The sequence below is a fragment of the Lampris incognitus genome, chromosome 2 (genome assembly GCF_029633865.1).
Source record: "Lampris incognitus isolate fLamInc1 chromosome 2, fLamInc1.hap2, whole genome shotgun sequence".
NCBI classification, from domain to species: domain Eukaryota; kingdom Metazoa; phylum Chordata; class Actinopteri; order Lampriformes; family Lampridae; genus Lampris; species Lampris incognitus.
Genome location: NC_079212.1, coordinates 29,735,011 through 29,807,003, shown reverse-complemented (window position 1 = coordinate 29,807,003; position 71,993 = coordinate 29,735,011). Strand labels below are relative to the sequence as shown.

The following is a 71,993-nucleotide window of genomic DNA, read 5'->3' as shown; positions in this document are numbered from 1 at the left end:
ATGATCTGTTTTTCTGTGGATGTAAATGAGGCAGTTGGAGAACTCTGATGAGTTTAATAGAGACTCAACGCCGCGCTGCCTAAGCAGTTTGCTGTCTGTGCATAAATGCACTCCCCCTCCACCCTTGAGAAATGCCTTGCTGTTTTTGTTGCAGACGTAGCCCCCAAAACTGATTCACACAACCCAAAGACTGTTTTTACGATGTCATCATCAGCAGTGACTAATCTCAATCAACTCCTCTGCTCCACAGATGCTTTAAATATACTATGGCTGAATGCACTGCAAAAATATCCACTTGATTGAGTAATAAAATCTAGTAATCATAGTTTCTTAAAATGTAAAAAAAATGCATAAATGAGGTGAATATTTTGACTTGTTTTCTACTGCAACACCTAGCCTATTTCAAGAGGTGAGACAAGACCAGCCCTGTACATTTCATCCTTAGGGGTGTTTGAGGATTTTCTCAAGCCAGTGTTTTATTTTCCTCCATTCGTTTCTGAGATTTCATGCCGTGTTTAGCTCCAGGTTTCCTCGGGGGGCTTCTCCAAGTAGATGCTTACACCAGCACTTCCACAGTTTAGGGCCAGCATGAAGCTACAGTTCCTGGATAATAGATTAACTGCAAAAAGATTATGGCCTTCAAGTTTGAGGGCATCAATTGTCCCACAGTGTAAAAAAAAAAACTGTGTCAGCATTCTCTTTTGTCAGTTGTAATATGTTATGTGCATGATGTATTATGAAAAGGGAGAGGAGGTCTGAATGTTTGCCAATTCCCAGGTAACCTCAGCCTGTCTGTGTGACTTTGAACAACTACTAACTACTTTTGATCAGTGCATCTTTTCACAAGCAGTACAGTCTGTTTTCCTTTTCTTTTTGATTTATTTCATAAGGTTCCCAACCACAGGGTGCTCTCTGTAGCAGCTCTCACTCGAATGGAGCTGTGATGTTTCAAAAACAGGAGGCTAGCAGAGCATTTCTAGGCTTTCACACTCCAATCTACTTGAGAGGGGAAAGCTATGGATCTGACCGCACTGCTCCATCCTAAAGCGACTCGGTCGTTCATTAGACAGTCTCTGGAACCTGACTGACTGGATGCACGTAAGGTTTATGAAGCCCCATTTACAGAAGGCAATTTATTAAATTTGGCATCCAGATTGGGCTCTGGTGTAATTATTCCACATTGGATTTAGTACAACTATTGTCAAAAACATGAGTCTCCCGTCAGTCTGATTGCACTTTTACTGTGTTTTCCTGTGCAAAATTAAAATGTCTTCTTCCTGAATGTATGCCACTGCAGCCTAGGGTGTGTGGTAGGGTGGTGTTTTTTCTAATCTGATAATGTTGTCGGGTATGTATGTTAATGGGTAGACATATGAGGTATGAGCTTGAGAGACAGTTCCATTTACCCTTTGCAAAATTGCATCCACATTGGGTCTTCCATATCCTCCCGTAACTGGCTTAAGCAATCATATTACAATCTGTTGCCAGTGCATCGCCTGTGCATTTTCAACCACTATTTTTATGTGAGTAAGTGTAACAAGATAGCTACGCAATCACCCAAGACACATTTTAATGCCATGTTTAAATGAGGCCTTGGTAAAAAAAAATGGTAGTAAGAGGATAGTTGTTTCTCTCATCTTCAACATGTCACTCTGCAAACAGCTCTGAATGCTCATTGCTTTGACATTTCACGATGACTAAAAGCTCAGATGATAACAGTCATAATCTTTAATTCCAGGACTATACAATAAGCCATTTAAGACAAAAGACCTGATTGCTCTTTTTGCACATTTTGCACATACAGTCCCAAAGCAGCATGATAAATGTCATGCTGCTGCCCAGCCCAGAGGTGGTAGAAATAGATGGAAGAATCTAGACGCCCTCATTCCAGTCACCAACTTCATCCCCTTAAGCTACTTCTTGGCAAACATAAATGTCAGTGTTTCATTTCCTAAGAGGAGCTCCTTTCTCTTGGTTGGCACAATGCTTGCAGATGTTACAGCGACTAAAAGGTTCTCGTGTGCACAAAAGACAGGAAAAATGCCCAAAACATTCATTACAACGGGTAACTTCCTCGATGTGCTTGCAGTACCATAGAAAACACAAAGAGACATTCTTGGTTGGTGTGCATCACTGCATGTCTGATTTCTTCTCATTTTTATTTGAGAATCTCATCCTGCATGTTACAGCGTTTTAATTGTGTGAACTAACTGAGTGATAAAACCTAAACGTGACCTTCTTTCTACTTATTACAGATATTCCGTCGGGCGGACAAGAATGGTGAGTACACAAAATATGCAACTAATTGGATGAGACAGTTGATTAGCATTCAATTAAAATCTCTTTGAAGAGTCCTGTATACTGAAATAAGATGTACCAGTTGAGAGGAGTCAGAAATGCAGCTGCTGGTGGAGAGAGAAGCTCTGGCCAGTATCTGTGGGGATTTGTCTAGGCGGCTTCAATTTGAGCAGATTTTTTTTATCTATCATCACATTTACATTTTATTTTGCATTATTTGATAGAATAGGGAAACATGATTGGCAAAGTAGAGAACAAAGGTGGAGGCTGACATGTGGCACAAGTTACTATTATTATGGATATACTTTATCAATCCCCGTGGGGAAATTATGCTCTGCATTAACCCATCCTAGCTGTGCAGCTAGGAGCAGTGGGCAGCTGCAGCGCCCAGGGACCAACTCCAGTTTGTCTTGCCATGCCTTGGTCAGGGCACAGACAGGAGTATTAACCCTAACATGCATGTCTTTTCGATGGTTGGGGAAACCAAAGCACCTGGAGAGAATCCGCCGCAGACATGTGGAGAACATACAAACTCCACACAGCAAGGACCTGGGATGACCCCCAAGGTCAGACAACCCCCGGGGTTCGAACCCAGGATCTTCTTGCTGTAGGGCAACAGCGCTAACCACTGGGCCACCGTGCCGCCCATATTAACAGATGTGGACCAAAGCCATTGAAGTTACAGTAGGTCTTGGTCCAAATGGTATTGCTGTGAACTGATTGAGTTATCTGACAGTTCATCACTTTAATTTTAACCTTGTAGAGCCGAAGGAACGGAGAAGACTGTAGGTTCACACTTTAGCCGTGTAGGCAACTTTCTTTAATCCACGGTAAATAAGAGAGACAACCAAACCACAGCTCGACTGAGCGGAGGTGGCAAGAATCCCCAGAAAAACTGGCTGGACAACCATAACTTAACCCTGCGTTAACCTGCCAGGGCAACCATGACTTAACCCTTAGTTTCCTGGGTTGAATTCTGTCCCCAATACGTGTCCACCACATGAGCCCCCCCAGAATTTGCCCTAGTAATCGAAGTCAGGCAGGCGCGGGGGGACGACAGGCCGTCCGCGGCGGCTCCGATAACAGGGGCCGGAGTGTCTCCGGGAGGCATTGACGCGGGCCTGTGGAGGTCGGCCTGAGGAGCAGAAGAGGCAGCTCGGGCCTCCACGGGGGGAGGAGGCGGAGCCGGGGGACGACCGCGACGAGGAGGTTGGGCTAACTCCAACGGCTGCGTCAAGTCCAGGTGTGCGGGTTTAACTCGGTCCACTGAAACATGCTCGGGCCGTGCCCCCAAAATCCACCACCAGGTGCTTAGTTCCCCGTTCCAGGACGCGGAAGGGGCCGTCATAAGGGGGTTGCAGAGGGGGGCGGTGTGCGTCGTGACGGATGAACACGTAGTCCGCTGACTGCAGACCTGGGGGCACCTGGGACATCGGCGCGCCGTGTTGGGCGGTAGGGACGGGTGTGAAAGCTCTGACCCCGTCCAGCAAGGAGGCTCGTTGGTCCACAGCTGACCAGGGACGCGTTGCATTGGGCATGAAATCGCCTGGGACTCGCAGCGGCGTGCCGTACACCAGCTCCGCAGAGGAGGCTTGTAGGTCTTCCTTCGGGGCGGTCCGCAGGCCCAGCATGACCCATGGGAGCTTGTCGACCCAGTTGCAGTCCTTGAGAGTAGCCCGAAGCGCAGCCTTCACGGACCGGTGGAAGCGCTCACATAGGCCTTTCGCCTGAGGGTGGTAGGCGGTAGCGCGATGAAGCTTGACGCCCAGAGCCTCACCCACAGCATTCCATAGCTCTGAGGTAAACTGTGGCCCGCGGTCAGATGAAAGGTCGGAAGGCGTACCGAAACGTGAGACCCACGACCCAATAAAAGCCCGGGCCACATCAGCAGACGTCGTGGATGCCAGGGGAACAGCTTCAGGCCAGCGCGTAGTCCTGTCCACCACAGTGAAGAGGTAGGTGAACCCATGGGAGGGGGGTAGGGGACCAACCAGGTCGACGTGGACATGGTCAAATCGTCTCTCCGGCACTGCGAAGCGTTCCAGGGGCGCCTTAATGTGGCGGTGTATCTTAGCCCGCTGACAGGCAACACACGAGTCGGCCCACGCTTTCACGTCTCTCTTAAGTCCCTCCCACACAAACTTAGCAGAGGTCAGGCGCACGGATGGCTTACCGCCTGGATGAGAGAGGCCGTGCACAGCTTCAAATACGGGGCGTCTCCAGCTGTGCGGGGACGATGGGCCTGGGCTGTCCTGTGGAGACGTCACACAGGAGGGTGACACCTGTGTCGCTGAAAGGAACGTCCTGCAGGCGGAGCCCCGTGTCGGAGGCCCGGAGACGGAGGATGCTCGGGTCCGTGGCCTGGTCAGCGGCCATCTGTGCATAGTCAAGGCCTAGGTGGACCGCTCCAATCACTGCCCTAGAGAGGCAGTCAGCTACCTGGTTAGACTTACCAGCGACGTGCTGGATGTCGGTAGTGAATTCCGAAATGTAGGAGAGTTGTCGCTGCTGGCGAGCGGACCATGGCTCGGCCGTCTTGGACATGGCAAACGTGAGGGGCTTGTGGTCCACGTACGCAGTAAACTCGCGGCCCTCTAGCAGGAAACGGAAATGCCGGACGGCGAGCCAGAGACCGAGGAGTTCCCTGTCAAAAGTACTATACTTGCGCTCTCCGGGGTGTAAGCTGGCGACTGAAAAAGGCCAAAGGCTGCCAAGCCCCCCCACCCACTGTTCGTGAACCGCACCAACAGCATAGTCCGATGCATCCGTGGTTATGGAAATAGGCACTGTAGGTGAAGGATGCGCTAGCAGGGTAGCCTGGGAGAGCGCAGCTTTAGTCTCGGTGAACGCACCGGTCCCGCTCTGCTGTCCAGTCGACCGCCTGGTTGGGGACATGCCTTTCAGCGCCTCGTACAGTGGCCGGATGATAAAGGCGGCTCGAGGAATGAAGCGGTGGTAGAATGTCACCATCCCGATGAACTCCCTGAGCGCACGAGCTGTTTGGGGGCGCGGAAAGGCCGCCACCCGCTTCCACCTTTGAGGGCAGGGGGACTGCCCCGTCCCCAGTGATGCGGTGCCCGAGGAAATCAATGGCTGTCAGCCCGAACCGGCACTTCGCCGGGTTGACGATCAGCCATGCTGGCTGAGGCGTGTGAAGAGGGCATGAAGATGGGACAGGTGTTCTTCCTCGGAGGCGCTGGCGATGAGTATGTCGTCCAAATAGACAAAGATGAAAGGAAGGCCACGGAGCACTGAATCCATCAGCCGCTGAAAGGACTGGGCCGCGTTTTTGAGTCCAAATGGCATTCGTAGGAATTCAAATAGGCCGAATGGGGTAGTCACCGCTGTCTTGGGGATGTCTGAGGGGTGCACGGGAACTTGATGATAACCACGGACCAGGTCGACTTTTGAGAAGACGCATTTGCCAGACAGGTTTGCAGAAAAGTCCTGGATATGCGGGACAGGATAGCGGTCGGGCGTGGTGGCGTCATTTAGTCGGCGGTAGTCCCCGCAATGGGCGCCAACCTCCATCAGGCTTAGCGACGATGTGGAGTGGGGACGCCCACGGGCTGTCAGAGCGGCGGATGATCCCCATGCGTTCCAGGTGCTCAAACTCAGACTTGGCAATGGCGAGTTTGGCGGGGTCGAGACGCCTGGCTCTGGCGTAGACCGGGGGCCCCTTCGTAGCAATGTGATGCTCCACCCCATGCTTAGCGGTAGGTGCAGAGAAGGTAGGCTGGGTGAGGTCAGGGAACTCAGCGAGGAGGCGGTTGAACTTGTCTGCCTCTGAGAGAGAGTTGGCTAGACCTGCATAGGCCGCTTCCCTCCGCGTACATGCGAAGGAGGAGAAGGTTAAGGCATCGACCAGACGGCTGTTCTGAATGTCCACTAGCAAACCGTAAAGCGCACAAAAAATCAGCTCCGAGGAGGGGAAGCGTTACATTGGCCATGACGAACTCCCACGTGAAACGTTGTCCACCAAAACACAGTTCTACAGACCGCACGCCGTAGGTGTGGATAGGGCTGCCGTCAGCCGTCGCCAACTGGGGCCCCGCTCCCCGCCCATGATGTCGACGTCAGTAGCAGGGAGCACGCTTCTCTGTGCGCCCGTGTCACAAAGAAATCGCCGACCGGAGATGGTGTCGAGGATGAAGAGTAGCCTGCTCGTATCGCCAACACTCATGGCCACTACTGAGTGTTGGCCCTCTCGTTTCCCCGTCGGCCTGTAGTTGCAGGGGGAACGGCACCGTTTAGCTTTCGCACCAAATCGAGCGTGGTACATACAGAGTCCAGAGGGCTTGTAGCGGTCTGACGCTGTGGCGCCACCGTCGGGCCACGCCCGCGATGTCGGCGGGGGGCCAGTGAAGGTAGAAGCCAGCACCCCGGCATGGAGGAACGTTGTGTAGCGACGAAGAATCGGTCAGCCTCCTTTGCCAGCTCACGGGATCAGTGATGTGGAGTTAGCGAGCGCAGTCTGGACGTGGGGCGGCATGTTGCGCAGAAGAACAGCTCCATAAACAGGAAAAATGGCTTTTCTTGACCCAGTAGGTTTAACATCCTGCTCATTAGCTCCGATGGTTTGCCATCTCCCAAGCCCTGAATTGCGAAGAGGCGACGTGCTCTCTCCGTTGTTGACAGTTCAAAAGTTTCAAGGAGGAGATGTTTAAGTGCGGCGTATTTACCATCGGCTGGTGGGTCGGTTATGAAACCGCTTATCCTGGAAGCCGTAGCGCACCCCAGCGCTGCCACTACGTAGTAGTACCTGGTCTCGTCTGCTGTTATGTCTCTGAGCGCGAACTGTGCCTTCAGCCTGCGCGAACCATGTAGCCGCGGAAGACTCCCAAAACTCCGGCAGTTTCATTGCAACGGCGTTCGTAGCCATAATGTGTGTGGTTTCAGAAAACTTATCCGAAAACCGCCGTCGGGGTCACCAGTGTAGAGCCGAAGGAACGGAGAAGACCGTAGGTTCACACTTTAGCCGTGTAGGCAACTTTCTTTAATCCACGGTAAATCAGAGAGACAACCAAACCACAGCTCGACTGAGCGGAGGTGGCAAGAATCCCCAGAAAACTGGCTGGACAACCATAACTTAACCCTGCGTTAACCTGCCAGGGCAACCATGACTTAACCCTTAGTTCCTGGGTTGAATTCTGTCCCCAATACGTGTCCACCACAACCTCTTCCATGTGAACAGGCTCTTCACACAGACTCCGTTTCAACCCTGTTTTGATAAAGTGGAGCCACTTTGTCATGCAGTGTGACGCTCGGAGATATCCAATAATTTTTGTCGCTAGCAAAGGGCAGCAAGATTATTGATCTCCACGCCATTTCCAATGTTTATGATTGCACCAGTGCTTTTATTTTAATAGAAAATGACCTTGTCAGAATACGACTTATATTTAGAGGTCTGTACTGAAATTTAGACCCCGATCTGACTTGCACAACTCGAGTCTGAGCTAACACACACCTGCAATTTGAGGCAGCAGAGCCCTCCCCCTGTTTACTCACTGTCAAGCGAACACACGAGACTGCGAGCCCTCTTGAGACATCCGCTAAGTGAACATGGATGTAACATCTGTGAGTTCCCCCAGTGAACACGCAGGGTTAGAGTCAGTTTCCATTATTTGATGAATTTGTACTTCAAACGGTAGACTACTGCGGATGTTCGAGAACAAATCCTCGGACAAGACAGCAGCGCAAATTAGCTCTGGGAAACATTGCTGAAAAACAGGCATTCGTTTGCTCTCGTTATGTTTAATTCGTTGGTTGCATTGTGGTGTAATGGAATACAAAATGCAACAAGGACAGTGCTTAATGCCTGTAGCGGCTCTATGAACACCGGACAGTTTCCCCTGGGGTGCGGGGAACGTGTTATGTAAGAGGCATATTAACGATGCAGCATGTGCCCCCATAAGCAGAGGTTGTCTGAGGCTTCTCGCAAATACTTGCAATATTTTTGAATTCTTGACATCCGCATAGCATAGTGGTCTATTCCGTTGCCTACCAACACGGGGATCGCCGATTCGAATCCCCGCGTTTACCTCCAGCTCGGTCGGGCGTAGACACAATTAGCCGTGTCTGCGGGTGGGAAGCCGGATGTGGGTATGTGTCCTGGTCGCTGCACTAGCGCCTCCTCTGGTCGGTCGAGGTGCCTGTTCAGGGAGGGAGGGGGAACTGGGGGGAATAGCACCTGGCGAAACTCCTCACTGCCAGGTGAAGAGAAATGGCTGGAGACTCCACATATATCGGAGGAGGCATGTGGTAGAGGGGGTGGAGCAGCGACTGGGACGGCTTGGAAGAGTGGGGTAATTGGCAGGATACAATTGGGGAGAAAAAGGTGGGGGAACCCCCCCCCCCAACAAAACCTTACATTTTGAATGAGTGTTTGAGAAACATAGTGCGGGTACGCCCTTAACTTGAGGAAAACACCTCAGGAACGAGAAATACATCAGCTGTGATTAAAAGAATGTTATTTTATTAGGCATGTATGATGAATTCATCACAACAAGCACAGAATTCATATCAGTACGGCTATCATGCTGTTTTTATTACATGCATTCACTTCAAGAAGCTGATACTAGTTTTTCCCCATCTCCATCTCCATCTCCATCTCTGCACTCTCTCTCTGTCTCTGTCTCTCTCTCGTCTCTCTCTCTCTCCCTCTCCCTCTCTCTCTCTCTCTCTCTCTCTCTCTCTCTCTCTCTCTCTCTCTCTCTCTCTCTCCTCTCTCTCTCTCTCTCTCTCTCTCTCTCTCTCTCTCTCTCTCTCTCTCTCTCTCTCTCTCTCTCTCTCTCTCTCTCTCTCTCTCACACACACACACACTTCAAAGCATTTCCTTTTCGTGCTTTGAAGAGGAACAGGGAGGGAACTCAGGTGTACATTTTTAGTATTATCCTGAGTTGCAGCAGCAAAGCCCTGCATGGTGTCTGACTCACTCATTCATTCAGGCACCCTGGGACAGGCCAGCCATTAGACATTATGGACAGGGGGACAAGATTTTCCAAATGGGGCCGCTCATCCACACCTATTCCAGCACCACCACCCACCCACCCTTAGCTCCAATACCAACACAAGCAATTTCATATAAGCTCTTGGACATTTGCCTTGTAGTGACACAGATGGAGTCTAACAACCATGTCCAAATCCAGTGTTTACAGACCCATCTAGCCATGCTCTGCTTTGCATACATATATTCTCAATATGATAATAAAGCAAAAAACGGTCACGTCGGTTATTTCAAAACACAGAAAAAAGTTTCTTTCAAAATTAGACTGTGACAATTATTTTCCTCCTTTTACCTTAAAACAAAACAAGGAGAGAGAGAGAAAAAAAAGCCCCTCAATGAATAAGTGATTAGAGAAAAGCAAAATCAAATGTTGATTGAACAAATTACTGCAAGGCATTAAATCATAAGATCAAATCATGAGTGAACAAGTAAATTTACTCTTCATCTATTAAATTCAATCATGAGAACTACATTAATCAAAGTATTGGTCAAATCGTGTCTAGTACTCAAATACTGTATAGATGATATGGCTGTCTACTGTAACGATGATAATAATCATATCAGCGCTCTGAGTTGCTGTTGCAGCTAGAAAAGCGCTATATAAAATGCAACTTGATTGATTGACTGATATAAACAGAGGTTTACCCACATGTATAGCTTATTGTAAACCATCTTTGCAGCTACATCCTATGACTTCTTGTGATGTGCTGCTGACTGTTTAGGTCAAAATGCAAGTCGCCTGATTTTTCTTGCAGCGTTCCATTCCATCATCCAAGCTGCTTATCCCTTTGGGGTTGTGGGATGCTGGAGCCTATCCCAGCAGTCATTGAGCAGCAGATTGGGCAGTCATTCTTGCAGCAAAGTCTCCGATAATGTCCTTGAAGTCCAGTCTTCGGACCAGTTTTCTCTCTGTGGAGAGAATGGCGAGTACCTTGAGCTTTTCCGGGCTCATTGTGGAGCGCATATAGTGTTTAATGAGTTTCATTTTGCTGAATGAGTGCTTACCTCCAGCCACGGTCACGGTAGTGTGAGGAAGAAGAGCAGGAGTATGCACATTTCTTTCATTTTTCTTTTCTCTCTGTACCCTGGCTTTTCTTTTTTGAGCCCCTGATTTTTGGCGAGGCATTGATTTAGGTAGTCAGCCTTCAGTTCACTTTACATTAGCGGCACATGTGTGTTCTGCACATCTGATTGGCCCGTGTTTTAACGGCACTATTTTCACAATAACAGCGGGGGGTGGGGGGAATCCGATGACAAAGTGAAATGTGTTTTATTGATAACAATCAATTTATTTATCATGTAAATACATATAAATTGTATTGTCAGTGATACAAGTCGGTAAGTAAATTGTTGTACTTGATCTCATTTAAGGGTCAAGTCAAGTTAAGTCAATTTTATTTGTATAGCCCAATATCACAAATTACAGATTTGCCTCAAGGGGTTTTACAGCAACACAACATCCTATCCTTAGACCCTCGCATTGGATAAGGAACAGCTCCCTAAAAAAAATCCCTTTAACAGAGAGAAAAAATAGGAAGAAACCTCAGGGAGAGCAACAGAGGAAGGATCTCTCTCCCAAGACGGACAACATGCAATGGATGTTGTGTTTACACAATTTACAGAATACAACATTGAAAGAGGATAACAGAATTATAATGGAATATATCATGAGGAGGATGCCAAGCAGTGTCCAGACCAGACGCCACCAGAACAGCCCAGGACCCGAGCCACGTGACCACCATCACCATTGTAAAAAAAAAAAAAAAAAAAAGTCTCACATCTTGGTAAGAGAAGCATATAACATTAAAACAGGATAACAAAATTATATGGAGTCATAATATATATAAAAAGAAAATGTGATGAAGGGGATGCCAGGTCAGTGTCTGGGTGGCGACCACCATGGAGACCTGGGAGGAGGACAGACTGCATGTGTGTGACCAATGTACTTTTTCATTGCGTTGTGTAGGAAAGACAGGACAACTTCTCTCATGCATGGGATCTGTATTCTGTCGCATATAAACAGAACAGGACAGGTTTCAGAAAACGTCAGATCAGCTCCTGCTGTAGCCTACGCAAGAATTGGGACCCTCATTAGACATAAGACACATTAGGAATGGATAAAATAAATTACAGGGGCAGACAAAATGAACACATACCTCTTTCTACATGTCCAAAGTTGGAAAGAGGCAGAAGTCAGGGGCAACATACGTTTTGGAGCTACTAACAGGAAATGGCGTCACAACAGGGAGGGGCTACTATAAGCGTTACCTGATGATATAATAAAATAAAATAACAATGTTGGCAATGAAAATAATAATAATAATAATAATAATAAAAGTAATAATAATAGTAATAATCATGTGGTGATACTTTGTGTAATTATATAAAAAAAAATTTTGTTATGATGTTTTTAACCATGCTACATGTGCACACAAGAGAGACTCACATCACACCATTCACACAGAAAAGGAGAAAGGAGAAGACATCACTCAGAGAGAGGGTCAACCATAGATCTTTGCAAACCCCCCCCCCCCCGAGCCTTGGCCTGGGGTCATCTGTACCCTTTGACTGCCTCGATGGCGGGCCTGCCCTGGGAGAACGTCTGCTCCCAAGCAACAGTGAGTGGGCTGCCATGACATGCCACGAGCACTGCAGATTAACCAAATAATGAGAACTGGCCCGTTGCCACAACCCAGTCCATCTCCCTGTGCTATTGTAATGAGGGATTGCCGATTCCTCCCATTGTTAGCAACATGATTGTATGGGAATAATTATCTAAAATAAATCCTAGAAGGTCTAAACCCTCACATCACGATAACATTACAGCCATGAAATGCTTGTATCGGTGCAAGCTTTGAACAGAGTTCTGCACAAGTATCCCATGGTTCACATATCCTGATCGAATGTGATTTATAAGGTACTATCATATTTATTATCATACATTTTCAACGGAAATTTGAATGATGGTTAAAGTGAAGTTTCATCACTAAATCATCGCTCGCAATCAGCTTCCTATAAAGATGTAATATAAAATTGGCAAAATTTGTATCTATCCATCATTTTGTTGTTTATGATACGTTTACTTGATGTCCATGTTAAACACATAAAATTAACAAATTCCTCAAAACTCATTTTGGGGTGGCAAGTGTTGTCAAAGATGGAGAGTGTTATCACAATTTATTTCCAGATTTCAAATTTTGTGTATCCTTTTGAACTTGTTTTTATCCTTCAGATAAAATGGCCTAGATGTTTATATGCATTGAACCGCTCCCCCCCCCTACATTTCAATAGACGGAGTGTGGGGCTGAAACGTGGTGAGCACCCGAGTTGCCTGAAGAGGCTGTTCTGACCTCCACCATTCTCTTGAAACCACAGCATTGGTTGCCATTATGAATTATTGATTGCACTACTTTTATCCATAGTCCATTTTTGGTTCAGGATTCTTGGAAATTGCTGAAGTATGAAAGGCGTAGCTTTGATTCGGGTCATATTCACAAAAGCCATTACAGTTTTATCCAGCCCATGGACACACCGTTGAAGCCAGTTAGCCCTTTTTTTTACACTTATCCTGAAGTTATGGTTTATTGACAATTTGGATCTCATTTTAAAATTCCCAGTAGGGATGAATTATTGACTTGCCAGTCACAAAGTATCTGGATCTTTGGTCGTAAAGCCTGCTTCCTATAATTAACACTCACCGTATAAGAGGAGAGAGCTGACGATGGGGTTCCTCAGAGCAGACAGCCCCTTTTCTCATGATTTCTTTTCATGGCCTTGGTTTTATATTACATGACACATTTCAAGCACACAAAGGTCTGCTGATACTAATTAATAGGTCTCATATGTATTCAATGTACCTTTTTGATTGTGTGCTGAACCAAGATATCGCTGGCTGTTTATTACAACTTCCTCTCCAGCGGTAACTGTATGCAATGCAGTGAAGCCAAAACACACACACACACACACACATACACACACAGAGCTAAATTAAATGTTAACACAATGAGTGGTGGGCTCACGCAACCATCAATCAGTTGTTTTGCTCTGTCCCTTTATATGAGAGGTTCTCAAACCTTTTCCTGCCATGGACCCCATTGGGCCACTTAACCCCACTGAATAAGATTTGGTCCCTGGATCCCCAATATAGGAACTGTTATTGAACTGTGTTACTGCATGTATCGTACTCACGAAGAAACTAGTAACCTAGAATTATTACAGTCTTTTTTTTTACATTCTCGAACTGTGATGATTTCATTTTCTTTTAATTTAAGTAGAATAAGATCCTACTTTTTATTTTGATGGAGACCCTTTGGAGTCTCCTGAAGGACTCCTTGGGGTTCCCTGGCTTTAAGAACCATTGCTTTACACTGTATGTGGGGTCCTCATGTCCTTGTAGTAGGTGTATCATTACCTTATGTACTTTCAATATGTATCCAAAAATCTTTGCACAAATGCAACCAATGCACCTTCCTGCAAATGTATTGTAGTCTAAATAACACAATTCTGATTACGAGTCGGATTAAAGGATTCAAGTTGAGCATCTGAGGTGAAGGACATACCATGCAGAGTACTCTGTTCACCTGACTGCATTATATACTAACTATAATGTCGTACACAGCTGTAGCTCATCCCTTTTATAAACAGACTGCATGCAGAGTGGACTTGCTCGGGCTTGCAGACTGCAAGTCCAATCTAGACTCCACTGCAGTTGATTACATATTCAGTTGTTTAATTGGTTGTGAAATGAGAACAAAGAAACTATGATAGAGAGGGCTTGGAAAGGATTTAAAAACAGGACAGCCTCTGTTATCTCCTAAGAATTGTGCAGGAAGAAGCACAGACCACATTACAAGGCAGCTGGAGGCTACTCCATTAGCTTCCAGCTGGGGCGTAACTTACCCAGACTGCACCATAGCTATCAGTAAACATAAATAAAATTTGTCATTTTAAGGCCATGTCCCTTATGTAATACCCAGACACATGTAAGCAAAGTACCGCAAACATGGCATTAAGAAGTCCTAAGTGTTCAGAGACACTTTGATGTTCTCTTCTTACAGCTGAAGGAGCAAATGTCAATGGAGGACTTTTATTTTATTGATGAGGCTTTGTTGGGGACTTATCCTTATCCAGAGCCATTCGCTTTGTAGGATGCCGCGTGCTGTCATAATCATGTTTTCAAACGTGGCTTGGGCACTTACAAATTATATTATTTACTGTTACTGTTAGCTCAGGCCTATCAATCCCAAGTCTGTTGCTGATTGGGGATCCAGAGCTTGATCTCAAGAGGATTTCCAGGCTTACGCTGTCCTGCTGGTATCCATCTTATTGCAGTCCACAGCCAGTCTTGTTGTGTTTAGTGAGCTCTGGCTACTCAAAGTGGCCCTCAACCTCTGCTCCCAATTTCCTCGAGACCCCCCGTCCCCAGATATCTCTTATCTGAGGTGGGCTGTGCTTCACTCCAGCGGATATGCCCAAATGGATTTATCTGCTCAGCTGCTATAGCCACCATCTTGGTCAGTAGTAGAAATGTGTGTATGTGATAATAATGCATTGAAACTGTGGGTTGCTTTTCAGTCCTCGCTGGTGAGAACATTCATCCATGTATGTAAAATAGAAATATGGTTTCATTATTATAATTTTTTGGTCTCTGCAAAATATATTTAGTTATATATATATATATATATATATATATATATACACTTTTTTTCTGAGGGTAGAAATTGCTTTTCAGGTCTATAAAAGCATCTTAACTGCTATGAATCTTTCTGTTGCATTCTTGGGGCATTTGTATCTCACCTGGATAAAATTTCAACCTTGGCAAAGCTTTAATTTCATGAAGTTGGTGCAGTGCCAACAAGCTCATCACTATAATTAAATTTATATTTTAATTCAGCTGGAGTGAAAAGACACCGCGAGCCATTTTATCCTTTTACCTTCAGTATTGGCCAAACTTATACAAAATGTGTGTGTGTGTGTGTGTGTGTGTGTGTGTGTGTGTGTGTGTGTGTGTGTGTGTGTGTGTGTGTGTGTGTGTGTGTGTGTGTGTGTGTGTGTGTGTGTGTGTGTCCCTTCTCTTAGATGACGGGAAGCTGTCCTTTGAGGAGTTCCAGTCGTATTTCACTGACGGTATCCTGACTGACGAACAGATGCGGGAGCTGTATTTGTCCATTGACAGGCAGCAGACGGAGTAAGATCTCCTGCCTTTGGGACACAGGTCCTACTCCGCCGCCACCTGTAGCCTTCTCCTGCCCTCTGCAGGGGGACCTTTCACTTCCGTTCAAAAGGAGGGCGGGTCAATATTTCAGATAGAGTCTTGAATTTATCACAAAGCCTCAAGCTATTTTTAAGAGATATCAGCAGCATGTTTACAAGGGGTGACGAGTCTATTTGGGATTTTTAACATCGGGATTATGTCACTGTCGTCTTCATCTTGAAGTTAAACTTAACGATAAACAATGTCGAAACTTATTGCTAATAATACTTTCGCTATTAAAACAGTAATGCCCACACATCTGCGGTTTTCTCAAAAACAGTTTATATGCAGCAACGTACGAAAAAACAAGAAAGCTCGTCAAATAGCTCATCACTCGTTAGGACAGCTAAATCTCAGTGCTTTGTGTAAATCATCAACAAAATCCCCCCAAAAATGTCTTTGCCAAAACCATTTTTCTTGGACCTCAAATGTCCGTTTGCTTGATATAAATTTAACCACATTAATAAAAAAAAATGCTTTTGACATTTTAAAGAAAATGTGCTCTGGAATAACGGAATAACTCTGCCTGATATTCACTCTAGTAAATCCTAGTCACATTTCTATTAAGTTATTTTTGATAAACAGGTGAACTGGTCAGCTACCTAGGGTAGTCTATTGATTTCTAACTATTAGTAAGCCAATATTACTCTTTCACTATTCAGTGACAATAGCTGCCTCTTCACTCAGAGATGGCTGCCCTTTATAGGTCTTTAACGGTAAAAGGAGTAAGATTTTTCTAAAATCAATGTATTGACTCGTACAAACAATAATCCCTCTCAGTCATCACTTATGACCCACTAGACGTGTGTGGCGGTGTCTGTATCTTCAGAGACCCTGTCCTGTGCTTTCTTTTTTTCTCTTTCTCTTTTTCTTTTTTGTCCCCCCCCCCCTTCCCCCCAATTATATTTGGCCAATTACCCCACTCTTCCAGCCGTCCCGGTCGCTGTTCCATCCCCTCTGCTGATCCAGGGAGGGCTGCAGACTACCACATGCCTCCTCCGATACGTGTGGAGTCACCAGCCGCTTCTTTTCACCTGACAGTGAGGAGTTTCACCAGGGGGATGTAGTACGTGGGAGGATCGCGCTATTCCCCCCAGTTCCCCCTCCCCCACTGAACAGGCGCCCCGACTGACCAGAGGAGGCGCTAGTTCAGCGACCAGGACACATACCCACATCCGGCTTCCCACCCGCAGACACGGCCAATTGTGTCTGCAGGGACGCCCGACCAAGCCGGAGGTAACACGAGGATTCGAACGTGCCTGTGTTTTCTTATTTTGCTGTGTACGAGTTGTTTCTGGGCGTTAACCTTTGGGCAGGTGCCAGGTCGAGATCATAAGCGCGCATCCAAGAGGAAGCTACGACAGTGGCGGACAGCGCCGACAAGACACAAATATAGTGAGGCGAAACGCCAAGCGGACACAGCTCGCTCCAAAATGAGAGTGAATCTGGGGTTGGCTTTCACCCGCTGGCGAGCCCTGAAGGAGAGGATGAGGATGAAGAGCGACGCGGAGTTGGCCTGTACACTGGGATGTGTTCTGGCTACTGCAGTCAAGGGGGTGCGCTTCTAGTGACGTTGAGCCGGGGGGGGGGCAACTTTCAATGATGTGTTTACAAACGGCAACCGACAAATCCTACTCGTTCTACCTTTATTAACAGAATTTCAGGACTCGATCGTCCCAGCTACTATTAACATGTATTTTTGTCTTCTTCCTCTCTGCTAACGTCTCAGCAACTTAGACACGGACAAGCTGTCAGGTAATTTTGTATGATTCTTGCAAGGTTTTTCATTGACTGAGCTGCCCATATTGCTCACATGGCTTTTATTTAAACTGTCCTTTGTGTGACTTAAAAAAAAATCTCATAAATACTATTGGCTTTTAGAGAACAGCTTTTTCAGGTGCTGTTAAATGCCTGTCATTGCCCATTAAACAAATGTCTAAATGCCTCTCGGGATCAAGAGACTCAGGGATAAAGTGGTAATTGTGAAACCGTCTTAAGTGTTTTGACACTAATATTCCTCCATTTTCTATTTTATTTATTTATTTATTTTGTGTGGGATTATCACTGCTGTCAGAAATAGGCTCTCTACTCAGAGTGTAATATCCTATTTGAAAACACTGATCATAGGCACGAAGCTTATCGGAAATGCTTAGCAACATATTTCTCCATCTCCCTCATCAGAGTACTTCACTCCACACTTGGGAGAGTATGTCAACGTCTTGGCTGCCCTGGAAAAGCTGAACGTCGCCATCTTGAAGGCCATGGACAAAACTAAAGAGGTGGGTATGGCATACCCGTGCACCAGCTTTCATCTGTAACCTTGCTTGTGTTTCTCATGTATCAAGTTGCTGTCAAATTTTGAAACCCTCCCGGAGGACTTTAAAGATCTCTCAGCTGTGACAGTTCATGTGAAAGTAAGGAAACCGGCTCCACATGACGTCCTCTTTCAGGTTCTGCTCAGCCACACTACACTTTCAATAAGGGCTCACCTGTCCGTACAAGACCCCTTTTCTTAAAACTGACCTTTCTAATCAGAAACTGTGACTGCACTATTATTACAGTCCAAACATCCTGAAATAAGCAGATATCTCCAAAACATTGATACAAGAATTGTACATGTGTGTACATTCTTGTACCTATTAGCTTGTTTGATCCCCATCGTACATGAGCAGATGGACATCGACGTGTCTGACCGTTTTCCTTTTGGAAATGTAAGGGCATGTTGACCCATCTTTTAATTCTTGAGAGGCCGCTGTCCTCGATATGCACACACTGGAGCTAATTGCTTGTTGTCAGGCATTTGACTTTTTGACCTAATATCTGAGGGCATTGCCTTAGCATCAGTCAGACTTGTGCAGCCACATCTACCTCCGCATTCACAGGGATTGTTTCCACATAAGCAGAGACAATATGTTCCAGTCTCCAGTCATCAGGCTCAGACTTGGAAAAATGTTGATCAGAGTGTTAAGACAATGTCCAGTAGCACGTGATCAATCGCTCCCGTCTCATTAGATCATAACACTCTCTGCATTGATCTCATATTACCCTTGTGCTAAGCCAAGTGGCAAATAGATATTTCTCTTCTGAGAGAGTACAGAGTTTAGGTGTAGATTGTGAAAGGGGGAGGCTTTTATAGAGATGCAGACTGATAAATAGCTGTTTTCTTTTCATCAGTATGCAGTGACTGGTTGCCACTCCTTTTATTTTCATTGCTGTGCTGGAAGCGAGTGTTGTTGATAATAATACCATCTGTGATGTATATTTGTGTACTTAAGCACTTCAGAATGTTTGGGCCTGCGTGTACAGAGAAATTGAAAACGAGAGAGAGGAAGACGCTAAGAGAGAGAGGTGAAGATAATTTCTTGTTATTGGTAGACAGTGTAGGGTGACATGGCAATACCACCCACACGGGCTCTTCGACTAACCTGACGTCAGATGTCCTCAACAAATAAGTCTAATTGCACTGCAGACACATAGCTTTTTATCAGCTTCTCATTTCCTTGGCGTCTTGATTTTCTCTTTCTCTCTCTAGCTGCTTTTATCCATCTCTGTTTTCCTCTAAGGCTCTTCTCCTGTCTCGTTTATCGCTCTCTTAGCATCTACCCTCTCCATTACTGTCTCTCTGTGTGTCTGCCTGTTTTTCACTGCCTTTCTCTCCATTTCTCCGCTCTGTATTGCTTTTTTCTCTCCCTGCATATCATGATGTCTTTTTATTTAGATTTTTTTGTGTCAGCCTGTAGAAGTCTCTCAAGATTAGAGAGATTCAAGGTTACTTGTCCCGAGGGAAATGTGTCTTGGACATAAAGGCTGCCACATAAAAATGCATACATTATAGTGCAGTAACAGACATAAAGTGCATAGCACAGACACGTGCAGACATAAAGTGCTTTCAAATATGTGCAACACAGCCCCCCATTTCACACCCTCCTTACGTCCTGTGTTGAGGAGATTCACTGGTAGAGGGATGAAAGAGTTTTTATACCTATTCAGGTATCTTTTCCTGTATTTAATTGGTACCGTATAGCATCTACCTGATGGGAGCAGTTAATATTCTGAATATAGGACATGAGAGGGGTCAGCAATAATTTTCCTAGCCTGTTTAACTGCAGTCTTCTCAAAGAGCATTTGGAGGGAGGGATGCTCCCACCACTTCCATTGCTGTGTGGACCAGTCTGTTTATTTGGGATTTTAACTTAACTGATATGGTACCAAACCAAGCTGAAATTCCATAATGTAATATACTCTATCACAGCATGATAAAATAGCATAATTACACTCTGTACCCCAAACACCCTGAGCCTGTGCAAAAAGTAGAGTTGCTGTTGGATCCTAGTACATAAAGAATTGACATGGACATTCTAAGATAGATAACTGTCAATATGTACACACAAGTATCTGTAAGAATGTTGTAAGAATGAACCTAGGTAATACAAGCGTTATGGATCAGTAGTGGAGAATGATCCCCCAAATATCCTGGATCAAAAATAATTTCTTGTTTTCGTAGTGTTTAAAATGATATGGTGGTCCTCACACCATTGTACAAAAATGGTAACTTCTAAACTAAGCCAGGAGTGCCAGTGTATGTATAAGTCTCAAGATGGCAGTGTCATCAGAAAACCTGACAACAAAAGTGCTGGGATGACTGCTTGTGCAATCATTTGTTTATAATGTAAACAGAATGGGAGAACTCACACATCCTTGAGGAATGCCTATGTTAATGACTTTAGACTAAGATTGTGTGGTTCACTCGGACCTACTGAGTCCTGTTGGTCAAAAGGGAGTTATACCACCTGATGATATATGGGTTAACAGACATCTGTCTGAGCTTGCTGAGAAGGACGATTGGCTGCAGCATATTAAAAGCAGAGCTGAAGTCTACAACCAGCAGGCTGACATAGGCCTTGGGTTTTTCAAGGTGTTGCAAAATAAAGTGAATTATGGTAAGTATTGCATCATCAGTGCCAAGATTGTCTTTATAGGCAAACACCAAAGAATCTAGCTGACAATTTATGTTTGACTTGAGCTTCCACGCCTTTATCTTTTCCAGACACTTTATTGCAATAGAGGTCAGGGCTATTGGTCTATAGTCATTATTTTCCTGGGAAACAGGCTGTTTTGGAAGAGGAGTAATAACTGCCTTTTTATAGAGAGGGATTGAACTATATGTGAATCAACAGACCTTTGAAAGACATAGGACCAGGCTGGTGTAAGTTCCTCTGCACGTGTCTCCAAAAGGAAAACTGAGACACCATCAGGGCCTGTTTCCTTAATGGTGTTTGTTCTTTTAAATAGTCTTGTGACTTTTTTGGGACTAAAGTCTAGCCTTGGAACACAATCATCAATTGTTATAGTGTTAATGACACTGTCATGTTCTAAAGAGAAATCATGTGAATCAATCCTAATGTAGAAGTTGTTCAAGTCATTTACCATAGCACTGTCATCTTTTGTGTGCAGTGTTTTCCTGGTTGGAATCATATTTGTTATGCATTTCATAGTAACCCACAGTTTCTTTGTATTATTTGCACAGAAGTCCTTTCAATGGATTCCCTGTATTGTGTTTTTGCTGTGTTGAGTTTCTGGTTCAGCCCCGTCTGTGCTGATTTTAGTTGCACTAAACTTCGGTGGTTCTTAAATATAATAGCGTTATTATGGCTGGCGATTTTAGTGTGCACATTGACAACCTCTCAGATTATCTTGCAATCAACTTTTTAAATATTACTAACTCTTTTAACCTTGTTCAACGTGTGTCTGGCTCTATGCATGACAATGGTTACACTCTTGAACTTGTTTTTACCCTCGCTCTGAACTTGAACTCTCCTTCCATGTTTGATTTTATTTCTGACCACAAATGCATTGTTTTTGACACCACACTTCAGCTTCTGCTCAACCACAGAAGCACAAGGTACACTCTCGCTTCTTCAATCCCAACTCTGCAGCTACTTTTTCATCCCGTGTCTCTGATTCTTATACCCCCCCACCCCACCTGACTCCTCCAATGTTAATGATTTTGTATCCTGGTTCAATGATCAGCGTGCCTCTGCACTAGATACCACAGCTCCCTACACTACCAGGTCATTTTTGTCAGCTAACTCTTGCCCCTGGATTAATGACAACATTCATCATCTTAAAAGGGAAGTCAGAAGAGTGGAACATGTGTGGAAGAAATCCAAACTCAGGGCCCATCTCCTCTGTCTTAAAGAACTGCTGGTCATGCTTACCCAAAACATCAAAGAGGCGAGACTTGCCTACTTTGCAGGCTTAAATAGTGCCAATAAACACAACCCGAGGTTCCTGTTTAAAGCCATTGACTGGCTTGTAAACCCTTTCCATCCTGCTGTATCTGCCTCCTCCCCAGTAGACTGTGAAAAAGTTTTGGTCTTTCTTTGTTCATAAAATCAATAATATTCGATCTAATTTTAACATTACTAATATTTCCTCTGATTCATCAGTCTACTGTCCTACTCTCTTGTCTGATTTCTCCCCGATCTCTCTGCACAATCTCATTGACACTGTATCTAATATGCACCTGTCCTCTTGTCCTTTAGATGTAACCCCCCCCCCCTCCCCAAATTACCCTGGGCCCTTGCCTGTTCTCCATTATACCTCTGGCTGTGTTCCTGATGGTTTTAAGATGGCGAGTGTCCAACCTATTTAAAAAAGAAAAACCAAAAACCAAAACCTGCCGTTGACCCAAACCTACCAAATAACTACAGACCTATTTCAAAACTACTATTCATCTCCAAAATTCTTGAAAAAAATCATTGCACAGCAGCTCCTTGAGGTCATTGGAAGACAGTATTTTCAATAAATACCAATTCGGCTTTTGCCAGCAACTTAATACAGAAATAGCACTACTAACAGTGACAACTGACACCCTCATGTGAGCAGACAATGGTGAACAGTCTATCCTGGTCCTGCTTGACTTAACTGCTGCTTTTGATACTATTGATCGTTTGAATACGTGGGTTGGTATCTCAGGCTCTGCTCTAAGTTGGCTCTTATCCTATCTATCTAATAGGAAGTTTCAGGTTGTCATAGACAACTTTGTGTCCTCAACTGCCTCTATACTCTAGAGTTCTATTGGGTTCAAACCTCAGTCCAATCCTTTTCTCCCTTTACATGTTACCTCTAGGCAATCTGGTTAGCCAGTTCAATTGCATCTCTCACCACTGCTATGCTGATGACATTTCGCTGTATTTTTCAGTCAAGCCAAATTATACGGGTAATATTGGTACCTTTCATGACTGTCTGGCTTCTATGAAAGAATGGATGTCACTCAGTTTCCATCAGCTCAGTTCAGTTATAACCGAGGTTCTCCTTATTTGTACGAATAAGTTTGTCTCAGATGTGAAAACTTGTATCGGCCCTCTGGCCACCAATGTTAAACCCTCCTCGAGAAATCTGCATGTACTCTTTGACCAAAATCTGAATTTTGACCCACACATAAACAAGCCAAGCCTTGCCGGCGAGGCTATGAAGGAGGACCTTCGGTTGGCCTCAAGGAAGTTCTGACTCAGGAAGGTGAAGCAGGGCTTGACTCAGTCTTTGTTCAGCCTGGGAGGGAAACTGTTGACCTGGACTGGGGATGTTGTTGAGCAGTGGAAAGAACACGTTGAGGAGCTCCTGAACCTGACTAACACATCCTCAGTGGTGGTAAGTCTGAAGACTTAGGGGAAACCCCACCCATATCCCTGGCAGAGGTCTCTGAGGTAGTTAAAAAAAAATCCTCAGTGGCAAGGCGCCGGGGGTGGATGAGATTCGCCCTGAGATGCTGAAGGCTCTGGACATTGTTGAGCTGTCTTGGTTGACATGCTTCTTAAGTGTCGCACGGAGGTCGGGGACAGTACCTGTGGGTTGGCAGTCTGGGGTGGTGATTCCCATATTCAAAAAGGGGGACCGGAGGGTGTGCTCCAATTATTGGGACATCACATTGCTCAGCCTCCCTGGGAAAGTCTACTCTAGGTCTAGGGTGCTTGAAAGGAGGCTCCTACTGATTGTCGAACCTCAGATCCAGGAGGAACAATGTGGATTCTGTCCTGGCCATGGAACAACGGACCAACTCTTTACCCTTGCGGACGTGCTGAGGGGGGCATGGGAGTTTGACCAGCCAGTCTACATGTGTTTTGTGGACTTGAAGAAGGCTTACGACCATGTACCCTGGGGCACTCTGTGGGGGGTACTGCAGGAGTATGGGGTACCAGGGCAGTTACTACAAACCATCCGGTCCTTGTATAACCAAAGTGAGAGCTGTGTCCGCATTCTTGGTACAAAGTCAAACACGTTTTTGGTGGGTGTCGGACTCCGCCAAAGTTGTCTCTTGTCTCCGATTCTCTTTGTGATATTCATGGACAGGATCTCAAGGCGCAGCCAAGGTGAGGAGTGTGTCAGATTTGGGAACCTCAGAATTTCATCTCTGCTTTTCGCAGATGATGTGGTTTTGTTGGCTTCATCAGGACGCGACCTCCAGCGCACACTGGGGCGGTTTGCAGCTGAGTGTGAAATGGCCGGGATGAGAGCCAGCATCTCCAATTCTGAGGCCATGGTTCTCTACCGGAAACTGGTGGATTGCTCCCTCCGGGTTGGGGATGAGTTGTTGCCCCAAGTGAAGGAGTTCAAGTATCTTGGGGTCTTGTTCACGAGTGAGGGTAGGGTGGAGCGGGAGATTGACAGATGGATTGGTGCAGCATCAGCAGTAATGCGGACGTTGTACCAGACCATTGTGGCGAAGAAGGAGCTGAGCCAGAAGGCAAAGCTCTCAATTTACAAGTCAATCTTCATTCCAATCCTCACCTATGGTCATGAGCTTTGGGTAATGACCAAAAGGGTGACATCGTGGATACAAGCAGCTGAAATGAGTTTCCTCCGTAGGGTGTCTGGGCTCAGCCTTAGAGATAGGGTGAGGCGCTCGGACATCCGGAGGGAGCTTGGAGTAGAGCCGCTGTTCCTTCGCATCGAAAAGAGCCAGTTGAGATGGTTCGGGCATCTGATTAGGATGCCCCCTGGGCGACTTCCTTTGGAGGTTTACTGGGCACGGCCAACTGGGAGGAGACCCCAGGGTAGACCCAGAACTCGCTGGAGGGACTACATGTCCAATCTGGCATGGGAACACCTTGGGATCCCCAGGAGGAGCTGGAGGGCGTTGCTGGGGAGAGGGACGTCTGGAGTGCCCTACTTAGCTTGCTGCCACCGTGACCCGACCCCGGAAAAGCAGCTGAAGATGAGATGAGATGAGACATAAACAAGCCTGTGCAAACCTGCTTTTTCCAACTCCGGAACATCACAAAAATAAAATCAATGATATTACATTACATTACAGTCATTTAACCGACACTGTTATCCAAAGCAACTTACAATAAGTGCATTTAACATAGGAAATCAGGAGAACTAGTAGTCATTAGAGGTCATAAGTGCATCTCCTCTCTAAGCAAGCATCTAAGAGCAAAACCAGTGCTAAAGTAAAAGCGCAAGAAAGAGGTTTTTTTTTTAAATGAGTGAATACAATAAGTGCTAAGAGCAAGTAACAGGGTAGTAGTTCTTGAAGAGGTGAGTTTTCAACCTGCGCCGAAAGCTTGGCAGCGACTCCGCTGTCCTGACATCAGTGAGGAGTTCATTCCACCACTGTGGGGCCAGGACAGAAAAGAGCCGTGACCGGGTTGATCGGCAGCTATTAACCAGAGATCTAGAATTATTAATCCATAACCTAATTTTTTCTCGCCTTGACTACTGCAATGCTCTTTTCTGCTGTCTCAGCCAAGCAGCCCTTACTGCCTGCAACTCATGTAAAATGCTGCAGCCAGGCTACAAATACCAAGCTTAGATCCCACATCACACCTATCCTCACATCCCTTCATTGGCTCCCGATAAAGTATACGTAGAATAGACTTGAAGATCGTGCTTATACAAGGCCCTACATGGTCTTGCCCCTTTATACATTTCTGAACTTTTGCATCCTTACTCCATGTCTAAACCACTCAGATCTTCTGACCAGGGTCTGTTATTTATACCATGCTCCCTCTGCCAATCCAATCCAAAGGTGACTGTGCTTTTGCTGTCAGGACCCCATCCCTCTGGACCCCCCCCCCCCAGTTGGATCAGCTGAGTCTGTAGATGGCTTTAAAAAACTTCTCAAAACCCATATCTACTGACTTGCTTTCCCTGTAAAGGAGGGTGTAATTTATACTTTTCTGTATATAACGGTATATGTATGTTGTTTATTTTTCTGTATATGTATCTTGTGCAGCACTTTGTAACTTTGTTTTAAAAAGTTCTATATAAATAAACTCTTACGTACTTACTTGGTCCTTATTCCTGAAAGCAAGCTTCTTGCATTTCATACAATCCTTGACGTCCTTAGTAATGTAGGACTTGTTGTTAGGATACTGTTTCATTGTCTTTTGAGGTATCATAGCATCCACACAGAAGTTAATATAAGCTGTGATTAATAAAAGCTGTGTGTGTGTGTGTGTGTGTGTGTGTGTGTGTTGTGAAGATGTGTATTAAGTATGTGGGTGTGTGTCAGCCCTATGATGGACTGGCGACCTGTCCAGGGTGTCCTCCCCGCCTGTTGCCCAGTGACTACTGGGATAGGCTCCAGCATCCCCATGACCCTGAGCAGGATAAGCAGTTTGGATAGTGGATGGATGGATGGACTTCTGTGGATTTGTTTAAATCAGATTCATGGAAGATTTCCATGTCTGTGCTCAAGTAACACCCCTTCAGAGTTTCAGTAATGCGCACTCCTCAGGGAGTGCGCATTACACAGGCTCTTCTTCTGAGCTTCTGTCGTACTCCCCCTCATTTGCCCCTCCACTGTTGTCTGCGTGGCTTTTCCTGTTCTTGGACTGGTTGTCTCACCCTCAGTACCTCCGTGGTCTTTATAGTTCCTTGGGCAGGCTGGCAAAAAGCTGTATTCTTGCCCCGTTGGGGGTTCGCAGTGACAAGAGGGTTTCCCTGTTGTAAACATGCGTTTCCTGGTTGTTTCGTGGAATGTTGTTTGACCGTGGCTTACTGTGAAAAGCAGCAAAAGCAATCCTGTGCAGCGAAATCGCCAAAACCCTGCCATTTCACATTGATGCATAACAATACAAAAATAGAAACGAAACAAGGACGTATTAATCACTCAATTATGATTAAAACACAATTTATGCAGCAGCACAGTTGTCTGGGTCGCCTACAGAGCAGCACCACCGGAAGAGCATTTTGCCCAGAAGAGCAGTCGTACCTGTAACCAAACTGAAATCAGCCTCACAGATTCATGTAAAAAATCCTGACTATTGCTGAATAAAACGGCAAACTGATCTAAGAGCAGCCTCCTGAGGCTGTCAGCACTCCTCCCCACTAGGTACTGTATGCAAAAACAACAAAACAAGGCTAACACTCTCCTATGAACTCTGCTTTTAATCTATTCATAATGCTCATGAGCAGGCACACAAATGCTTACTTTATCCATTGAAGAAAAAGTTGCTTTGGCCCCATAAGATTTAAAACAAACGAGTAAACTAACAAACCGTCAAAAAACAGCATGGGCTCTGGCATTGCTGCTTCTCTTTCTAGGAGAAAGGGAGGATGGTACATGAAGCAGCCTAAGGTTCATTATTCATGAAGAGCAGCGTGTGTGCTGTGGGGGAGGAAGAGCACATAGGAGCAGGCGGAGGAGACCATTCCCATATAAACCAATCCCACTGGTAGTCCATGGGCCAGACGATATTTCGGTACACTCAAGGTGGCAAAACTTACTTATAATTTTTGAAAGGATCCATGTCTGTAGATGATATTTTGGTATGATAACCATTCCTGAGTGGCAGCTGTATCACAGTTATCAGCTCATGAAGTTAACCACCCGCTAAACTAAATTGTATTTTTGACGCTGGTGCATATCCTGGTTTAGCCTCATGGTCAGGACATTTTTCAATGTTCTATAATATTGTCTTTGGTATCATTTTAAAGGGGACCTTCTTAGCTTTCATTCAAGCCCTGTTGTGGATATTTCTCACAAATATAGAGGTCACTTGAGCTCTTCAACCCGTCAATAACACACATCTTTCTGCAATTTTCGCCTAAACTATATACTTTCTTTTAGCCCTGTGGCATCTAGGAATATCAGGGACACAAAACACAAAAACTGGAATACTCACAGGACTGTAAAGATTCAGAAAATGTATAATATACCCATACTATTTCATTGTGTGAGGTGATTGTGAGCCTTAAATGAGAACTAGACCAAAGCCAGTTAGGTCACAAACTGGTCTCTATACATTTGTTTAAATACACAATCAAAATACATGATAAAAAGGAATACCATAGTGAGGTAATGAACTATTTTAATATTTTAAACAACATTGACATTTACATATACTTAGTCAATGATACATGTAATCCCATATCATTAGTGGGTATATGTAATGGTAATGGGTAGGGTAATGGGTATATGTGAATATGGTTACATTATTGTTATCAAGCTCTGGGTAACCAAGTCCAGAATCAACATCCTGTGCATCAATAGACTACTACCACAGTAATACCATCAGAATCATCAAACTGCTCGTTTCTCTCATCATCTGACTCCCCAAGTTCAAAGTCCAGTTCTGGACCATCCTGCTGTTTTTGGTTACTGCAGGTCTGTAACCTGCACATGTCTGTGCATGGAAGTCCATTTGACAGGCACATGCAGCTTGGCATTTTGCATGAATGCACACACTTGCATGTTAGCATTTCCAAGACCACATCTGGTGCAGGTGGAGAGCGCATCCAGTAAATGGCCAGCTTGCCTTCATCGTCTGTCCATCCATACTCAGTAGGGCTTGGCACCACAGGGTTAGCCTGCAGACAGCACTTCCATATTGCTGCCTGATAGTTGGCTCGTTGAACATGCATAAAGAGACAGTCTCTACATGGTGGCAGCTGGCTGGACTCAACCTCTCCCCTTTTGGTGCAGAAGAGCTGGTAACGCAGTTTGTTCACCTCAGCAGTGCTGCTATTAGCAACATACATCCGACAGGTGAACTGCTCAATTTTCTGGAACAGCTCATCACTCACATTCCATGTCTGTCCCAGTTGACTAAAAGTCTCTTGGCAGGAAGTGTGCTTTCTCACTATCTTCAGGGCATTCAGCTTCCCTCGACCAGCGAATGCACTGACAGTGTCGCAGCCTGTGAAGGCATGTAAGCCAATTAGGCTGTCACAGATGCTGTCTCCAAGTGAACTTGCCAGTTTGGTGATGTCGACAAACCGTGTGCGGTTCTGAGTCCCACACTTCTGGTAGATGGGACAGGTGATGTCCTTCTGGAAGCCAAGACAAAGCACCATGACATCAGTGTCCTCAGCTGTGATGATAACTGACTTTGAGCCCGCATTTGCTGCATGCAATGCATGCAGGAGCAGACGGGTGTCAGCTTCTTCATGTGTGGAGTGCAGTTCTGCTGCTTCCTCACACCCATCTTCTGTCAACTTGTAGCAGGTTTCCTCACAGGTCATGTACAACACCTTGCCATGCAGCATAGCTCTGTATCGTGGGAGTTTCCACTCTTCCACCAGAAACTTGATGAGACTGGTCTTGTTGGAGGAACTGCACAGAAATTTTCTCCACTGCTGGACGTGGTGTCCCCCTGCAAGATTCTTGTACTGGAGAGTGATGTCTCCACCCCGGTTCAGTCGTTCAGCATCTTTGATCGAAGTCTGGTGATAGACATCAAAAACAACATCAATCCTCCCACTCTGTGCTCCCTCATGGAGGACCTGGGTCAAGGCTGACTCTGCCACCTGTGCAAAGGTTTTGTTGTTGCCATTCATTTTTTGGACCAGGCTCATCCCATCAATGATGGAAGTAGATGGGATTGGGATGTCTTCTGCAGGAGATACATTCTTTTCAAGCTCTCTGGCAAGTGCAGCCTTGTTTGTTTTTCGTAAGGACCCATCAGCATTTGCCAGTGTCCATGGTAGTGGGCCCAATGGGTAGGCAAGGACATCCTTCAGATTCACCTTCCTGCTTTCAGCCACCAGGATCATGTGACTGAAAAGGTTTCTATCTGCCTTCAGAACCACATCCTGTGCTTTCTTTCCATGAGCTTGTTTTGTACTGACATTGGAGAATGTTTTCAGACTTTGCTTGGTCATCTTGTCGTGGAATTTCACAGGTGGTGGGTCTGCATCTAACCTTGTTTGCTGGAATGCTTGGTAGGCCTCTTCTCCTTTCTCAAGAGCTCTCAAGAGATCTATGGTCACATCAGGTGGAGCAATGTTGCCAGTGGAGAGGCTAACCAAATCAATCTCATCAGGGGACATAGGATTGAGCCAGTTATTCTCCATAAGGTCCATGAGAGACTGGACATCTGCTTCATCTCTCTTGATCCTTGGACTCTGTAGATCTGGATGAGACCATTTGCACCTGCCTTGACCTGTCAGGTCTCTCAGCTGTCTGAGGTACATGCTTCTATATTCAGCTGTGAGATAATATTTGGTCACAGCTCCTGGCTTCAAGCTGAATCCCTTTGTCCCTCCAGCTGTTTGGGTGTCTTTGTTCACCGTTTCTTCTATAGCTTGGTCAACAGGGATTCGGCCAAAGGGATTGGTGGAGCCCAGTTGGACTGAGAAGCCTCCTTCCATGAATTCTGTGTACACATCTGGGTGTGTGATGGGCAGCTCAGACATCTGGGCGTAGTAGTAGGGGAGGTAGCGTGCATAATTCATCCTGTCATAAGCAAAGCACCATGGGATCATTGCTCGAATGCTAGCCAAGTGTAGCATCCAGTCTCCATCTCTGGATGCTCGGATGAGCCCCAACAAGATTTCAACCATGTCCAAATAGGACATCCAGAAGTTCGAGAGGCTGCCGTTTCCACCTCTAAGGAACTCACGGTAGACTTCAAATAGATCCATGATGCGTGTACAAGAGCTGTTCTCGAGGACCTCCTTCAAAGCATGTTGTGAGACTTCTTTCCCAAGCCTGTCAATGGTCTTCAGTGTCTCATTCAGGTGAACCATGTCATTCCTGTGAGTTTCTTCCAACCAGGACAGGAAACCATTCAAGGTCAGTCACATGAGAGCCTCATACAGGAGCTTGTGTAGTCGCACTGCCCTGTTGTACTTGCGGCCATCCATAACACCAGCAATTGAGCCTTCTTCAATCATGCCAGACTCAATGCAGAGGTCTTTGAGTCCATCATCTTGGAAACGCTTTCCTATTATTGCCAGCAGTGTGCAGATGGTGTGGAATACCCCAAGCCTAACGATGATATCATGGAACTTGTCATGGTGTTTCCATGTGATCTCGACAGCCTTCGCATACAGGGCTTGGTCAAAGACACAGACAATCTTCCTCAGGCCTAAGCACTGCATGATGCTCAGTGACTGGTTAAGCACCTCGTTGACAGTAGACATTTGTGTCGCTGGAGCATTGATGGTAGGCAGATAGCCTATATTGTCGGGGATGACCGTCATCTCTCCTCGAGTCAGGATGTTGAAGCCTGTCCAGCTGCTGACTGACTGTTCTTCTTGTTGTGACATGCGTGCTAGGACCCAAAGAAGGTTTTTCTCTCTGGCAAGCTTAGTATTGGCTGCAGTATCGGCATCTGACTTTTTGCTTTGTGGTGGCCCTACCCGTTGTCCAGCATTGTAAGTTGGTAACATTGGTGGGGGTCCATCAATGCTTCTCTTCTTTGGTTTGGGAACAGTGGCCATGGGTTGGACAGGAAGTGGGTTGACTGGCTTTGCTTGCACAGCAATCTCATTGACTCTGTGAGATGTTCCCTCACCACTGACAGTTTCTTCAAGACGGTCGATATTGTCCCAGGCTAAAGTTGTGAATATGCCAGGATGGATGTTAGCTGGAAGGGCAATGCCACTCCCTGATGATGAGAGTTTCTGGAGACACAGGGCAGTGTTGATCTCTTCCATCTGTGAATAGGACACACTGTGACCAAGTCGGTTGAGGATGTTTATCAACTCTACATTTCCTGTCAACGATTTGACACTGAATGGCAGAACGATGTGCTTGGAAGGCTTGGTATTTCCACATGTCACTGCATATACTATGTCATGGCCAAATGACTGCAGAAGGCACTGCACTCTCTGGGATGCATGATCAGGATCATTTGAGCCTGTGAGTAGAGAGTACAGGAAGATAATGAGCGACTCTGGAATGGTAGGACATTCTGCTTCTGGTTTGACTTCAGGCGGCCAGGTTTGAGGAACATCTTGACTTTTAATGTCTGCTCTCAATTTGATGGCTGCTTTGGCTATAACATCTTGTGCACTGACACTTTTCAGGGTCTGCAGCTCCCTTTTGAGAGACTGATTTTCTTTGGCAAGTTCCCTCATGGACAAGTTATCGGGATAGAGGAGGAATTTTCCTTTCTCATCAGGGAATATCTGCAAGGCTCCAGCAAACTCACTCTCCAGGTTTCGCCTTATGTGCTTCTTGGTTGATTCCTTGACTTGGGCAATGCCTTGGGAGTTCATTGAAGCTACCAGTCTAGAAGAGAGATCAGTCATTGTCATCACTTGAGGATTGCCAAAAAGCTCCATCCTGATGAAGAGGAACAGCTCATTGTATGCCTTATTCACAGCAGCTTCATACTGGGCTGCAGCATCATCATCTTCATTGCTGGCAACCTCTCCTTTGGAAACCTCTTCTTTGGTGTAAAGTCTATAGCATGACCTGTGGTAGTGCCCTTCAGCTGCTACAAGGTCTCTACTCACAATGGCAAGGATTCTGCTGTCCCTTTTCTTTGTGGCTGCACTCCTGATCTTTGCATCAGCTCGCAGTTCTCGACACTGCACCAGTACTTCTCTCGTATTCTGACTCTTGGAATATTTGCTGTTTTTCTGACAAAATATGCACTCTGCATCATAAGTCCTAGATGTACTTGGAGCATGTCGAGCTACTCTCTTAGATTGTTTCTCTTCAGCAGAGACACAACTTTTCTTTTCTTTTGCAAGGAGGCCATCAAGAATTTGCTTCATAGTGAAGATACTGCGACACTTTCTGTGGTAGTAGATTGCTGGAATCTGTCCCTCAGGAATGTCTTTTGCCAGTTTCAAAACTGGTGCATGATTTCGTATCTGAGCTGCCCTGAGCAGAGTTCTCCATGAGTTGACACTTTGTAGTGAAACCAGCTTATCTGTATCATCAGAACAGTGGATAATGCACTCCACCCGTGGGCGCTTTGGTATTGGGTAAAAACTTGCTTGTTCACCAGTGGCCATATTCAGTCAGTTTTCACCTGCCACATACAAACAAATACATGTAACTTAGGTGTATGAACACTACTAAAACAAAGTTTACTTTGCTTCACCAGCGTCATATTACCATTATTTATCTTACATAGCCACAAATAGATACATTACCTAGTTGCTATGCAACAGCTGTATTTTGTCCACATGAGGCCGCTAAAATCAACACAAGATGAAAGTTCCTCGTAGCCACTTTAACTAATCATATTAACATATACATTAAAAGAACATGCTAACATTATGGGAAATTAGCTTACAATCTTCTCCAGAGTGAGACAAGAAGATAGATACCAGTTTCCTCTATATGTGTTTAGTAGAAAGCTATCTGGCTGCACGTTAGCCTAGCTTAGCACAATGAATGGAAGTACACAGTACTGGTTATCCTTGGTTGTTGGCCAACCAAGAACTGTCCCAGAGTTTAAGCTAGGCTAATCAGTACCAGGGGTGTTGAAATGCTATATTTGTAAAAATCTGGGCAAATACACAATCGTGAGAGGCACAGAAACAGGTTTCCTGAAAGAAAAATGAAGTAGCTGCTCATTTGGAAAGGTTATCATGTATTATTTTACTTCTGTTAGTGTACCAAATAAAATGGCACCAGTGAAGTTGTGTCACCTTGGGTGATATCGATATCTGGTCTGACCCATGGACTAACTGGCTTTGGTCTAGTTAGTTTCTTAGTAATAATGCCCTTCTAATTTAAGGTTCACAATCACCTCACACAATGAAATAGTATGGGTATATTATACATTTCCTGAATCTTTACAGTCCTGTGAGTATTCCAGTTTTTGTGTTTTGTGTCCCTGATATTCCTAGATGCCACAGGGCTAAAAGAAAATATATAGTTTAGGCGAAAATTGCAGAAAGATGTGTGTTATTGACGGGTTGAAGAGCTCAAGTGACCTCTATATTTGTGAGAAATATCCACAACAGGGCTTGAATGAAAGCTAAGAAGGTCCCCTTTAAAATGATACCAAAGACAATATTATAGAACATTGAAAAATGTCCTGACCATGAGGCTAAACCAGGATATGCACCAGCGTCTAAAATGCAATTTACTTTAGGGGGTGGTTAACTTCATGAGCTGATAACTGTGATACAGCTGCCACTCAGGAATGGTTATCATACCAAAATATCATCTACAGACATGGATCCTTTCAAAAATTATAAGTAAGTTTTGCCACCTTGAGTGTACCGAAATAGGAAATTTTGGGCTCTGGCCCATGGACTATGGCTGTCATTTTCCCAACTCACACTGGCCACCAAATATGTCACATTTTCTCAGCTTTATTTTATTGTACTGTGGGGGCGAGGTGAAGTGTGTGTGTGTGTGTGTGTGTGTGTGTGTGTGTGTGTGTGTGTGTGTGTGTGTGTGTGGAGGTGTAGGAATGAGGGGTGGTGTTGTTTGACATGCGCAAAATTGTAGTCGCAAAATGGAAGCAAAACAAGCACTGTACCGGGGGATTTTCCATCCACACGTGACAGCAAATCTAGCAAAGCGGACATGCGTCATGAATTACTGTGACAGTCACTTTCCAGTTCCCCGAATCTTTCATCACGGGGCATTATCACAGTGTGTGCTCCGAACTCATTAATATGGGACAATGTGTTAAACCGACACCGCCGACCTTCTGCAATAGATGACAAATGTAGATTAATGACGACTACCATTTACAGAAGTTCTCCAAGTCTCGCCTCCCTTTGTTACTGTAGCTATGGTCACCTTCCAGATGAACTCCTCCATTAACACTACCGTGTCACATCAACGTAGCAAACAGGCTCAGGAGAGCATCACTCTGTTTTACAGTTTATCCCAACAACCCCTTCTCACTATTTACCTCTCTTTTAGCTGTGTCTTTCAGCTAATCTAGCATTATCTACCGTGCAATGTATTGTAACGACCATGGATGACTAGACTTTAGTCTCCCGTGGTCGCTTTCCGGCTGCGGCGGCGGTTCCCGGCTGCCCCCTGAATTTGCTACATTGGTGTCAGGAGTGGAATGGTCAGACTGTGAGGCCATTGGAAGTGCGTGCGCCCAGAGGCGTGAGGGAGTTGATATGCTGAAGTGTGGAGACATGCTTCCCGAAGCAGGGGGTTACTGTAATGACCACGGATGAGTAGACACGCTAGCCCTTGGGTAATGGGTCGGAACCTTTAGTCGACTGATTAACGTAGTCGCCCGTCCGTGGTGCAGGCGGTGCAGGTTCACTTCCCGGATGTGGCGGTGGTTTCCGACTACCCCCTGAATTTGCTCATATTAAGGCTGCTCTCCATTGCTCACAGCGGGGCACGGGAGCAGTGTCAGACGAAGTCGCGACAATTGTGAAACACTGACTGGTGGATCGCTCTGTCAGTTGTTATTTTGCATACGGTCCCATATGTGAGTGATAACATCAGAATGTTATTTCACTGTGTTTGGCATCTGGGTGGCGTGGCAGTCTATTCCGTTGCCTACCAACACGGGGATCGCTGGTTTGAATCCCCGTGTTACCTCCAGCTTGGTCGGGCGTCCCTACAGACACAATTGGCCATGTCTGCGGTTGGGAAGCCAGATGTGGGTATGTGTCCTGGTCACTGCACTAGTGCCTCCTCTGGTCAGTTGGGATGCCTGTTCGGGGGGGAGGGGGAACTGGGGGGAATAGCGTGATCCTCCCACGTGCGTTGTTCCCCTGGCGAAACTCTTCACTGTCAGGTGAAAAGTAGCGGCTGGCGACTCCACATGTATTGGAGGAGGCATGTGATAGTCTGCAGCCCTCCCTGGATCAGCAGAGCGGGGGTGGAGCAGCGACCGGGAAGGCTCGGAAGAGTGGGGTAATTGGCCGGATACAATTGGGGAGAAAAAGGGAAAATCCCCCCCCCCCAAAAAAATCCATTGTGTTTCATTTCTGTCACTCACACACTTCAGCTGATTCTACTCTTTTCACATTTTCACCCCACTCTCTCATTTAGGAGTACCAGGGTTCCTCAGTGCTGGGCCAGTTTGTGACGCGCTTCCTGCTGAGGGAGACCTCCACCCAGCTGCAGTCCCTTCAGTCATCACTGGACTGCGCTATGGAGGCTGTAGACGATCAGAGCTGCACGGGAAGGAGGATACTGAAGAAGCCCGAGGATCTGCCCATCCAAAGGGCGGCAAAGCGCCCTGGACGACGCATACAGAAGAACATGTGTCTTTCCCCTACGGACCCCTACTCTGGCATGCTCACCACAGGTACCCCACCAAGCTTTAGTGAATTCCACTTTGGATTGGGACTACTTAAAAAAATGTGTGTGTAATATATATATACACTCACTGGCCACTTTATTAAGTACACGCTAGTACCGGGTTGGACCCCCTTTTGCCTTCAGAACTGCCTTAATCCTTCGTGGCATAGATTCAACAAGGTACTGGAAACATTCCTCAGAGAGTTTGGTCCATATTGACATGATAGCATCACGCAGTTGCTGCAGATTTGTCGGCTGCACATCCATGATGCGAATCTCCCGGTCCACCACATCCTAAAGGTGCTCTATTGGATTGAGATCTGGTGACTGTGGAGGCCATTTGAGTACAGTGAACTCATTGTCTTGTTCAAGAAACCAGTCTGAGATGATTCGAGCTTTATGACATGGCGTGTTATCCTGCTGGAAGTAGCCATCAGAAGATGGGAACACTGTGGTCATAAAGGGATGGACATGGTCAGCAACAATACTCAGGTAGGCTGTGGCGTTGACACGATGCTCAATTGGTACTAAGGGGCCCAAAGTGTGCCAAGAAAATATCCCCCACACCATTACACCACCACCACCAGCCTGAACCGTTGATACAAGGCAGGATGGATCCATGCTTTCATGTTGTTGACGCCAAATTCTGACCCTACCATCCGAATGTCGCAGCAGAAATCGAGACTCATCAGACCAGGCAACGTTTTTCCAATCTTCTATTGTCCAATTTTGGTGAGCCTGTGCGAATTGTAGCCTCAGTTTCCTGTTCTTAGCTGACAGGAGTGGCACCCGGTGTGGTCTTCTGCTGCTGTAGCCCATCTGCCTCAAGGTTCGACATGTTGTGTGTTCAGAGATGCTCTTCTGCATACCTCGGTTGTAATGAGTGGTTATTTGAGTTACTGTTGCCTTTCTATCAGCTCGAACCAGTCTGTCCATTCTCCTCTGACCTCTGGCATCAACAAGGCATTTTCGCCCACAAAACTGCCACTCACCGGATATTTTCTCTTTTTCGGACCATTCTCTGTAAACCCTAGAGATGGTTGTGCGTGAAAATCCCAGTAGATCAGCAGTTTCTGAAATACTCAGACCAGCCCGTCTGGCACCAACAACCATGCCACGTTCAAAGTCACTTAAATCACCTTTCTTCCCCATTCTGATGCTCGGTTTGAACTGCAGCAGATCGTCTTGACCATGTCTACATGCCTAAATGCATTGAGTTGCTGCCATGTGATTGGCTGATTAGAAATTTGCGTTAACGAGCAGTTGGACAGGTGTGCCTAATAAAGTGGCCGGTGAGTGTATATAAAATCCCGTGAGTCAAGTAAATTCTTTATGAGACAGTACAAGCCTGTTTCATGCCATAAGCAATCATCAGTTGTCAGTTAGGGATTGACAGCTATATTGATATTCCACTCCTCATTAGTTGGGCACTTTTATCAACACCATTGACGGTTTCCGGGGAAAAAAACGCTATATATATATATCTTCAGTGGCTGCTGACCAAATTTTTGGTGAAGCAACCACCCCCCCACCCCCATTATATTTTTAAAACATCCCTCACTGATTTCAAATGAGCAGCCAGAACGTCATCATAATGGAAAAACACTTCTACCGTCTCTCTGTAATTTCCTTTATTATCGGACTTTCCACTCTCATCATCCCCCCCTAAATGCTGCTCCTGGCGACCTAATAATGAAACCGAATCAATCAACCTTTTCAGAATGTCATGGTTTTTCCGGACCGTTTCGTTATGCTTTGCCAACTGGAGACGCTTGCCTTCATCAATCAGAGTATCAAGCCTCACATTTCCCAACAGATTTAATTGCACAGCTACACTGACATGCTCCTTTGATTTTTCATGAAGCTCAATAGATCTGTCAAAATTTCGTAGCTCCTCAAATCCATCTCTTGCAAACTTTGAAGAACACCCATCTGCAGCAGTACACTTAAACATCATGCAAGGCCAGCAATACAAGCGGTTTGTTAGCACACTCCCCGTTAGCCACTCCACCTTGTCCTACCTAGAACACTTAAAACTCCGATTTGGTCTACCCTGTGCCTTCACTCCTAGTTTTTCCTCATATGAGGAAGTGTGAAAAGATTCCCGTAGGATCCGGTCCATGATGGTTGCATCCATCATAATTCTTCTTTGCAAAAATTGCGAAAGACAGGACTGGAGCTAGCTGAGCTAGTAGCTAGCTAGCTAAGTTAGTTAGAACAACGTTAGCCTACAGTACAGGGCTACTACACGAGGTCAAGATCAAAAATGCAAATATAAAGATGAACAATAATGTTGAACAATAAAGATCTGAACATGTTAATTAATTATTATAATGTTTACAATATATATACAAGAACCACTACTATAGTAATCACTAATTTATCTTAGGCTAATCTCTTTCTTATCTTTCTTATCTTATCTTTTTCCCGCGCTTGAAATACCACAAGGTATGATGAAGATTGGAGAACAAGTCAAGTGATCAGAAAGGCTGAACTGGTGTTCTCTGATTGGTTAGACAGTCGTCAATCATTTTCAGGTCGAGAAAAGACTGGGTGAAGCACTGCTTAACTGGGTGGGCATTAAAACATGTCATAAACCATAGCTGTCCAATTAACAACGTATAAGGTACTACGTCAACTTACATTCACTTACATTGGGTTAGTGAAGCAGAACACTCCCCTGTATCACCTGAGGAGGATGCTGTGTTGCACAATACCCGCGACACATTTTTTTTAACAGTGACACTTTTTTTGTTTGATTAACAGAGGAAATAGTCATTCTAATGAAATGTTGGCATCTAAAAAAAGATGTTTTACGTGATGTATGTTATGTTTTTTGTTTGTTTGTATTTTGGTCACGCACTGCTTCACCTGTTGTTATTATAGAAACCTCCTCTGATGTGTATATATATATATATACGTATATGATTGCTTATGGCATGAAACAGGCTTGTACTGTCTCATAAAGAATTTACTTGACCCACTGGATTATATCCTGGTTTCTGACATTCTCAGTTCTCACTCCAGTCAATTCAAGTCAAATTTATCTGTAAAGCTCTTTTAACAAACAAGTTAATGGATCATCTTTCTAAGGCAGTCTGTAGATTTTCAACCCAGATTTATGGAGTTTTCTGTTATCTCATTCAATGTTGGGATGAAAATGAGCTCTGTTCACTTGATAGCGAAAGCATAACATCAGACTCTTATCACTGAATGTGATGGAAACATAAGAAGGCTTCTTGTGGATATTACTGCTATGTACTGTAGTTTTGTTTTTCTTTTGCAAGGAAACATACAGCAGTATATATACCACTTTAAAATACTGTGACCAAAACTCTGTTTCTGAATTGAAGTTGTGTTTCTGGGGTCAGGGGTCAGTGTGGAGCCAGATAATCACTGGAGCTCCCAGATCAACCGGCTGCAGCAGCTCATAGACAAATTGGAGTGTGAGGTTTGTATACAGTTTTTTGGGGTTTTTTGGCACTTGTACCATTTCATCCAGGACAAATTCCATATGTATAAAATTTGTGTTTCATAGCATTAGATTGGCAATATAATTTTTAGTTGTAACACCCAGAGTGCACTATATCTACGAAAAACATAGAGAACTGGGTTGGGGTTACAGACTATAGACTAGCATGACATTTGGTAGTTGTTGTTTTTTTTTTCAGTTTGAAAACCCAACAAAGCAACGTAGGGTGGAGAGGGCTTGCAAACTGCGGTTGAGCCTGCAGAATATGTTGTGTTTTAATACCGTTAGTCCTTAGAAGGAGTGAAACCTCCTTACAGTGGCACAGGTATTGGCATGCTACGACCACGACCCACACAGCAGCCTTATTCTAGCGTACTAGATTTTGGGCCACCAGACCCTGGATTCATTGTAGTGTTGCTATGGATACTAATGCCTGACCAAATTTTTTTTCTAATGAGACAGAGCTGCTCGTTTTAAATATGCAGTTTTCTGACAGAGATTCGGTTATTATAGATAGAAATGTCAAGCAGACTGTTTTGCTTGCTTTTTGCAGATATAGTGAGTTTTCCCTATAGAATGGGCTCTTACTTGTTACCAGATGGTATTATTGGTACAAAACGCATAAAATATATTGAGGGCAGCTGTACGTGTTTGCTCTGTGCTACATCCATTGAATGTCATGCATAATGCTATCAGTCTCTGAGTTCCCACTGTAAATTACTCAAATGATGATGAGTGACACTGAAACATCAGAAAGCATACATCCTGCTCTGTATTGCCTCTCATGGATAAAATATTTACACTTTTGTGTTTCCTAGTGTTGTGAATGTCATGTAGACTAGGGAACATTGGCCATATTTTTGCTTATAGCTTGGAAGAAGAATGCTCAACACCTTGAGTGTTGCTCTGCTATTAGCTGCATCTTTGATTTTGCCATTATTTTAATTAAATCCAACTTTCAACTGAATCATCAACCCATCTGCTGAACAAATAAAGATAGAAAGCTAGCCAGCTAATTTGCAAACCATCAGGTTTTGCTATCTTTACACATCAGAAACAAGAACACCGTAAAATGATTACCGTCTGTGTCTATGCTGAGGCTGGTTGGGGGGTTAATACAGATATAGCAGTCTTTCTTGTGAAAGCCAATGCCTTGTGACAGGCCGTAACTAGAGGCCATGGTTGTGCTGGATTCAGTTCAGCTCGTTCTGCAGTTGAGGCTTGTTCTGCTCATGACTGACTGAAATATTTATGCCTCCATTTGCAGAGTCCACATCTTGAGCCTCTCAAAGAGGACACATTAGCAGGCACATATAAGTCGGTGAGTCTGACTTGTGCAAAGCACAGGTGCTATATAATATTATACCGTTCCTACAGTACTTAACATTGTGGTAGGAGAAAAGTTCAATGTAAAGGAATGGATTTAAACGTAGATTATCAACACTGCTGCTTACTGAAATACTTGGAATAATGTGGATTTTCCAAATGCTATTTTGTGTTTATTGTCAATATAACCATCACTCACAGCTAGTAAGTCAATGAACCTGAGCCAGGCCCATTACTTCAAGATTATTTAATTTGATGGCTGATTATTGTTTGTTCCTCCTCCCTGTCTAGAACATTCTTCTGGTCCAGAGACAAATGTCTGTGAAGGAGAGGGACGTGGAGGACTTCCAGCAAGCTCTGAAGATCTACACAGATGCCACCAGCAGCCAACCAAACAACTTACAGTATGTCTGTCTTTCTAACTCAAAGCTTTTTTTCCCCTCAAGATTCCACTGCAATTTGCTGTAAGGCATTTGAAATCCTTTCAATTTTCCCAGCAATATGAACTATCTACTCTCTCTCTCTCTCCCTCTTGCTCCCTCTTACTGTCTGCCAATCTCCATCTCTCTCTTTCTGATAGCGTGTCGGTCCAAAACCTGCCAGACAGATCATGCTTCATCATGTATGAATTCTGGCAGGATCGTCTGTCCTGGATGAGGTAGGTTTATAGAGTTTCATGTCTTGTAATCAGGATATGTCATATCCTTTTCTAAAAACAGAAATCTTACTGAAACCCCTAACCAAAACAATTATCAGTTTGTTGACAGCAGACTGGCCAAAACATTTATTTGATTTCTTTTCATCTCTCAGCTACCTGCAGTCCTCCATCAATAAGACCTTCCAGCGTTGCATTATCGACTCATTGGAAGAGCCAGAGATGGTCTCCACCATGCTCCTCCCAGGTAAGGCCGAATGGCAGAGGATGTTGTCAGCCTATACTATCATGGCACATACTTACCAAAGGGCCATCTCACCCAAAAAGAGACATCACTTTACGTTTCTAGTTTGTCACCACTCTGTACATAGCCTCACATACTCTTTCAATTGCTTTGAGATTCTCCGACAAGTTGTCATCGGGGACACATATTTTGCTGGGTAATGTTAAACAACTAAGTGAAATTATGAAAATGGATTAAAAACATTGTAGTCTAAAACCTCACTGACAATGACCAGCAGGAAAATCTACTGTAGGGGTATTGTACCTTTGTACAGTACCCCTACAGGGTTGTTGGGAAAAACTGTAAAACAGAGTGATGTTCTCCTGAGCCTGTTTGCTACGTTGATGTGACACGGCAGTGATAATGGAGGAGTTCATCTGGAAGGTGACCATAGCTACAGTAACGAAGGGAGGCGAGACTTGGAGAACTTTTGTAAATGGTAGTCGTCATTAATCTACATTTGTCATCTATTGCAGAAGGTCGGCGATGTCGGTTTAACACATTGTCCCATATTAATGAGTTCGGAGCACACACTGTGATAATGCCCCGTGATGAAAGATTCGGGGAACTGGAAAGTGACTGTCACAGTAATTCATGACGCATGTCCGCTTTGCTAGATTTTCTGTCGCGTGTGGATGGAAAATCCCCCGGTACAGTGGGCTAATCAGCCAGATACAATTGGGGAGAAAAAATGGGGGGGGGGGAAGCCCCCCCAAAAAATAAAAAAAAATACAAAAATGAAGGCCTGACAAGTGATGTCTCTCTGCTCCTATGGCCCTCAGCAATATACACTGCTCAAAAAAATAAAGGGAACACCTAAAAAACACAATATAGACCTCGATGAATGAAATATTCCAGCTGAAAATCTTTATTTATTAGACAGAGGAATGTGTTTAGAGCAAAATAACCTAAGAATGATCAATGGAAATCAAAATCATTAGCCCATTAAGGTCTGGATTCAGAATCATACTCAAAATCAAAGTGGAAAATGAGAACATAGGCTGATCCAACTTCTGTGGAAATTCTTCAAGACGATTCAAAATGAGGCTCAATAGTGTGTGTGGCCTCCACGTGCCTGTATGCACTCCCTACAACATCTGGGCATGCTCCTGATGAGACGACGGATGGTCTCCTGAGGGATCTCCTCCCAGACCTGGATCAGGGCATCGGTCAACTCCTGGACAGTCTGTGGTGCGACATCGCGTTGGCGGATGGTACGAGACATGATGTCCCAGAGGTGCTCGATTGGATTCAGGTCTGGGGAACGTGCAGGCCAGTCCATAGCATCAATGCCCTCAACATAGAGGAACTGCTGACACACTCTGGCCACATGAGGACGAGCATTGTCATGCATGAGCAGGAACCCAGGGCCCACTGCACCAGCATATGGTCTGACAATGGGTCTGAGGATCTCATCCCGGTACCTAATGGCAGTCATGGTACCTCTGGCTAGCACATAGAGGTCTGTGCGGCCCTCCAAGGATATGCCTCCCCAGACCATCACTGACCCACCGCCAAACCGGTCATGCTGGAGGATGTTGCAGGCAGCAGAACGTTCTCCACAGCGTCTCCAGACTCTCTCACGTCTGTCACATGTGTTCAGTGTGAACCTGCTCTCATCTGTGAAGAGCACAGGGCGCCAATGGCGAATCTGCCAACCAAGATGTTCTCTGGCAAAGGTCAATCGGGCTGCACGGTGTTGGGCTGTGAGCACAGGCCCCAATTGTGGACGTCGGGCCCTCATACCATCCTCATGCATTCTGTTTCTCAGTTAGAGCAGAAACCTGCACATTAGTGGCCTGTTGAAGGTCGTTTTGTAGGGCTCCGGCAGTGCTCCTCCAGTTCCTCCTTGCACAAAGGACCAGATAGCGGTCCTGCTGCGGGGTTGTTGTCCTCCTGCGGCCCCCTCCACGTCTCCTGGTGTACTGGGCTGTCTCCTGGTACCTCCTCCATGCTCTGGACACTGTGCTGGGAAACACATCAAATCTTCTTGCCACAGCACGCATTGATGTGCCATCCTGGATGAGCTGCACTACCTGAGCAACTTCTGTAGGTTGCAGATACTGCCTCATGCCACCTCTAGTGGTGAGGGCACTAGCAAAATGAAAAACTAACCAAAGATCGGCCAGAAAAGATGAGGACAGGCAAATGGTCTGTGGCCACCACCTGCAAATCCATTCCTTTTATAGGGGTTGTCTTGCAAATTGTCTAATTTCCACCAGGTGGAAATTAGACAATTTACCAACAGGTGAAATTGATTCACAAATCAGTGTTGCTTCCTAACTGGACAGGTTAATATCTCAAAAGTGTGATTGACTTGGAGCTACATTGCATTGCTTATGTGTTCCCTTTATTTTTTTGAGCAGTGTACATCTGTTCACCTTTAGCATAGAGCATGAAATATTGATCCTCACTTGTTTCCTCATTACAGCTTCCTGGTGGATTATGAACAACAACTGACAAGGATAAAGCTCCCGCACAAGCTTCTGCACAATTAGGATAGGAGGAAGAGGAGATTGTATTGTTTTACTTATTTATTTGTTTGTTTTTTGTCTGTTTCATTTAGTTTCTTTGATTTTCAGTTTTTCATCATGGCATAGCCAGGATTATTTCTGCAGCACTATAATGTGCTGTTCAAAAAGATTAAAAGAACTGCTTTGGTACTTCAGTCAACCAATTAATCAATAATCTTAATGGAGAGAAATAACTTTAGACAATGCAATAATTCTTGTGTTCTTGAACTTAGTGCCGTTGTCTGTGCTTGTGATGGCACATTTCTTACAAATCATTTATGGTTTTTGATGTGTACTATATATATAGAGATGCAAGAAGAAAAAAAAAGATATATGCATGGTTGCCTATAATTTCTCAGTTTTAGCTCATTATTTTCAGTCAAGACTACATCTAACAGCAGTAGACCGGTAGCATCACAGATACCACTGAGATAGAATTACATGATTAACAATCAATGTGTCAATCACCCGTCATTTTCTGATGCACATACAAAAAAGAAAAAAAGAAAAGAAAAAAAGACGTAGGGTTAACCTGCACTTTCCCTTGTTCCCTCTGTGGTTTTGTGCTATTTCTCAATGGATACGCTAAGCAATCTCAGCAAAGGGTTAGGTGGCTCTTACAAGAATGTAGTGAAAGAATGATGGTTATCGTCCACACTGACTATATCATCCATTTGTCACTCCTGCACTTTAGTCTGTACGTACAAACCATGGACCTAATAGTTTAGGGATGGACCCTTGATCGTCGATTCTGTTTTGATAGCTGAATTTGGTTGTAAATGTTCAGCTGTTTTACCCAATGGAGATCTGCACTGATGTCTAGTGAGTCCTTTGTGGACCATAAAAGTTAAACAATAATTGTGCAGATAGCTGGTTACTGTGATTCTTGATATAAAATGGACCTTTATAAGCCATTGTTTTACATCTAGGTGTTTATTCATAGGCCTTGAGTTGTTTCATGGTTCATTAAAAATGAAAGGCTATTTTTGTGTGTATCAAAATTTAGCATTAACTGTTGTGAGTAATGAGAAAGAAAGTCTATTTAGCTCTTGTACAGAAAGTTGAGCATACTGGATATAATGAACTGGTTATAGAATATTACAGAGTATTGCATAATGACACAGAATTTTGATTGTTGTTATTTGAGAAAGAATGAATGTGTCGGAGCTCTCCTTAGTGGGTGTTTGTCATTTCTTTTGCGGTATTACAATTGTTATATGGATGCTACGTTTAATTTACAGCATGAAATAAAGTCCATGACATGATTGCCTTTGTATCAGTTGTGCGTCTTCCCTAAAGTGAAGTGATGAGCATGTCGTTCAAAAAAACTCAATTCAGTGAAGAAACTCGATGATATGCATTAATTACGTTAAATGACAAAGATGAAATGGTTTCCAAGATAACGTTTTAAATTTTGAATAGATTTCTCACATTGCTTACCTGAATACTTTGTCAAAAAGGGACAAAAAAAAGAAGTTTAATTTCAACACCAGATATCTACCATTTAGAAAAAGAAAAAAAAATGTTACTACAAAAAACGTGACTACTCGTCCGGGTAGCGTAGCAGTCTATTCCATTGCCCACCAACAAGGGGATTGGCGGTTCGAATCCCCGTGTTACCTCCGGCTTGGTCGGGCGTCCCTACAGACAAAATTGGCCGTGTCTGTGGGTGGGAAGCCGGGGTTAGGTATGTGTCCTGGTCACTGCACTAGCGCCTCTTCTAGTCAGTCAGGGCGCCCAATCAAGGGGGAGGGAGAACTGGGGGGAATAGCATGATCCTCCCACGTGCTACGTCCCCCTGGCGAAACTCCTCATTGTCAGGTGAAAAGAAGTGGCTGGCGACTCCACATGTATTGGAGGAGGCAGATGGTAGTCTGCAGCCCTCCCCAGATCGGCAGAGGGGGTGGAGCAGCGGCCGGAACGGCTCGGAAAATAGGGTAATTGGCCAAGTAAAATTGGGGCAATAAAGGGGGGAAAAAAACGTGACATGATTTCTAACTTGTGATTCGACTGGCTTTATGGATAGCAGCATTGTAAGACAGAATCATCTGCAAACTCCTTCCGGAAAAAAAAGAATGAAATTTAAAGAGAAGTCACTCATGTTGAGCATATTCATAAATGGAGACAGGAAAAAAAAGGTTAATTTTTACCATAAAGCTTCTGTTAAACTGGATTTCAGCCTTAAGCTCTGTCAGAATCCCCATTTCACAACAGCTTCCACATGAAAAGAAATGGATCAGAAAAATGCCACAGGAAATCATTTCCTCTTCTCTGCAGCTAAATTAGGCAAACACTTTGAAAGCCTCTGCAAGTATATGTTAATAATAGGCTCAACAGATCAGCCAGGGCCTTTGAAGGGGAAAAAGAAAAAAGACCGCATTAAGAACAGCGAAATAATTGCAAAAGTTGCCGTGTTGAATCTGGAGCGGATGCCGGCTCCCCGGACGTGGGTTTCTCTCTCAGGTGGTGCTGACAGCTTAAATGTGAGTGGAGCTCAGCAGACTGAAGTCACGTATACACAGGAGGAGGTGGAACGCCATGCATTACTGGATCATTCGTGCAAATAAATAGATTTTGCAGCAGTTTTACATTGCAGTGATCTTATTTCAATGCTGTGTAATGATAGGTTTTCCAAGTACATGGGTGGATATACACAGGTATAGTATTGCAATAAGGTCATTATAAAGTGTTAACCCAGAACATCAGGTCAAAAGATTAGACTTAAAAAAAACTAAATAAAATGTAAGAAATATAGAATATAAGATAAATAAAACTGTCTATTTTATAGTAGAATGTGGATCAGAAGCAGTTCATTAGCCCAGTAAATGTACACATATAGGGGGTTTCATTCGATGGTTTCTCTCATGAAAACAAAACAATACGACTCTATGAAACAGCATATTTAATAACAACAACCACTTCATCCCCCTTTACTAGTTTTTTTCTTGAAGACTCGTTTCTGAGCATGTGTTGAAGATGAGAGGTAAGAGAGGAGCCGAAGCCCCGCTGACACTGGGCGGCTTATGTTACTCCCTAATCACTCTGCTGATGGTAACTACACAATTTCCAACCATCTCCAAGTGAGACATACACAAAGCTCATGAAACACATAGCCATATAGATGCACCCATCATGCAGGAGGTGTAGCACAGGGCACCCTGGGGCTGTTTTTGGGGTCCGGCGAGGCCATGGCTGTGGAAACTGTCATCCCATATTGAGCCCCGTAGTTGTGGATGCCATCTAGTAAGCTTGTGAGGAAGAAATGTGCGTGGCGGGAGGGGGGTTTGGACACAAAAAAAAAAAAATCCATATCTCACTTTTCTTTTTTACCCCCCCCTTCTTCTCCCCCAACTGCACTTGGCCAATTACCCCACTCTTCCGAGCTGTCCCAGTCGCTGCTCTCCCCCCTCTGCCGATATCGCACCTTTCTCAACAGCGTTACAAGGTGCCTTACACAACAGGATAGAATAATGCACATAGTCAAGATAAAACAACACAATACAATAAATTATAGAACATAATGCCAGATCTACTCCACAGAACAAGGTAAAACACGATCAGGATAAAGTCACAAGAGCACAATTAAAACGAAGAGAATAGATTATTTTTCAGTGACACCAAACCTCATCTTAAAGTATCCATCATTTTACGTGATAGTATTGATCATATCAACTTGGTAGAGTAGAGTTTGCTGCTATGAAGGAAAAGCCCTTGTTTTTGAGAGCCATCCAATATGCATGCATTCTAGTTTGGCAAGATCACTCATTCTGTCTCTCTCTGTCTCTGTCTCTGTCTCCGTCTCTGTCTGTCTGTCTGTCTGTCTGTCTGTCTGTCTGTCTCTCTCTCTCTCTCTCTCTCTCTCTCTCTCTCTCTCTCTCTCTCTCTCTCTCTCTCTCTCTCTCTCTCTCTCTCGCTCTCTCTCTGTGCAGATAAAGGGATCTGTTCCACTCTAAATAAAACTGGGAATAGTGGAGGCAGTGCAGTTACAATCTTTCACAGTGAGAAACCCTAAAGAAAATATACTCATTTCCATTTTCTGCACTCTGGAGGTTCTCTGCAGTGATGCTGGGAGCAAATCAGCAGTGTGGTGTGTTATAAAATGCACACATGTTCCATTATATAAGTGTCAAACATGAAGCCAGATATACATAGACATACAAAAAAAACATAATTTGTCTTCAACTAAATTAATATCTACACACTCCCCAGGAGTAGACCGCAAAAGATAGTGTGGCCATTATTGATGACACTATTTTGTGCAATTTGCTGATGGAAATTGCTGGCTGAATGGTCAATTTCCACACCATAAAGAAGAGATGCTGATTAAGATGGACATACAAACAGGCCAATTAATACCATGTGGAATAATTGGGCCATTTGTGATGCTTGGCACTGGTTCACAGACGAAGCTTTCCCCCCAAGAATTATAATGCACCTGAGTGCCATTAGGCAGTTACTTGATTACAGACTGAGTGCATTTGTGTGTAGGTGTGTATTTGTATGTGTGCATGAGTGTGTGTGTGTGTGTACATTTGAGTGTGTAGAGTAGGGAGAGAGAGAGAGAGAGAGAGAGAGAGAGAGAGAGAGAGAGAGAGAGAGAGAGAGATGGAGAGCGAGAGGAGGAAAGAGTGGGTGAGCGATGAGAGTGGGAGAGAGAAACATGAGAAAGGAGGACATGGAGGGAAGCGGTGCGTGAGGGGAGCAGGAGACATCGACAGAGACAATCAGAGCCAACTGTCAAGTCGCCACAAAGGCGCAAGGACTGTGACACACACACACACACACACACACACACACACACACACACACACACACACACACACACACACACACACACACACACACACACACACACACACACAAGCTAACGCAGCATAGCCAGATTTGTCATACATCTTAAGGGGAAAACAGAAGGTTGATTGGAGGAAAGAGAGGGCAGGGCCCGGAGAGGATGTCATGGAAAACAAAGCTCGTGTTCAGCAGTGATGTGTGCGTCCCCTTTACACGGGCTGGCACAGTGACAGATGATCAAGGAGAGGATTATAGATGACCTGAGAAAGTGAGCTTTCTTATCTGATGGGCTCCTCTGTCTCTGCTCACTGGTTACGTTGCCTCAGCGGCTCGAGAATATAAAGCACAACACAAACCGAGGAGTGTCGCTCCACCAACGCAGCGAAAAGCGCTGTTTTGTGAATTTATGTTCTAATGCTGTACACATACGTATATCTCCGAATAACATAAAAAAAGGCTTCAAGTATCCGCACCCACATCCAGCCTGCAAATCTCTCTTCAGTGCAACATTGAATAGATATGTGAGGTTACACATTTGCCACTGTAATTTCGCCGTAAGGAGGGCATTTTCAACTCAGTGACTTCATCAACACTGTAATATAAACCTAATGGCCGATACTACTAGAGAATTAAAAAAAAATGACTGTAGTTCAGATCAGAGCCTCTGCTTAGTAGGTCTCTCAGACAACTGCTGATGTTGGATCAAAGTCAGTGAAGCTTCGGCAGATCAGTGGTCCTGTTCTGAGGAGTCCAAAGATTGTCCAGTTGTGTCCATATCTCTTCACCTGTATTGTGAGAGCACTGTCTGAAAACTATATGAAATACGTAAAGAGACAGAGAGGCAAAAGCGAGTGAAGAACAACTTGAACTTGGGCCATTTTTTTGTAATTTTCAAAGAGAGTCCCCGTTGTAGGGACAGAGACGGGTCATCATTTGGCTTTGTGGGTCAGGGGGCTGGGTACAACCGAGGGAAAGATGAGACCAACTGTGGAACCAGAGCGGGCTAACGGAGGAGGTTGGAGCGTGGGATGCAGAGACAGAGGCTCTTTGAAGAGCAGAGACCCTTTAACTTGACACAGCAAAGGAGGTATGGAAAGAAGATGAGGAGGAGGCGGAGGAGAGGGAATGAGAAATGAGGACATACAACGAGCAGCGCGGGGGAGATGTGAGAGGAGAAGAGGCTGGGGGTGGAAAAGGTGAGAGCAGGCTGTTATTTCAAATGTCGCTTAAATGACTGGAGAAAAGGTGATTGGTAAACGATGCAAGGAAAAGGTTTATGCAAATTCAAATTTACGATGTGAATTTGTGTCGTCAGAGCAGCAAAACCATTTTCAGCTGGTGCTGCTCTGACATGATGGTGAATCCACCTAAGCAAGAGAAACATCTGCTCATCCTTAAGTTTTACTGTCATATGACCACTGTGCTTAAGTAGTATGGCAGACCCTTATGTCATTCATTCATTTTAAGGCACTAGCCACTAAAGACTAGACACAAGTACTGACTTTATGAACACTAGTCACTGCTCTGACTGTCACTAGTTACTATTGTGAAGTCACTAGTCACTAAAAATCAGATACTTGTTCCATTAGCATAAACACTAGTTACTAATTTGACTATGACTAATCAATTTTCTCTTTTACGAGTAACAAGTCAATAAATACTAGTTATTTTACTTTAGTTACTACAGCCTAATCTAAAGGCACTATAGTCACTATTATATTCTGACTAGGAAAATACCAAGCTGCTTATCAATTAAACCTTATGAGGCGTCGCATATGAGCTATAAAGCTTTCATTAACCTCTTGTCTCTAATTAGACAGCACTCGTTAATCCAGGTCTACTAGTCATTATATATTAGTTACTAGTAACCTTTCATCCATGACTCGCTGACATTCTGAATTTCACTTGTCACAGTTACATTGTTACTAGCTGCTATTCAGTGTTGACAAGTAGCTTTTTAATCAGATCTAGTTTCTATTCCAAATAAAGATATCAACATATGTTTTTACTTGACACATATATTTTTCAAGACTAGTGGATTCATATGACTAGTCTTAACCAGATGTTGATAGCAACATTTCAGACGTGACCAGTCAAAATGAAAAAGATGATGGTGTCAGACTGAATAGCAACTAAACTACCAGGCTTTATCAAAAGTATTAGTAACAGTGGTACATCTACTAGTGATTACTGGAATAGCAACTAGCATAAATATACTGTTAGTGGTGACTAAAATATAATTACTAGTAGAATTAGTCTGAGAAAAGTAAAAATATATTTTTAGACCTAATATCTATTTTCTAATAACTTAACAATAGTGAAAAGTGACAGCCAGAATAACAACTAGTAGTTAAAAAAATAAATACTATTTTAACTTTTAGTGAATAGTCCCCTCAGCCATCTTTTTTTATGGTGGGTTGCATTAGGCACGAGTTGCTAAAGATTAAATAGTAGCACTTATTTTTTTTAGAGGAGGAGAGTAGAAGAGGAGAACACAGTGTTTTGCCCACTGATGTGATCGAGTCCATGTCCGGCTCCAGATCAGCCAGTGACTCCACTCCACCCTCACGGGATGGAGTGAGCAGCCATTAAGATGGATCCCAGGACCTCCTGCTGTCCAGCGGAGTGAGAAGGCATGCACGGTGTCACGCTGCTCCCTCCGGTGTATGGCCCGATAAAAGAGGAGCTGGAGGACAGGTGGTGCATACATATAACCAACTATAGATCAGAGGGTCTGATGATATTGTCGGTGTTCCCCACCTTCCCAGTGAAGAATAAGGAAAGAGGGAAATTGGGAGATGCCACCCAAGAAAAGAAAGGCTGACTGGGACCAGAGCAGCAGCAGCAGCAGTGGTCCTCCACTAAAGACAATTGAGATGCCAATTCTGACTCTTGAGAGACTGATTTTGCTGCATATTGTAAATAATAGTAGTAGCACTACTACTGTCTAGTCAAAAAGACATGCATGTTAGAATTAATACTCCTGTAGCCCTGACCAAGGCAATGGAAAGAAGAACTGGAACTATGCAATATGATGGGTTAAATGCAGAGAACACATTTCATTGTAAGAATAAAATTCGTTGTAAGGTACAATGAAAAAATAAAGTGGCTTTCTTCTTTCTTTTCTATACCTTTAAGTCCCTCAATAATGTAGCACCTTCATCCATCCATCCATTATCCGAACCGGTTATCCTGTTCTCAGGGTGGCGGGGATGCTGGAGCCTATCCCAGCAGTCATTGGGTGGCAGGTGGGCAGACACCCTGGACAGGCCGCCAGGCCATCACACAGAGCCCCCCTCCCCACACACACACACACACATTCATACCTAGGGTTAATTTAGTGCGGTCGATTCACCTGACCTACATGTCTGTGAATGTTTTCATTCATCCAGGTTATGGTTATCCAAAGGAGTTGAATCAAGTGCAACTGGACTTGGTATATATCTGTGAAGACGTTTCGCCTCTCATCCAACAGGCTTCCTCAGTTCGTGCCTTTCTGACTAGACAAAGCTAGTCTGCATGTCTTATTTGTGTAGCCCAAAATCAAAAAGCTTGTCCTAATGGGCGTGCAATATACGACAATATATGACACCCTCTTGCACCCTATGAGGAAAAACCTTATCTGCAAATAAAATGGGAGAAACCTCAGGAAGAGCAACAGAGGAGGGATGAATCTGCAGACAATATTACTTGAGTAAATACTCTTCCACCGAGAAACAACGTCAAATATATGTGGAAAATAACTCCACAGGGAACGGGAGTGGAGGATAATCATAAACGTGGATGGAGGAAAAATACTTCATCTTTACTCATCTCTGAAAATGAAAACGTTTCATTGTTGATAGACCACCATGTTCAATCTCTAGGTCCTTTATTGCCCTCTTATATTAAAGATATCGGGAATCAGGAACCAGCAACACGTTGTCGTTACATTTCAAATACCATTTCCCCCAGCCCACAGAGTGCAACACAAAAACAAAAACACATATCCAAAAGTTACAAGAACACATATATCAAACTACAAAAAAATCACTGTCCAAGAGAACGAACGCAGGATGTCTGTCGGAACTGCCGGTCTGCATGGGCTAGCAGTTAGCTTAGCCTGCCCCGCTTCCGCATCCTGTCAGACTGCCCTCGGTTTTGCTCCTCGGGCACAGCTCCAGCAGGGCCGTAGTCCCTGGGCCCACCGGACACAGCAGACTAGGCTCCCCCAGTCATCGACTGTCTCAAAAAGATGTCGTAAAAAGATAGCACTCTGGTCTGACGGACATCCTGATGTCTTTCTGGTAACAATGGACGTTAATTCATCACATACAAAAACACTGAATGGCGTCAGTCTTGATGCATTGTCTTTTTATATTTCCAAAATGGAAATGTGTATGTTTGCTATACAGAATATTTATTACAGTGGACACAATGTGAGCTGTCTAAGGACTATTTCTTATTTAGTCACAAACAACAGCTTCCTTATCCTGTAATTATGCTGTTTTGTTTGTGGGTAAGGTTAGAAATTATCCTATTCATAACAATGACTCTTAAACAACTGGCAAAGTTAAATTTGAAGCAAATATCCGTTCAGGGTAAAAGCAGCAGCAATCAGGAGAGCAGACTAGAAAAACAGAAAAAATTAGTGTTGCAGATAATATCCACCTCCAGAAAGACACTTCCAGACCTAATCTGTTAATACGCAATGGACCAGCAGATGAACTGTGTTAGAAAATTTTTTAACTTAAAAGTGTCTTTAATATGTTTGAGAGAACCAAAAAAAAAAAATCAGTTGAATTTTTTTTCAAAGCCATAGAGAAATGTGATGCTGTGTCATAAATGATGTGCCATGACATTTTTACTACCATTCTCCTTCATGTACAGAGCAGAGAGAGGGGGGGGGGGAGAGCGAGACTACCGAGAAGTTTGGACAGAAAGGTAGGAGGCAGACAGATCAGAGGATGACATGCAGAGTGAGAGAGGAATGCAGGTTGTGTTGCTTTACACAGAGGGAGATGGACGGTCTAATAAAGGAAGAGAAAATGGAAAGAGATAAGAGGGAGATAGCTGAGACTAAAGGATAAAAATGGAGAGCACAGAGAAGAAAGAGATGGACAGTACAAAGGGGATTAGGGCAATACTATCCACTGGAAGAGACAGAAACAAGGAAAAAGTGAAAGAGATGCAACCAATCAATGAAAACAGAAATGAAGAGAAAGCAACAGCACAAGCTCATGTAGTGAGCAAAAAATGGGAGAGGGTTTTGGGATCCAACCAACCAATCAATCTCTCTTCTTAGCTGCTGCTCTGTTTATTTTCCAGCACTGCTCTCTTACATGACAGGTAAAGTATAAGGTCACAGCGATAAGGGAAATAAAGAAAAAGGTTGAAACTGACGTTTGATACATTGCTGCACTTTGCAGCATGGGTTGTGGTGATGCTGAAAAGTAGATGTTAAATGTAAATTCATACAACAGCGCTGATAAGGAAGAAGTCAGTAGATGAAGAGCGAGCAGAGGAAAGGTGGTACATGTGATGAAGGAGGAAGAGGAGAGATGGGAACATTAGATGAAGATGGGAAGGCTGAGCCAAAGGAAAGAGATCCTTCAAAGGGATGAGAAAGATCCAAAAAACACTGGGGAGCAGCTAGAAGAATGGGAGAGAGATGAGAAGACGATGAAGGAGGCCCAGCAAGGGATAAAACAAGGCAGGATAAGGGGAACAGAAGCCAAAGTCAAAGGCAGATGAGAAAGAATGCGAGAGAGAGAGAGAGAGAGAGAGAGAGAGAGAGAGAGAGAGAGAGAGAGAGAGAGAGAGAGAGAGAGAGAGAGAGAGAGAGAGAGAGAGAGCGAGCGAGAGCGAGAGCGAAAGCGTGTATAGGAGACATAGTGTAATGGGCTATATTGCAGGTTGGATGAGGAGAAACAGCCATGGAAGAGTTTGGGCTTCATGCTGTATTTATGTTGAAGGATGTCTCTGGGCCAGAGAGGAAGAGGTTGTAGGGGGGAGGCCAAGAGGTTACCAGGTAGGAGGCAGAGGACGATAACACAAAACAAAGCCCAAGAAGCTCCGAGGGAAAAAGAATACAGCGAAAATGAAGACGACAACAGGGGAGTGGCTAAGACCAAAGAAATGTACTGCAGAGAATCTGTGAGCAAGTTAGGAAAAAGAAAAAGGTAAACGTAGCACCATAAAACAGAACAGCTCAATCACTCGCTGCATTTCATTTGATTAAAAAAAGTTAAGCCTGGAGCAATAGAATCTTATCAAACTCAGAATGTGCAAACTAATACCAACCTTACAAATAATGGAGAAACCACGGTTGCAAATCCAAAAGTCCATTGCATCATCTGAGCAGTCAAAGGAGAGGCTTGCTTTCTTTGAACACAGACCTCATAAAAACATGGCGCACCATCGTTTATATGGACAAAAACTTAGAGCTCCTCAACAAAAACTGGAAGACAGTGCTGTAGTCAGGTCTACAGCCTTTGTGTTTCTGATCAGCCAGCCAACTGAGTATCTCTCAGGCAAATGCTAACAAAATGCCCGGACAACTATCAAACTCGGTGAATTAACCATGACAATCGCATTTCATCACTATGAATTAGTCGCTGTTTCAGTAGAACATAGTTTTTGTTCTTTTGTTTTTTTGCTTTTTGATTAAGTGGGCATCAAAGGTGTTTCGATTGCAAAGCTTTTAAAAGCATGCTACAGGTGACGTTGTAATAAAAAATTCTTCTAAGGCACGTAAGATGTCCCCAGAGCCGCTGTCTGGTTGTTCCAATATGGTGTTAGTTTTCTTCTGCATGGATAATTTCCTCCACCCCTCAGAGAGAGAGAGAGAGGTAAACAATAACAAAATGAAAAACAGTTCTGCCCATCCACATTCATCCTAGCGAGAAACACACCCATCCTGATGGAAAGAGCTTCTTTGAAGATGTCCTCATTCAAAAGACACTAAATAGTCCCTCATTTTGATAAGCATGTAAAACGTATGACTGTCGTAAAGTAAAATTGGCATGAAGCATCAAGACTTATTATTTGTTCATTGTGTATTTGATTCTATACACCATATGGGTCAAATCTGCTTTAAAGAAGGGTCTTGTGACTTCCCCAGTGGGGAGTAAGGAATGTTTGTAATGGGGAATGGGCGTTATCTTCTCTCCCATAGACCCTGCTTAACTCATAGTGCCTTGTAATTCTATATGGCCCCCTGATGTTTACACTGGCCTATGGGTCGAGGTATAGGAACATGTATGGTCAGACCTTTCTTTGTCAAGGGAAAAGGGAATGTAAGGGAGACAACTCCTTAATTCAATGAAATTTAAGCAAGTTCAGTCACTGCTTGCATGCAAACTACTTATCTTCTACCATCAACCACCAGTGCTTTGTGTAATTATTTCTGGGTCTTGAGTCTTTGTAGTCAATTTCCACAACACTGCTTTCTTTCAACAGATGTTATACTGCACAGAGCACTGAAAAGAAATGATAGCTTGTGAACTAAAAAGGTTTGTTGCACTAAAAAAGTGCCGAACCCATGTGAGAAAAATGTATTCCTTATGTTAAGCATCCGCTCAGGGTATGATGTTAACTATACATTATGTTAGTCAAAAACATGCAGCCAATTCTAGGCCTACTTCCAATCAAATTTGAGAGAATGATCTTGTATCACTGTGTTCACAATAAAATCACACAACAGCTGTGCTTTGTGTCTATAACACCACGAGTCCTTGTTCCCCTATATCTGGGTCAAGCAGGTAGGGATTCAGCATTTTGCTGAGGGAGAACTTGACAGATACAAACACACAGGGATTTAAATCCAGGCCCAGAGGCTGGTAGGAGAAGGAGCTCATGAATTTCTATATGAGGTTGGAAAAGTCAAACCTAATCCCAGTCACTATAAAAATTGGACAATTCATGACAGTTTTTCTTCAGCTGTCTACAGGGGCCCTGTCAGAAAGATGTCAGGGGTGACATTAGGTGACTGGGGAGAGAACGAGTGATGTGAGTTAATTGAGAAGAATGAATGTGGAAGTTAATGGAGTGCAATACAAAGTGGGGAAATATGACTGTAAAATATAATCAGGGTTGAAAGTGACTTGTAGGTTGAAGAGGGAGAGGAGAGGGGCAAGTGGAGCTGAGCAAGAGGCATGTGGGCAAAGGAGAAAAACAAGAGACGCTGGAGAGAAGCTGAGATGGAAGAGATCAAACAAACTGGCAGAGGAGTGGTAAAGATTCAGAAAGGATAGACTTTAATACAGTCAGAAGGAAAAAGAAGTCAATCAGTTATCAGTTTACAGCTGTTTACATTGATCAGTCAAAACATTAAAACCACCTACTTAATATTGTGTAGGTCCCCCTCATGCAGCCAAAACAGAACTGGCCCATAAAGGCATGGACTCCACAAGACCTCTGAAGTGTCCTCTGGTATCTGGCACCACGACATTAGCAGCAGATCCTTTAAGTCCTGTAAGATGCGAGGTGGAGCCTCCATAGATCAGACTTGTTTTTCCAGTACACCCCACAGATGCTCGATCAGATTGAGCTCTGGGGAATTTGGAGGCCAGCGCAACACCTTGAACTCTTTGTCATGTTCCTAAAACCATTCCTGAACCATTTTGCAGTGTGGTGGGGTGCATTATCCTGCTAAAATAGGCCACTACCATCAGGAAATACTGTTGCCATGAGGGGGTGTACCTGGTCTGCAACAATGTTTAGGCAGGTGGTACATGTCAGAGTAACATCCGCATGAATGCCAGGACCCAAGGTTTTCCAGCAGAACATTGCCCAGGGCATCACACTGCCTCCGCCGGCTTGGCTTTTCCCAATAGTGCATCCTGGTGCCATCTCTTCCCCAGGTAAACAGCATACCCCCACTCGGCCATCCACATGATGTAAAAGAAAATGTGATTCATCAGACCAGACCACCTTCTTCCATTGCTCCATGGTCCAATGCTGATGCTCACGTGCCCATTGTAGGTGATTTCAGTGGTTGACAGGGGTAATCAATGGCGCGCTGACCAGTCTGCGGCCACACAGCCCCATACAAAGCAAGCTATGATGCACTGTGTGTTTTACACCCATCCATCATTGCCAGCATGAACTTTTTTTTACCAATTTGAGTTACAGTAGCCCTTCTGTGGGAATGGACCAGATGGGCTAGCCTTCACTCCCCATGCACATCAGTGAGCCTTGGGTGCCCATGACCCTGTCGCCGGTCCACCGGTTGTCCTTTCTTGGACCACTTTTGGTAGGTACTGACCACCGCATACCAGGAACACCCACAAGGCTGCCGCTTTAGAGATGCTCTGACCCAGTCGTCTAGCCGTCACAATTTGGCCCTTGTCAAAGTCACTCAGATCCTTACACTTGCCCCTTTTTCCTGCTTCCAACACATCAATTTCAAGGACAGACGGTTCACTTGCTGCCTAATATATCCCACCCCTTGACAGGTGCCATTGTAATGAGATAATCAATGTTATTCGCTTACCTGTCGGTGGTTTTAATGTTTTGGTTGCTGTGTATATTAGCCATAGTGGCAGCATTAAAGTAGAGGTGTTGCGTGGTGATAATTGTGAGATCAAAAAAATAAAATAGCCATGTCATATAAACGCTTGCAGGGATAATATTGCATTAAAAACAAATAGGCCTTTAAATTAGGGGGGGGCTATCAAAGTAGAGTATTTATTTTTGCTCAAAATGTTACTTCCTCCGTCTCTATTTCTCCTCCCATTCATATGCACACACAGGAAAAGCTAAGTGCATGAAATAACACAACAGAACTTTTCAATAAGACGAGGGGTGAAATAACTGCTTTATCATGATTGTATCATTATTAAGATATTTTGCCTTGAAAATTATCAAATAAAAATTTGTTAACATGCAAGCCCCGATTACAACTCTTATCTCTTATTTCAAACATCGTCTAGGAGAAATTGACCAGTAAACGATACAAGGGAAAAGTTTATACAAGTTCAAATTCACTTTGTAAATTTGTGTTATAAAAGCAGCAGCACCGTTTTGCCTATTTTCAGTAGGTGATGTGAACTGTAGTTATTCAATTCAAAATGCATTTCTGTAGCTACAAAAGACCCCCTACCCTCATGAGTTGTCATTGCAATTATGTCGCAGATCACACCGCCTGTTATTTCCCGTGGTGACTTGAATTCTGAAGTCAAAACATAGATATGGACAATTCAAATTCGAATTTCATTCCTCATTTGAGATTTAACCGAATGCTTTCGTATTAAAACTTTGAAGCGGTCGTGCCTCGCAGCCGGAAACGGAGAACTGCATTGAACTGCATCCTGTCGTTTAGCGACCGCGGCAGCTAAACACTCCCGAAGTTCAAAATGATTAAGACTCATAAAAATGAATGCACGTCAGACGCGAGATTCGCGTAGTTTTTTTTAAACTAAATGTTGTTGTTGATTATGTTAGCTTCGTTAGAACGGAAACAACAAAACAAAACAAAACAAAGTAGCGCCAAATCTAAGGGCATCAGCGGACTCCGTTCACCAATTGTTTGCTAGTGAGTAAACTTCTTAACAAGGTTTGACCCTGCCTTTTATTGGTTTTTTATTACTCAGCGAAACAGAAATATTTTCCCCTATATAATATCTTACAAAGAAGACCACTTTTATCCCTAACCGATTAACTATTACAGCAAACATAAGCTATTGTAGTGAATTCGGGGGGGGGGGGGGGTCCGGGAACCGCCGCAGCCAGGACGCGAACCCGGATCTCCCGCACCACGCGCAACGCCGGGTGCTCGGTTACACTGGAGGCAGCGGTTGGATTCGGAAGAGTGCCGATAACGAAAGGTTGATGCTAGATCCAACGGGGTGTAGGCACGGAAGTAGCCGCGATTGGCTGTTCGTCGGCAAATAGACAGCGCGGAACCTCGAAGCGCACTGACTTGAAACAAACGATGTGCACTGAAACATTTAGCTAGCTAGTTTACAATTGACCTTAACATTGCCATATTGTACTGTAGCACTAATCCTAACCCTACCGCTATTGCTATCGCTAGCTAACTAACGTTAACTTAATTCGCCCCAACTATTGCTCTGTCTGTCGGTCTGGCAGTCAGTGCGCTTCGAGGTTCCGCGCTGTCTATTGGCCGACGCAACAGCCAATCACGGCTACTTCCGTGATTACACCCCGTGTGGCCTAGCATCAACCATAACGAAACGCGAGGGCGCGAAACATGCCACTGGCCGGTCGCCGGGGAGGTCGAGCGGCTCGTAATGTCGCCTCGTGGTGCAGTACAACATCAGTTGGAATCCCGCCGCGAGCGGAAATATGCTCGGTTACACTATCCTTCCCATAGCTAAACAGCTGTTTAACCCTAATCGAACATACATTGGCTACTATTTACACTAAAGTTAGATTAATTTAGAAAATGTGCAAACGTGACCTAAACTACCTCTTAATCAATATACATATTTCAGAGTGAAAGAGATTATTTTTGCAAAGTTAGATGCTCTGCCATCTGTGAAGTGACGAGATTCAGCACCACACATCATGGTGCAGCACCAACAATCTTGTTCTCAATGCGCAGAAGACGAAGGAGCTGGTTGTGGATTTCAGGAGGTCTAGAAGCTGGCAGCCACTCCCCCATACACACCAATGGGGTGGAAGCGGCGCGTGTCTCCAGCTTTAAATTCCTTGGAGTCCACATCAGCGAGGAACTTTCCTGGACATCAAGCATCCAGGCCCTTGTGAAAAAGGCCCAACAACGCCTGCATTTCTTGAGGAGGCTGACGAGCGCCCGTCTATCTCCCAAAAGTCTCACCAACTTCTACCACTTCACCATAGAGAGCATCCTGACCAGCTGCATCTCAGTGTGGTACGGCAACTGCACCTCAGTAGACCAGAAAGCTCCGCAGTGGGTCGTCAAGGCGGCCTAACATAACACCGGTACCCAGTTCCCAGCCATAAAAGACATTTATCGCAAACGCTGCCTTCGAAGGGGTCTGAGCATCAGCAGAGATCCCACCCACCCCAACCATGGACTGTTCTCCCCCTGCACTTTGGGAGGTGCTACATGAGCCTCAGGGCCTGCACTACCAGGCTCAAAAATAACTTCTTTCCCCAAGCTGTTACTCACCTGAACCTGGCTACCCACTGAAAGTCTGTGGATATTTTTAAATATTTTGTACTCGTGCTCTTTTTTAACTTATTTTTAGCTTTTGGTCTTCGCCTGTGTATATCTTATCCAGTGTTTGCTGTGTTTGTCTATGTCTGTCTTGCACTGTTTGGCAAAGCCGCAGCCCTTATTTCATTTTTAACATGTGCCTGCACATTGTTTATAATGACAATACATTGAATTGAACTGAATTGAATTGAACTATGTAGAGAATTTGCATAATTTTTTAACTTGAAATATAAATTTGCCACATGTACCTTTTAAACAGGTAATTGTGAAATGGGGGGAAAAACAGAAGGTAGTGTTATATCGAAAGTGGATGAATCAAATCCCATCATGGACAAGGGCTAGTGAGTCTAGTCAGTCGTGGTCGTTACATTCCCACCTCCATCGGGAAGGACAGGAAAACTTTCGAAATTTTCTCTGTATTGCTTTTTTTTTATTTCTAAAATTTATTTATTTGTGATATGACTGCCGGGATAGGCTCCAGCATCACCGCGACCCTGAGAGCAGGATAAGCGGTTCGGATAATGGATGGATGGCTGTACAAACAAAACTGACTCGACGACTTGACTTTATTGTTCTCTACTGTTTCAGACAGAACTAAATTTACTGTGTGCCTCTCTTTAATACCAACAGGTTGTTATTTCTATTGACTAAGCAGGGGGAATTTTCTTTCAAAGAAGAAATTTGTTCCATCATTGAAAATGAAAATCTTCTGATTTATAAATATCCACACTGGAATCAAGGCAAATTCCAAAATTTGATATCATAAATTATATTGAACTAGTTAAAATGCCACTTGTTCATATCAGAGATTCAATATCAACTAATTAAAATTGCAGCTGTCAATGGCAAAAATTCCATTTTTGATGTCAACAATTACATTTCAGATGTTGATTTCCGGTATCAACAACTGGCATTGTAACTAGTGAAAACTGAATTTACGATTTCCACAATAGGCATTACATATCCAACTCTCATAGAATAGAATGGGAAGAGAAGTTGTTAATTCTCGCTATTAACATTTTTATATCAAGATTTGAATTTATGATATCAACCATCTACTTCAATAATTGGATTCCTGGTATCAACAGCTGACGCGAACGTTCAATTTAATCATTACAAGTTTTAAACCAATTTCCTTTTTCAAATACGGGTATTCTTTCTAGTGAACTTTGAATTTGTGATGTAAAAAAAAGCTTGCCGTACACACAGGTCCCTCAGTACTCGGAAGCTGACTCCTCCATTCACCTCTGGGTAGAGAAGGAGAACGCAAAGCTTTTCCAGGCTGAGCCGGAGGACAGATTGTGCATAACTGACTACATCGTCTGTGTTCTCCACCTTCCCTATGAAGAATGAGGAAGGGGGGGTCTTAAATGCCACCAAAAAAAAAAAAAGCTGATTGGGACCAGAGCAGCAGCAGCAGTCCGCCACTAAAGAGACTCTTGAGACTCCAATTCCTATTCTTGAGAGACTGATTTTACTGCATATTGTAAATAGGAGTAGTAGTAGTAGTAGTAGTAGCAGTAGTAGTAGTAGTAGTAATAGTAGTGGTAGTAGTAGTAGTAGTACGTAGTATTAGTAATATGTAGTAGTAGTAGTAGTAGCACATCGTATTAGTAATACATAGTAGTAATACATAGTAGTAGTAGTATGTAGTAGTAGTAGCAGTAGTAGTATGTAGTATTAGTAATATGTAGTAGTAGTAGTAGTAATACGTAATACTAGTAGTGGTAGTAGTATGTAGTAGTAGTAGCACATAGTATTAGTAATATGTGGTAGTAATACATAGTAGTAGTAGTATGTAGTAGTAGTAGTAGCAGTAGTAGTGTAGGAGCAGCATTAAATAGTAAATAGCAATGAATAGGTAGAGAAAATAATAATGTTAATATTAATATTACTTGTCAAATCTAACAGTTTTAAAATATATTTTAGGTACAAATTTTACCGTAGATATTGTAAACAGTAGTAATAGTATCAGTAAACATACTCATTAGTAGTGATTATGTAGTGTAAATAAATTAAATATGCGTGCGCGGAGTTTGCGGGGGGGCAGGGGGAGCACTGCCCCCTGGCGGCTGAAATTGGTAATTGCATTGTTTCAAAAATGAGTGGAATAATTACGTTTGGCATGACCAGATATTTTATTAATATTTTAAATAACACAAAACAACTAAATGGTACCGGGTAATACATCTGAGTTCATATACTGCTTTAGTAAAAAATGTTCAGTGCTGTAGGTCATGTGACGAGTGACACGTACGCTAACGTAAATCGAACCAGCGATTCTCAGCTAGCATACATGGGTAATAACGTTGTAGTTATCTAGTCGGCATGAAAATATGGACATAAGGAGATTTTTAAAACTTCGAGCCCCAGACGACACAAATGGTCAGCCATCGGGATCTAACAAGGATACAACACAAACATCAATAACCGATGATGACGATGGGCAAAACGATACTGTTGTGAACTTGGAGGAAACTTGGAGCAGCTCTGGATTAGCAGCAACTGCTAGCAGTCCTGACGGTCACCCCGCAGATGCACGAGCCGAACTAGGTAACGCAGACGATCTTGGAGAAAAACACGGCTGTCCTAAGCAACCTACTCTGCCCCAATTCCCCTCAACATGTTTTGGAAGTACAAAACGATCGTTTTCCACTTACTTCTACAAGAATTACCCTTGGCTCGAGTATTCAGTTAGAAAGGATGCCGCCTTGCCGTGCCTACGTTGCAAAAAAGGCCTAAATGCCATTAGCTGTTTTTATTGCACTTTGTTCCTTGTTTAGAAAAACAGTGGATAGGCCCCTTGTTCACCTGTTTGGAGCTGGCTTGTGAATGCGACGCGCGTAGGCCTTGCTGGATACACCGTGACCCTTTTTGTGGATCTACTGATCGCTGGATTACTTTTTTCCCGTGTCATTGGATTACGGCAAAATACGGATCTTTTATCTTAACGTTTTATGGTGATTGCGCTTCGTTTCTGCGTTTGGAGAAGCATCTCAACATACTGTAAGTCGAACACTTCCTTAATTCCTGGAGATGCCCCTTTGATTTAGGACTTTATTTACGTTGGGGCTGTTGCATTTAGTTTAATTTTCAAGTGTCGGGGCATTCCGCCACCTTGTGCCTATTGCGTTCCAAGACAGCCGTGCCGTGATTGGATTTCATAAAGGCGAATTGTTAAATTGTTTCGATGTAATTTCAAATCTGCTTTAAAAATAAACATATATGTTTATTTAACATGTTTGTTTTGTCCATATCTGCTCGTGCTGTGTTCCCAGGGTGGTAGGCCAGGTCTCAGCTGTTACAATGAGTTTTTTTTTGCCCCCCCTGGCTCGAATGTCAAACTCCGCCTGTGTAAATATGGTCGATTTAGGGTGAAATCCCTGAGATATAGTATCTCCACACCATGGACGATGATGTTCGCGGATGACATTGTGATCTGTAGCGAGAGTAGGGTGCAGGTTGAGAAGAGCCTGGAGAGGTGGAGGTATGCACTGGAGAGAAGAGGAATGAAAGTCAGTAGGAGCAAGACGGAATACCTATGCGTGAATGAGAGGGAGGGCAGTGGAATGGTCATGATGCAAGGAGTGGAGGTGACAAAGGCATTTGAGTTTAAATACTTGGGGTCAACTGTCCAAAGTAATGGGGAGTGCAGAAGAGAGTGCAGGCAGGGTGGAGTGGGTGGAGAAGAGTGTCAGGAGTGCTTTGCGACAGAAGGGTACCAGCAAGAGTTAAAGGGAAGGTTTACAAGATGGTTGTGCGACCAGCTATGTTATACGGTTTGGAGACAGTGGCACTGACGAAAAGACAGGAGGTGGAGCTGGAAGAGTTGAAGATGCTAAGATTTTCACTGGGAGTAACGAAGAAGGACAGGATTAGGGACGATTATATTAGAGGGACCGCTCAGGTTGGACGGTTTGGAGACAAAGCAAGAGAGGCAAGATTGAGATGACTTGGGGACATGTGTGGAGGAGAGATGCTGGGTATATTGGGAGAAGGATACTGAATATGGAGCTGCCAGGGAAGAGGAGAAGAGGAAGGCCAAAGAGGAGGTTTATGGATGTGGTGAGGGAAGACATGCAGGTGGCTGGTGTGACGGAGGAAGACGCAGAAGACAGGAAGAAATGGAAATGGATGATCCGCTGTGGCGACCCCTGACGGGAGCAGCCGAAGGTAGTAGTAGATATAGTATCTCCACAAAAATATCAAATGCTGCTTCATTTACAGTTACAGTATAACACATAAATTGGTGCTGATAAAATTCATACATTTTCTTATAAAATTATAAGTAAACCATGCAAATGCTACTTTAATTTCATCGCATTCACAGTTCATGATATGAAAACTACCAAGGGTACGTGAGCGTTATGACTGTGCCAAATTCTGAAAGAATTGAATTGCGAGACCACAGAATTGAATAAATAAGGCAATTTAGTCTGTAAATCAGGGGTTCTCAATCTTATTACTCAAAGGTCCTCGTCTGATTTTATTCAAGGTCAGAGGTCGATTAGCGATAACATAATAATATTTAATCAACTCAATAATAACTTTTAAGCAACGTATGTTCAAGTGCAAGACAGTCAAGTTCATCAAAATACATTCGATCCTAAGGGGAGAAATGGCATTGTCTGCCTGCAATCAGCTTCTTGAACCTTCTAGGCACATTAGGTGTGTGACAGCCGGAACACTGATCCAAACGTTCATTTTGAAGACTCGCCCTACGCTGCCTCTGATTGGCTCTAACCCTAACGAAAACTCGAGTACTGGTAGACTACTGGTTACTGTAATTTATGGTGTACCCGGTTTCTCTTCTATTTGCTCTGTTTCAACGAGGGTGGGGCGAGCGCTACCCCCGCACGCACGCACGCACGCACACACACACACACACACACACACACACACACACACACACACACACACACACACACACACACACACAGAGCGGAGGAGAGACCGTGAACAAGTTGAAGGGAGGAGAGCGTTAGTCGAGCAGACAATTACACTCGTTACGTTTCTGCAACAAATTCTTAGCGCCACCCCCAAATCAAATTCTCCGTTCTAACGTTGATGGGTGAACTCGGCAGCAAATTCACAAAAAATGAAAAACGTTACACGTCATAACGTATTGTATTCATAACACAAGGTATGGGCTGGGTCAGAATTGACTTGCTGTTCGGTCCGATTGTGAGAAGTCCTGCTTTAGATCGTCTGTCGTGCAAAGTACACGGACGACGTGCAGGGTTACTGTCTTTCAAATTTCCCATGAACCTCTTCGGCGGATGTACTCGAAAATTAATCAAATTCAGTCTTCTTTCTCTTTAACAAGACAACATAACGACGCAAGAGATCATAACTGTATTTGATGTGTTAAATAATAAAACACATTCAGGCAACAGTTTTAAACAACCATCATTAAAAGTGCTACGCCAAGCGCACCGCATATATAGCTTGGCGTCTCCATTTCACTTTGCATCCGGGCATTCGGAAGGCTTGTGATCTGAGCTACTAACTGGGGACGCTGTTCCTCCATTCTCGGCTCAGGGGAAAGTCCCCGGACACAGAGCAGAAAGTGTTAAGCGTTAACGCTCACATCGGCTCGCGCTCACCTATCTCAGAGCTGAGACGCCTCATAGGCAGAGCTCGGTGATCGCGAGATGACTTTGTCCGTACTGATAGGCATACAAGTAGGCGACCTGCGCGTGAACACAACGGGGCTCATTCTCAGAATGCTCGATTCTTTTAGGAGAGGAAGGGAGGATAGTAAAATATACATCTGTAAAATATACAACTTTTGGTCGTAGCAAAATATACATCTGTACCGGGTTGGTGAGGAAAGGAGGTATTAAAAATACATCTGTACTGCCTTTTGGTTGGTGAGGAAAAGAGGCAAATATACATCTGTACATCTGGTGAGGAAAGGAGGTATTAAAAATACATCTGTACTGCCTTTTGGTCGGTGAGGAAAAGAGGCAAATATACATCTGTACTGCTTTTCGGTACGCGAGGAAAGGGGATACTGAAATATACAAAATGTCAGCGTATCGCCCCCACCTGTACTGTCTTTTGGGTGGTGCCAGTTCTCTGCCCCCTCCCAATTACGTATAACACGTAAAGGTCGCCATCTTGTGGTTGCAAGAGTGACGCACGACTTTGAGGCTGAGGCAAGCGTACTACGTTTGGACAGATTAGATATGTATTTCATGCTTCGATGTTAGTTAGTTAGTTACATTCAACAACTAGCTAATTTGATGGTTTAACTTCATTTTCAACATTGTCTCAATAGGCTTATAGATGTTTTCAATAACGAAAATGTAAGATATTGCAATCAGGCTTGGTAACAGTGAAATAAAAAAACATGAGGACGGATATGACCGGTTTTTCTGTAAGTTTAAATTTACAGGTGTCACATTGCGGTAGCAGAGTGGCTGTATTGGCCTCACCAAAGTTATGATGCGCATCCTGTAGTTTCCCATTGGATGTGTATTAAAAACCACGTGACCCTAATAGCCCTCTGATACTGAGCCAATTTCAAACTGATTGCTGTGACGTCTTTGTGCAGTGGTTTTCAAAGTGTAAGGCCCGCCTCCCCTGGGGGGGCGCCAAAGAGTTTCAGAGGAGGCGCGGGAAAAAATAGCGAGGGAGATACAAGAAAATGTCTGAACTGAACCCAGCAGGAACTATGACGATGTATAATTAAAGTTGGGATTTTCTGATTAAAGGGAATTACCGGTCGACGCTGCAGGTGGAGGGCGACCTGCGCTTGTTCCTGTCATACACCGTCTGTGCAGCCAGGACGCAGACTCCTTGCCCCCATTAAGGTAGAGATGACTATGCAGGCTACCCATAGTCGGGTTAACAAGAGTGAACAATGTGTATTTCACCCAGAGCGCGTTTTAAACTTTTTTTACAGCTCAGGGTAAGCCCTTGTGTCGGGGAGCAGCATTGCACATCAATGGGTTGTGTACGTTTTCATGTTCTCAGTTCTTTTTTTGTTAAAAGGTGACAGATATGTGTTCAGTCCCCCCCCCCTTTTTTTTTTTTTACTTCAGAAACATGTTCAAATAGGGATTGATATATATACCAAAACACTTTATTGACCTTTATTAAAATGTGGGAGATTGTATGAGGACTGAATGTTCAAAGTAAACACGTTCAAACCCTTTATGGTTGCAATCCTTTATTTTAAAACAGTGCGGAATATTAATATTATTACCATTATTAATAAAATGAGGCCTCGGTGACTTGATCTTCTCTGAAGGGAGGCTCACTGTCTTACACTTTTTAAACCCCTGCTATAGTTTCCTCTGTTATAACCATATCAAAGTAAACACAAGGACCTCACACTCTGGAAAACATACCATATATCGTAGTTTTAATTTGGAAAAAATTGAGTTTGAACTACTGCATGTTTTGTCACTGTTACGGAAATCGTTTTTGTTTTGTTTTTGTTTTTTTACCCTACCATGTTGATATTATGAACCTCTTACATTATCCACACTGAATGGGGCCGTTAGTACTCCATTTTCTATCTTGGGGAGTCACCTTTCACTATGGGAAGAGGAGAACAAAGGCCTCTTTGCTGTGAAACCAGCAGGGGGAGTAGCAATGCTTCAGCATCCTCTGTTGCAACAATGTACACTGAAGCATCCATGCACAGTACTGGCTCAGGCGGCACACAAAAAGATGATAGCGTCACACGGTGGCCCCTCCAAATGCTGCCAATGACCTACATCCCCTCCTGGGCTGAGAAATCCCATCATTCATTGGGAGTAGGCGTAGGCTCAAGCAACAGCATCAGCACATCAGGTTCCACAAAAAGGTCCGCCCCCTCCCCCCTCATGCTCTGGTGAATGTGTGTGTGTGCGTGAGAGAGAGAGAGAGAGAGAGAGAGAGAGAGAGAGAGAGAGAGAGAGAGAGAGAGAGAGAGAGAGAGAGAGAGAGAGAGAGCGATGGTGAGCATCAGATGAGACCCAGAATGCTTGAGGAAGAAGGTACCTGCAGTTAAAGGGAGAGAGATTACAGAGAGAGAGCGATCAAAAGGGAGACTGTCTGTATGAAAGGAAGGGAAATAGAAGTAGCCGGAGAGGGTTAGAAGAGAAAGGGAGAAACAGTGCTTGAGAGATACAGCAGGAGACTCACAGAAAGAGAGGTAGTGTGCATATGTCCATGTGTGTGTGAGATAAAGCAAAAGAGGAAATTGAGGTAGGAGGCAGAAGAGCACATAAAAGAAGGAAGGAAGAGGAGAGAGGCAGATCCCGGGAAGAGGATGGCTGAGCCGGAGCTGAAATCACGGAACAGTCGGGAGAGCATTACCAAGTCGATGAGTCAGGAGAAGATAGGGGGTAGGTACACAAACACATGCATACACGCTGTAGATGCCACATGGTGCTGGGCTGCATCCTCCCGCCATGTGCTTCGGTGTGGTCTGATGCAATACTACCGGATATGGTAATTGATATTACCACAGGGATGCATCACGGTGGTATCGGTGGTGGTGGTGGTACATCCTTACAGATGGTGATGTTTAGAGAGAGGATGTGTTGCATAACTTGTGGTTATGAAACAAATAAGTGCTATATGCTTGACAAGCCAAATGCATATCTTGTAAACACAGGCACAGCAACACATAATCTGAAATTGTCACACAGGCGCACATGCGCACACAAATACACTAACATCCACAAATGTCTCTATCTTCCTCTCGCCCCCTCACTCTCTGTTTATTTAGTCAAAGAGTTTGCATGGCACATGAGACGTGGAAAACAAGTTTAAAGATGCATTCAGGATACTGCTTTTGAACTTGTGCCAAATGTTATTGGCGTGCCAGCAGTTTTTTTTTATTCCATGTCATTGGAACTACCCTACAATATTAGCATTAATACTACAGTATTAAGCTTAAAATATTGCTTGTTAAGTGTGGTCATGTGGTTTTGTGTTGCATGGCAATGCTGAAATACACTTGCATGACCTCAGAATCATCTTTAAATCTATCTGCTTTAGCAGTAATGACAATTACTTTAGGGACAGACCTGAAAGGAGTCTCACTATTTTGATGATTTTACTATACCAGGACACTTAAATGCTTTTTTTAATCTAGGAAAATTTGACAAAGTAGCAATAAAAGACTGACTTATATGAGCCCAAATTCAAAACAGATTACTAATGTGAAGTTATAAGTTTTCATAGATTGTGCATTCTTGTTTTATCTTTCTCTCTGAGTCTCTTCCTCTTTCTTTCGCAGCAGCTGAGACTGTGCCAGATGAGGATGGTTCGACTACTCCTGCTCCAGCTGCCACCACCCCCACTGAGGGCTTGCCTGCCAAAGGGGACAAAATTGAGCTCAAACGCAGCATCACCCTCTTTAATGGTGTGGGGATGATCATTGGCACCATCATCGGCTCAGGCATTTTCATCACACCCACTGGAGTGGTCCGAGAGACGGGCTCAGCTGGGCTGTCCCTCATTGTATGGTCCATCTGTGGAGTGATATCCACCATGGGCGCCCTGTGCTATGCAGAGCTGGGCACCACCATCACCAAGTCAGGGGGTGACTACACGTACATCCTGGAGATATATGGAGAGCTGGCGGCCTTTTTGAAGTTGTGGGTGGAGATGCTCATCATCCGTCCATCTTCTCAGTATGTGGTGTCACTGGTGTTTGCCACCTACCTGCTGAAACCACTCTATCCACACTGTGATGTGCCTGACAGTGCCGCCAAGCTCATCGCCTGCCTGTGTCTTAGTGAGTAGCGGGGCAATATGGGTTAATCTTGTGATGGCCACACACTAAGCTGCACAAATATCACACTTGATCATATTGTATTTACTGAGGTAGATGTGTGTTGTTGTACTGTATTCATTCATCCCACATTCTACGATTTTAACTGCCAGAAGCACGATATTTATTGTCTTGTATCAGGTGCTGTTTACTGCCTAAAAGCATTGCTGGTATATTTTATGTCTCCTTTTCATCTCCACCAGCTTCCCTGACATTCATCAACTGTATCAGTGTGAGAGCTGCTACCAAGGTGCAAGACCTGTTCACGGCATCCAAATTGCTGGCCCTGGTCATCATCATCCTCTTCGGCTTCATCCAGATTGCCACAGGTAAGCCCCACCCCATCACAGAAAAGCCCACATATCCTACAAAGTCACTTAATAGTTGCAACTGGTAGATAGCAGCAGGTCCACCAGGCTTAGATGGCTGTGGTCTATTAAAACTCAGATCCACCAAGGGACCTATGTGATATTCTGGCCTGCCATAATGTTCTGTGGCCAGTAATAGTGTCTTTATTGTCCACAAAGTTTTCAAAATATAGAGAGACCAGAAGTAGGTTATCGCCAGCTTAGTGTGAATAAGAAAAAAAATAAACTGTTTTTGTTCCATATTTGTGTGTTATCATCTACCGCCAACGTTTTAATTGGGAAAAGCTTTTTGTTGTCTCTAATGATCAACAAATTGTTGACCAGGAGTAATGAGTTCAACCAAGCAAATCGGCATCCTTTCAATTAGTTAGCACAGCAGCTGAATCCAAACACTGAGCTTGTCTCTCAGCGGCCATGTGATTGTGTGCCTGTAAGTGTATGAATATTTGCATACGTGTACACATGTATCTTGAGTATGTGTGTTGTGCAGGGATGCATGTTTGTGGATGTGTATTTGGTGTGTATGAACGTGATTCTATGTGTGCTTAAATGGGTTCCCAACTACTCTCGAATAACACAAGGTAACATAGATTTTTCTTTTGCACATCTGTTATGATCACAGTATTCATCGATTCATCTCATTTAAAGGACTAAAAGGAGTAGCATATAACAGG

The 71,993-nt window shown here is 44.1% G+C and overlaps 2 protein-coding genes across 2 annotated transcripts in view; both read left to right on the top strand.

Annotated features, from left to right (window-relative positions):
* The first annotated feature begins 11,880 nt into the window (after window positions 1-11,880).
* Window positions 11,881-44,238, top strand: LOC130129630 (N-terminal EF-hand calcium-binding protein 1-like). Its single transcript, XM_056299223.1, has 11 exons — window positions 11,881-11,926; window positions 15,383-15,491; window positions 17,287-17,312; window positions 17,739-17,836; window positions 35,737-35,995; window positions 39,360-39,439; window positions 40,728-40,781; window positions 41,078-41,190; window positions 41,367-41,444; window positions 41,597-41,688; window positions 44,156-44,238. Exons 1-11 carry the CDS (start codon window positions 11,881-11,883, stop codon window positions 44,182-44,184), a joined length of 984 nt encoding a protein of 327 aa, XP_056155198.1. The 3' UTR covers window positions 44,185-44,238.
* Window positions 44,239-69,439: 25,201 nt separating this feature from the next.
* LOC130106783 (large neutral amino acids transporter small subunit 1-like) overlaps window positions 69,440-71,993 on the top strand; it is an 8,187-nt gene continuing 5,633 nt past the window's right edge. Inside the window, exons 1-3 of the mRNA XM_056273035.1 lie at window positions 69,440-69,515; window positions 70,415-70,915; window positions 71,155-71,280. Of these exons, the coding sequence (XP_056129010.1) occupies window positions 69,440-69,515; window positions 70,415-70,915; window positions 71,155-71,280 (703 nt within the window). The remainder of the gene's footprint in view (window positions 69,516-70,414; window positions 70,916-71,154; window positions 71,281-71,993) is intronic.

Excerpts from the sequence above, each read along its gene's own strand:
- LOC130129630 (XM_056299223.1), top strand. The coding sequence starts at position 11,881 with ATGGCGGGCCTGCCCTGGGAGAACGTCTGCTCCCAAGCAACAGTGA. Across the intron at positions 11,927-15,382 it reads CTGCTCCCAAGCAACAGTGA|ATGACGGGAAGCTGTCCTTT; the intron begins GTGGGCTGCCAT and ends CCCTTCTCTTAG. Across the intron at positions 41,191-41,366 it reads AGCCAACCAAACAACTTACA|CGTGTCGGTCCAAAACCTGC; the intron begins GTATGTCTGTCT and ends TCTTTCTGATAG.